Source organism: Telopea speciosissima, chromosome 10 (assembly GCF_018873765.1).
Source record: "Telopea speciosissima isolate NSW1024214 ecotype Mountain lineage chromosome 10, Tspe_v1, whole genome shotgun sequence".
Taxonomy (NCBI): domain Eukaryota; kingdom Viridiplantae; phylum Streptophyta; class Magnoliopsida; order Proteales; family Proteaceae; genus Telopea; species Telopea speciosissima.
Window position 1 is genome coordinate 39,193,785 of NC_057925.1, and position 72,089 is coordinate 39,265,873.

Here is a 72,089-nt window from a genome sequence, read left to right on the forward strand (position 1 = left end):
ACGATTCCGGGGTTTGGTGTGTATCAACCCGAATGTACTCCAGTTACGTTCGCAGCCACTAGAGGATGTCGTCAGGGATAATACTTGAATTACAATTCGGGTTAAGTGTGGAGCACTAGTACCCCCATAATTGAGCCACCAATCAGCTGCATAATAATAAATGAAATATTAAAAGATAAAACCTTAAAATAAATTTTAAATGATATAATAAATTAGGTAAACCTAACGTACCTGGGCGTTGTGTGCTCCTAGCATGGATAGCCATTCTATCAGCAAAACCACGAGTGGCCTCCCGAAAATACTTAGCCTAGAGAGGTATTAAAAATATATATATATATTAGTTCCACTTCCACCAATCACTCTATTCTTGGTTTCAATCATTTATACAACTAATTTAGTTTTAACCTCATCCATGGCAAGTGTGGCCTTCGCTACATCTGGCTCCATTCTGTTCACAACATTCTTTAGGGCACGCAATAAATCCGGTCTACACCCTATATCATTGGAGTATTGGATATCTGGATTCAAATAATATGTTACACATGGTTTGTAATGGATGGTTAAAAACCTAGAAATTCTAATAATAAATAAATAAATAGTAACTTACTAACTACTAAGTATTTAAAATGAAACCAAAGTCATATACTTATAAGATTACCTGCCCAATGAACATCTTGAACCAACATATTTTTCCATCGATCGGATATAATCTTCAAATACTTCTTGTTTGATGTTGGGTTATTCTCATGTATTTTTCTCTTCACACATCCCATGGCCTCTATCATCTTATCCATGGTCTGCTCTTTATCCCCATCAACCTCTCAAAGCAGACAAAAGAGTGGCATCATAACATTATAAAGTCGGCCCATTGCAACCTAAAACTTTGAGGAGGTGACAAAATCTTGAACAAATCTCCCAATTTCAGACCTTGCATAATTGCTAGTCAACCACTCAGTAGAGGTGAACATCTGTAGCAGCCCATGCTTTCGGGAAATGAGGCTATCAATTGCAATGTAATTTGTTGCAAATCTTGTTGTTGCAGGCCTCACTAAATCCCCTTGTGTATAACTCCTCATCACTCCTCATCAATGCCAAAACCCAAATATGGTTGTAAATAAAGTTGGTGATTTTCCTTGCATTACCAACCAATTTTTGGACCTTGGGCAATTCTCCTATGTCCTTAAACATCAAATTTATGCAATGAGCTACACATGGTGTCCAAAATAAATGTTGCATCTTTAACATAAGCAACTGACCAGCTTTCTTGAAATTTGCTGCATTGTCAGTTACTACTTGGACAACATTTTCTTCTCCTATGTCCTCCACAACTTCATCCATTAACTTGTACAAGTAGTTGGCATCTTTGATTTCACTAGATGCATTGACCGACTTGTGGAAGATCGTCCTTCCATCACAGTAGATAAGAAAATTGATGATGGATAATCTTGTTGGTCCACTCCATCCATCACACATGATGGTCACTCCATATAGTGGCCACTTCTCCTTGAACCTCTCTACATACTCATGCACCTCTTGGACAATATCATCCAAGTAAGGCCCAGTAATCTCATGAGGTGTGGGTGGCTTAACATTTTTCCCACACCGTTGAATCTCCTTTGCCATGGTCTTGAAGTAGGGATCTTTGGCCTTATGTGGTGGAATCATAGAACTGTGGAACCATCTGGAGATTGCTCTGCCTATCCTTTTACTAAGTGTTTTGGGTTGAAAGCTTTCTTTAATCCTCTGTTGGCTAATATCCCTTGCTCTGTAGACATTAGGATCCATGTCTCTGATATCTGGGCTCTTCTTTCTCTTACCCTTACCACTCTTTGTAAACCGGTCAAACATCCCCTTCACACTGGTTGCTCTACTAAGGCCAACAGGTTGCTTACCCTTACTTAGAGATGGACGACAAGAGGAGCCAACACCAATATCTACAGGGCCCTGGCTGGGTCGAGCTGATTGACTTCTAATCAATTACTCAGCTCTCCATTGTTGCTCTTTTGCTTCATGTCTTGATTGTTTCATTGCCAATGCCAACCCTGGGTCCTCCTCTGCTTCCATATCCGATCCTTCATAATCTTCAAAATCTTCCATCAAATTTTTCACCAATGCATCAACATCATCATGTGCTTGCTTGGATTTTTTTTTGGAATCTCTAAGGTGTTTTTGCATTGCCCTGCTTAACTCTACAGGGCACTGTGTACACTTGGAAACATTTTCATATCCTCCTGCCATGTGCTCTTTTTGCCGAGTTACCCCACCTCTAAGATGTTGGGTGTCACAGAAGTTGCACTGTGTATGCAATCTATTATTGTTTATTTTGGTACAATAAGACCACCCAATGTCTTGTTGTCGCGGCATCGTCCTAAATACCAAACAAAAGTAGATAACTATATAAGATATATATTAAACAATATTCAAATTCACACATCCATAATTTATTATTTATATAAGTATAGATAGACATTATGATGCATGTCATGCATTGCATCATCTTCTTTTATTTACTACCTAGCAAAGCTGCCCTAAACAATATTTAAATATTTTTATATTTTCTACAACTAGTTACACATTATTTAATTTTTTAAATAATGAAAAAAAATGACATAATGTACTACATATATGAATCTAAGTCTTTGATTCTATTTCAGCCAATCATACATTTTATCAAACTATAATGAAAGAGTATAGATGGAAAAATCAGATTTTTTATATTTTTTTAAGTATTTTATAAATTCAGAAAATACCCACAAAAAAAAAAAATACAGATTTTAGGGTAAATGTATAATCTTTTTGGGATGTCATACATCTATACATAATGTACTCCATATCTTATAAACATTACCATTTGTTTTAAAGTTACGAAGAAAAAAAAAAAATTTCATTTTAAAGAAGGAATTTTCGGTTTTGGGTAAAAATGGTCAAAGAAACATGGATTTGAAACCAAATCTTTGTAAATGCATACAAAGAATGCAATTTCTATGTTTGTTTAACATATTCTCTTTGATTCATACCAAAAAACATACCAATAATCAAAGATTAAAGCAAAAGATTCAAGTTTTTTTCAAAAAACTTACCTAACCCTTCAAGAACAGCTTTTGAATTCGAATGTGGGCTGTTAGATCCACCAAATGATGTGATTTCAGCTCCTCTAAGTTCGTTTTTTGGCAAAGAATTGAAAGCCCTCAAGAAATCTTACCCAAAAAGCAAGTTTAAATGTATTTTTGAAAGGGTTTCTCAAAGCTGGGAAGACCTTTTTTCCGCCAGGACTGCTAGAAATCGAGTTTTAGGTGAAAAGAATGAAATGGCCATGTGTTTTTTAAGTTAACGATACGTATCGAGTCGTCTCGATATGTATCAGTATGTATCGGTCGTATGTATCGGTCGATACATATCGATACATATCGAGACGACTCGATACGTCTCGATACATATCATTTTTTAAATATAATAAAATAATCTTTTTTAAAAACTCTCGACTGTATTGATACATATCGATCGTATCGTATCGTATCGGTACGTCTCGGTCGATACGTCTCGATACAGTCGAGACATTTACATTTTAAAAAAAAAAAAGATACGTCTCGGCCTGTATCGTATCGACCACGATCGATACCGAGACGTATCGGCCGATACGATATGATACGGACCGAGACTTAAATCCTTGGCTGTCACCACGGTAGCTGTATGTGCAGTATTAGTAAAAGTTGATGGATGAGTACAAAAGCCAATATACTATGTCAGCAAGGTGCTCCTAGGTGCAGAAACAAGATATAGCAACAAAGAAAAGCATGCTTATGCATTGACAATGGATGCACGGAAGCTAAGGCCTTACTTTCAAGACTACTCGATAGTGGTGGTGACAAATCAACCACTGAAGAAGATTTTATCAAAACCCGATCACTCGGGACGTCTAGTGGCATGGTTGGTCGAGCTTGGAGAATTCGATGTGTAGTACCAACCACACACCGCTATAAAAATGCAAGCATTATCAGACTTTGTCGTCAAATGCACCATGCCAAATGACGAGATAGCAGCAGATTCTGATCATAAAGAACAACCAGAGCCCTGGATGTTATATGTGGACGGATCCTCCAATAGCACTGGATACGGGGTTGGACTGATTTTGATAAGCCTAGGGGGATTTGTGGTATTGTGCACACTGAGATTCAAATTCCAAACTACCAATAGCGGAGCTGAATATGAGGCTTTGATAGCTGGTTTAGGCCTAGCAAAGAGCCTGATGGTAAAAAATATCACCGTGCACAGTGATTTACAGTTGGTGGTCAACCAGGTAAAGGGAGAATATGAAGTCAAAGAGCAATGCATGGCATACTATTTAAAGAAGGTACATGAATTAACAGTTGAATTTGCTTACTTTTAAATGTTACAAGTGCCCCGTGCACATAACACATCTGCAGATGCATTATCCAGGTTGGCCACATCAGATTTCAAGAGTTGGGTCAAACAATGTATATAGGCATTCTCGGAGTACCGAGCACTGAGTATATCGCGAATGTTTTGCCCATTGAAGATGAACCATGTTGGATGGACCCACTCATCACATATTTCCAAGGGGTCATACTCCCGATCAACAAAGAAGAAGGTAAAATGATAAGACGAGAGCAACACGGTTCATTATGATCGATGGAGTGCTATACAAAAAGGCATATGCCATGCCATATTTGAAGTGTCTCAAGTCATCAGAGGCTGAATACGTCCTCAGAGAGATTCATACAGGCATTTGCGCACAATAATTAAGGGGCCTAGTGTTACCTCACAAGGTGATCAGACAAGCGTATGTTTTGCCATACCTGCATAAAGATGCAATAAGTTTTGTGCACAAATGCGTTAAGTGCCAAACCTTCGCACCGATCACCCACCAACCAGTAACCTAGCTCATTACCATCTCAAGCCCGTTACCTTTTATGCAATGGGGGGTGGATATTTTGGGACCCTTCCCAAAGGAGGAAAACAGTTTATTATAGTAGCAATAGATTATTCACTAAGTGGGTCGAAGCAAAAGCATTAGCAACAATATCTACGGCCAACATGTGAAAGTTTTCTACACTATCATCTATAGATATGAAATCCCGAGAATCCTTATCACGAATAATGGGAAGCAATTTGAACAAAAATTTAAAGAATTCAGCGATCAGTATGAGATTTTTAGCTACGCAAGACTTTAGTGGGACATCCACAATCCAATGGCCTAACTGAGACCATGAATAAAATCTTGCTAGATGGAATAAAAAAAAAGCTGGAGAAAGCCAAGGGGTTGTGGGCGAAAGAACTACTGAACATCCTGTGGGCCTATCGGACAACCACAAGACTTACAATAGGAGAAACCCCATTTATGTTGACGTGTAAAACTGAAGCGGTGATCCTTGTGGAGATTGGAGAAACTTCACTGAGTACAACTCTATAACCAAAAAACCAATGGGAAAGAATTAAGAACAAATTTGGACCTATTAGAAGAGGTCAGAGAGACAGCATAGATAAAGAATGCTGCACATCAATAGCGAGCAACACGCCACTATAATGCCAAAGAGAAACCAAGAATATTTCGACAGGAAGACCTTATGCTTCGTAAAGTCGAAGCTTCTGATCCAAGAGCCATGGGAAAACTAGAACCCAATTAGGAAGGACCATACAGAATCTCCAAACATGGGGCTTTAGGAGCTTATCATTTGGAGACTTTGGAAGGGGTACCCATACCACGATCATGGAACTCAGAAAACTTGAGAAAATTCTATCAATAGAGGTCAGTCTCCATGTATTTTAAAATCATTTATGGTTATTCTAAATGTTATTAAACCATTTGTGGTTGGTCCAAATTTATTAAACCATTTATGGTTGTTCCAAATTTTTAAAACCGTTTATGGTTGTTCCAAATATTTTGACTTCTACATTTGATAAAGGCATTTTTATGGAACAGTCTTAATATGCAAAATAGTCAAATAATGGTCTACTGACTATAATGGTGATATACACCATAGTGGTGAGTTGCACCACAATGAAAGTAATGGTCTACTGACCATAATGGTGATATACACCATAATGGTTAGTTGCACCATAATGAAAGTAATGATCTACTGACTATAATGGTGATATGCACCATAGTGGTGAGTTGCACCATAATGAAAGTAATGGTCTACTGACCATAATGGTGATATGTACCATAGTGGTGAGTTGCACCATAATGAAAGTAATGATCTACCGATCATAATGGTGATATACACCATAGTGGCGAATTTTACCTTAATGAAAGTAATGGTCTACCGACCATAATGGTGATATGCATCATAGTGGTGAGTTGCACCACAATGAAAGTAATGGTCTACCAATCATAATGGTGATATGTACCATAATGGTGAGTTGCACTACAATGAAAATAATGGTCTACTGATCATAATAGTGATATGCACCATAGTGGTGAGTTGCACCACAATGAAAATAATGGTCAATCGACCATAATGGTGATTTGCACCATAGTGGTGAGTTGCACCACAAGGAAAATAATGGTCTATTGACCATAATGGTGATTTGCACCACAAGGAAAATAATGATCTATTGACCATAATGGTGATTTACAACATAGTGGTGAGTTGCACCACAAGAAAAATATTGGTCTACCGACCATAATTGTGATTTGCACCATAGTGGTAAGTTGCACCATAACTAAAGTAAAGGTACATCAACCAGAAGGGGGATGAATGATGTTGACAGCAAGATACGAACGCGAAAAAAAATCATCTACAAATACATAAAAGGGTGAAAATCTTATTATTAAATGTATAAAAGTTTAAATTGCCAAGATATATAAGAAAATGGTTACAAATGCATAAGTCTTGGACGCCGAAGATTGGGAGGTAGTGGACCCGGAAGGTTCTTGAGAGGAGGAAAGAAGGGCAAAGAAATGGATGAAGGTTTCAATTTTACATATTCTACTAGGATTTTGGGATTGAAAATCAGATCAATATTGCCCCACTTGAAATAGGGGGCAGCCTTCTTCACCTTGTTGTACAACGCTGAGCACCTTCCATGACCTTATCTTCACAGAAGCGTTTGAAAACCACCTACTTTAAGAGATGGTCAATAGCCAGATTTGCCACAGAGTACCTCTGAAACCAAAGGTAGTCAGCAACGTCATTAATAATATCCCGAGCAAAGTCAAGTCTCTGCAATAGATCGTCCTCCCACCTTTCAAGTGACTTGTAGTAGTCCAACTCTTATTTAAGATGCATTTTGAATTTTCTCAACACACTATTGGAGCATTCATATGCCCTTAACTGAGCATGAAGTTCTTGTTCTCGGTTCGCTGCATCAGATTGTACACCGGACATCGTAAGATAACCCTATATGCAGAGTTAAAAGGTTATGCTTAGAATTTGTAAATGCAAAGAAAGCACAAGAATTGAATTCCGTAAAAAACCCAGAAAACTTTTTTATTAAGGTAACTTCTTTTCTATAAGGAAAAACGTGGCAGCTAAGCCCGACTACAAAAATCAAATAAAAATAAAAAAGATATGGAACGAGGCTAAACTAGAGCTTGGCCGTCGATACTCGGATTGGCAGCTTTGGGGGCAAAGGACTTCTCTAGATTTTGGGGCAGAATAGAGGGTGAATTCTCCAATCCAACAGGAGCCTGCTTGTCTATTTCTACCACAAACTTGGCACGCAAGCACCCGAGGACACAGCAGCACTTTTGGAGATCTTCGGTATCGGAATCCTCACCTCTCCCTTGGAAGGTATGGGAATAAAGAGTCGTCCTTCAGCTTGGAGAGCATACTCTCCACTTCCTTCATACCCTTAAAGTTGAAGTTGGGCTCTCTCTCCTATACGTACCTCCAAAAGGCATATGCGCACTATAGAAAGACCTTGGAGGAAGTCTTCAGATGCTCCAGCTTATTTTCTTCAGAGGCAATATAGGCAGCCACAACTTGTTTCCTGGCTTCCTTTGCTAGAGTCTCAGCCTTCTCTAGCCTGGTCTTCAGGCCGGCGATCTCTACCTTCTGGCTCTCCACCAGATTGCCTCTAATTTTTTACTCCCCCTTGGCCTTCTTTTGGAATCTAGCAGAGTTGTTGGCATGTTTATCGACTGCCTCATGAGCCTTCTTAGCTACCACCCAAACAGCTTTGGTAGTTTCCTTTGCCACCTCCAACTTCGTGACCCCCTTCTTGAGTGTGTAGATCTATTGATCACAATCTTTGCAAACCCACTGCAGCTCCTTATACTCCAGGTCCTGCTTACCGTATAGAGAAGCATATTTCCTCTTCTGTTGGACGACCTCAAAGACAGCCAACGCCTGAGAATTTAAATATGTCAGAGAAATAGTAAAGACACTTAAAAAAAAAAAAAAGAGGAAATAGGAAGGGAAATTACCTCATAAGCCGGGGTCCAGAGTATCATTAGCCAACCCTGAGAGCCTCCTGATCAACCGGAGGAATGCAATTCAATGCCATCTGCTCGGTGGCAGTGGCATCATCCAAAACCTTTTGGTCAACTCGTATCGACCATTTAGGAATGAACGTGTTCGGAGACAGTTGTCTCTTACCTTTGGACTTCGTTGACTTATCCTCTTGCAATTTGGTGCTCGGTAGTGCCGTGATTGGACCGCTCTTAAGGAGTCCAATGGAGACATCATCCCGAGCACTACGCTCGGTAGCTTGGTGGATCCTCAACGAGAGCGCCTTCTCTTTCCTAGGGTCCTGCTGGCTCTGGCTCTCAGTGACCTTGGTTGGCAAGCCATCTCTCTTCTTAGACTCCTTCCTGGGAGGGTCCACCCGTTGCTTAGCTGGAGCTTGCTTCCTCTTCTTCTCTAGCGGCTAGGGGAGGGTCACCTCGTCCTCAGTGATTTGGAGGTTCTCCTCGGCAATAAAATTCATCATGGAATCCATATCAAAATCCACTGCATCAAAGCAATAATGCAAGGTCAATATAATGAAAGAGCATACAAACACACACAAGGTACTCTCACAATCTCACCCTTTTCCAAGCAAGACATGTCTAAGGCATCGATATCATCTTGCTCCATGGGACTCTTAGAATCTATTATCAACTGGAGGATTTTTAGATCCTCATTGTCGAGGAGTAGAGTCTTGTTTCGAGCAGAAGTGTTGGGCGAGCACCACTTGCTGGAAAATTATACCTCGAGCGTTTAGTCCAAAAGAATCGTTGTCTCCAAGCATGGATGGAGGAAGTGATTTTACCCTTAACCTGAATACTAGATTTTTGCTGGCGAAAATAATACCATCCAGGGTGAGAGCTGCATAAAGTAAGCAGGATGCAACTGATGAACAGTGCAGGGGAAGGATGTCGGCCTAACCGAGTACATCTGAGGATAAAGGCACCAACGCACTTCTAGGAATTTAGAAGTAATTGGTTGGGGGGCAACACCGTAGTGTCTAAGGAGGCATGAGATGAACTGAGGAATGGGGAGGCAAAAACCGGCCTCGAAGGATTCAAAAATAAGGTTGACCTCACTAGGATGTTCGGTATTCAACCTAGCCTCAGGACTAGCAGCCCTATAATCAATTGACTCTGGAATCGAGTAGATTTCTCGGATCTCCACAACATTGGACACACCTAAGACCGAAGGGATATCATCTACACTCTTTCCTATGGTGGGATCAATTTGGGGTTGGCGAACGTGATGGGTCTTCCTGCAAGGGGGATGGATCTTCGAGGGCTTACTGGAAGAGGTACCGATAGGAGCACTAGAACGAGTGCGGTGAACCACAGGAGACACCCTAGGGGAGACCACAACATCGTCTCTAATCATTGAACCATGAAACAATCGATCTGATTCCTCAAACAAAGAGTCTGTCTCTCTCATAGTTTTAGAGGTTGGGGCATTCTTAGAAATTGAAATATCTAGATAAAAGAAAAAGGAATCAAAAGCAGCAAGGAGAGGAGAAGAACTTACTCGAGTGAGAAGAGTTTGGCTGAAGAGAAAAGCGCAGAGCAAGAAGACTTCTAAAACTTCAAGGATTGGAACCAAGGCAGAAAATCAGAACTCTTGAGCTTCAAAACTTGGAAACAATGAAGAAGAAAGACCCCTGGGGAAAAAGTTTGGACGCCTCGGATCAATCAAACATGCACATTTAGACAATCACGATGCAATCAAAAATTCAAAGTGGGAACGTGGTGAACATGTGTCAAACCTTCAGGAGACGTTTCATCGACCAGGTAATGTCGGGATCTTAAAGGTTCTGAATTTGAACTTTATGGTGTCCTTTCAAGTCCCCTCAAAAGACATAAAATCTAAAAGATATTTTGGATCCATATGCTAGAGACGGCGAGTGGTGGCACACTTCTGGAAACCCACATTTCAAGTTCATATCCAAGGGTATAATCATCAACAGCTGAGAAACATTTCAGAAGTGAAATTTCCTTTCCGAAGCGATGCTCGTCAATACCGAATACTAGCAAGGTTAGACAAAAATTGGCCATCAACGAAAGTCTACAACGAAGATAATCGATAACCGAGCATGGATGATCAGTACAGTGACACTCGAAAGAAGTGTGAAGTCCTCCCTATACCTTGTCTAAGATAAAGGGAGTAGGGGACAAATGATACACCATATTTTATCCACCCAGTCCTAGGGTGACACCTGGAAGCTTGAAGCCGAAGAAACACATTCCATCCAAGATTCATATATCACGTGCAGGGCAGTTAAACCGGTATAGCCACGTCAGCAGAGTCAGTTAATGAAAGTCCTAAAGGCATTATGAATGGTAATCGTAATCCATGTATGGAAAGATTCCTAATTGCTGGAGAATAGGAGAAGATCAGTCCTCCATGAAGTATCAAAAATCGAGAACACCTCAATCTCTTGACGAAAAAGGAAACCTAGCTGGAAGATCTTTGTAAAGGGGATTGGGATAAAACATATATAAATAGAGGCCATTGAGCCCAGATTAAAGGGGATCAATCAATTAAGAAATCAAGACAGTTTTAAGAGAGTTCTTCATTTTCATTACTAGTTTCAGTGTTGCAGAGAGGGAAATCTCATAGCTAGGCAAGCATCTTTCTTTGTGCAACTTTGCAGAGAGGGAAACCCCATAGCTAGGCAAGCATCTTTCTTTGTGCAACACAACCCAATAATATAAATGAACAGGAAAACTGAGACTAAGAGAATCATATGTTATCAATTAATTTCTGAAGAGTTAGGTATATTTTCACAGGAGATTCTCCTATGGAGGATATGTTCTTGAATATGGGCCTTATCGGTCTAATCTGATCTTTGTCTCTCTGATGATGATGCCACGTAATAACAGACCTTTATTTCAATAATATCCCCGTATTGACTCAAACCCTCGACTTGGTCATTGGTTACCCATGTTGTGCCACCAATGAAACATCAGATGATATGATTAAAAGAACAAACCTTCATAAACCGATCTATAAGGGGAGGGAACCTAATATAATATATGCCCACACTCAAGCCCCAAAGGGGCCGATGTTGGACTATTGTACATAACATTATCCCACCCTTCAATGGTCGACGTCCCCGTCGGCCCACTCCAGATCAAGTAGCCCTTGCTAGGCGACTCCACCTTGCTCCAGGGTTCTGCCGAGCGACAAGTAGCCCTTTCCTAGTGGCTTGCACTCTGGCACCAGGTTGGCCCTCCCAAGTAGTCAACCGCAAAGGATGGGTCGATGAAAGCACCAATTGATATGGTTGGAAGAACTCACCCTCATAAACCGGTTTACAAGGGGAGGGAACCCAATATAATATATGCCCACATCCAAGCCCCAAAGGGACCGATGTGGGACTATTGTACATAACATCGGACCACAACATCTGCAGAGACCATTGCAGAAGAAAAGAAAGGAGCAACCGACAGATGTGAGTAAAGAAACAAAATGTGTCTATAAGTAAACAAGAGGAGGATAAAAATCTACTTCAGCGAACACAACAAGACCTTTCATTTGAAAGCATGATAAGACACTAGTAGGTAAAGAAAAAGGGTCGAAAGAGGGGATTAGAGAGAGAAAGACAAAGCTAGAGCAACCTACATTCTCTCAGAGGTTGTGTATGAGAGGGATAGTGGGAAGAGACCTAGAAAAAGAGAGAGAAGTGTAGGATCTTGTATGGGGATGCGTTTGCTCGTGCAGGAAAGAGAGATTGAAAGGGGACTCAAGGGTATTTTGGGCAGCTGAAAAAAGGGAGTATGTAGTTTATATATATATATATATATATATTTGTCTGAACCAAAAAGCATCAGGAAATTCGGAACAAAGGTCTTTTTCAAATCGTTCTTTGATATTGGATATTTGTTTTCTATGGTTTTATCGCAGAGTTTCTGTTCAACATATTTATGCGCTACTTCTTGTTTTAGGTAATTAAGATGCTTTTGTTTGCTATTGATTAAGTTAACAGTAGGTCGTTCATCATCGTCATCTCCTTCCTCAGTGTCCAATTCAGCAAGCTGGGCTTCAATTTTAGCCTGCTTAGCCTTAAGTTGAAGGCGTTTACTATCAGTGGACTTGTCGGATAGAGCTATTTGGGGTTTGGGTTTGAGTGTGGTTAAGGCTTTGATGAGAGCTTCTTTCATGCATTTACTGAGATCACACTTGTCCCACCATTTTACTTCGAATCCTCTGATAAGAATAGGAATAGACCATTCAGTGGTGTGGCTGCTGCGATACGAGCCCAGGTCTCCACGGATGTTTCAAAGGGAGAAAGTTGTCGTATGGTAGAGACAAAACTACCTTGTGTCTCTATTTTAAATCCTTTTGGAAATTTTATAACAGTCTACATCGATGATGTCCTCGTATTTTCCAAATCTATTGAACAACACTTCAAAATTTTAAAATGCTTCTTTCATACTATGAAAATTAGTGGCTTAGTCCTCTCCCAGAGAAAAATGGAATTATTCCACACAAAGATCCGATTTTTAGGACACTATATCTATCAAGGCAAAATCATTCCAATTGAAAGGTCGATTGCTTTTGCGGATAAATTCCCTGATCAAATTCTTGATAAAAAATAGCTCCAAAGATTTTTAGGAAGTCTCAACTATGTACGGGATTTTATCCCCCAAATCAGTCAAATTTGTAAGAACTTATACTCCAGACTTAAGAAGAAACCTCCTCCTTGGACTACTAACCAAACTACAGCCGTTCAAAAAATCAAAAAACTAGTCAACAAAATTCCCTAGCTCCATCTTGCTGATCCTACCTTATTCAAGATCGTCGAAACTGATGCCTCAGATTTAGGCTATGGAGGTATACTTAAGCAGGTTGAGGTTCAAGAAGATAAAGAACAACTTGTCCAGTTCACTTCGGGACTATGGAACCAAGCTCAAAGAAATTACAGCACCATCAAAAAAGAAGTTTTATCAGTAGTTCTATGCATACAAAAATTTAGCATTGTTTTTTTACAAACGCCGCTAAAAATAGAAATTCAATACCTATCACACCACTTTTTTTTGGATGAATATCACACCACTTTTTAAATGGGTAGTACACTTTTCCAAGCGTTTATGAGAAAACGTCGTAAAAATAGAAATTCATTACTTATCACAGCACTTTTATAAATGTTGTTATAGTACACTTTCCCCGGCGTTTATGAAAAAATGCAGCAAAAAAAGTACTTATGCATGCACACTTAAAAACGTAGATGTACACAAACGGCGGTACTTCCTTCAAAGACTTTATGCCTTCTTGTGAAGCTTTGGTGAGGCGCCTTGACATAACAAAGATTTGTGAAGAAAAGGGAGATGCTGAGTGGACATCTAATCTATAACATAGTTGCAGATTACCCATTTCATAGGTAACTAGTTTGACAAATCCATATTTTATTTTATTTCATTGGCTAGATGTTTGTGAAAATTCCTACAAGAATGCTACTGATGCAGTTTGATTCCTACAATACCTACTTCTATTGGATGGTCTAAGGAAGAGAAAGACCACTTCTTTTCCCAGATACGGTTCTATTTTTGGGAGGACCCAAAGTTATTCAGATATTGCCCTAATCAAGTTGTCCGTCGTTGTGTCCCTGAGAGTGAGTTTAGTAGTATCCTTAGCTTTTGTCACACTCTTGCTTGTGGTGGATACTTCAGTGGCAAGAAAACTACTATCAAGGTTTTGTAGAGTGGTTTCTTTTGGCCTACACTTTTTAGAGATGCACATTAGTTTTTCCGCCATTGTATTCAATGTCAAAAAGTCAGAAATATGTCTCGTAGGGACATGCTACCCCTGAACCCGATTTTAGTTGTTGAGATTTTTGATGTGTGGGGTATTGACTTCATGGGCCCTTTTCCTTCATCGTTTACGTACGAGAACATACTTATAGCGGTAGACTATGTGTCTAAATGGGTTGAACCAATGGCCACTAGGACTAATGATCATAAAGTGGTAGTCAAGTTTGTGAGGAGTCACATTTTCAGTCGATTTGGATGTCCCCGGACTATAATCAGTGATGGTGGCTCTCATTTTAAGCACTAGAATTTTGGGGCATTGTTGAAGAAGTACACCATCACCCTTAAGATTGCTACTTACCATCTGCAAACCTGCAATCAAGTGGAAGTGTCCAATAGAGAGATCAAGCGCATTCTTGAGAAAACGCTTAGGCCTGGTAGGAAAGATTGGTCTTTAAGACTTGATGACGCATTGTGGGCCTATCGTACTGCATACAAGACTCCTAATGGCATGTCAGTATACCGCTTAGTGTTTGGTAAAGCTTGCCACTTACCGGTTGAGTTAGTGCACCATGATTATTGGGATATTAAGAAGTTCAATTTTGACTTGGTAGAAGTGAGTGCCAACCATCGCCTCCAAATCTTGGAGTTAGATGAGTTGTGCAATGAAGCCTATGAGAGCACACAAATTTACAAGGTTAGGACCAAAGCATTTCATGATAAACACATTGTTCGCAAGTCTTTTGCACCCAATCAGAAAGTGTGGCTTTTCAACTCTAAACTGCGCCTCTTTCCCAGTAAGCTGTGTTCTCGATGGGATGGTCCCTTTGTTGTCACTCAAGTCTCACCCCATGGTGCTATTACCATTCAAGATCCACAAACAGGGCACACTTTTACAGTTAACGGGCAGTGTCGGAAGCCCTATGTGGATAGTATTACAAATAGGCAGGTCATTGAGTTTGTTGACTTGATTGACTCGATTTATGAGTTTTCTTGAGTTCCCACTCTTGGTCTAGCTGAAGATAGTAAACTTAGCGCTTGTGGGAAGCAACCCACTATTTTATTTCAGTTTTTTATTTTTTTTAAGTTTTTTAGGTAGACAGTAGACAACTATGGCAGGCACAGGTTGGTGGTCGTAGTGCTCCACTTCACAAGGTTGTATTGCTCCTTCTCTTTGTTTTTTTATTGCTATATTCTTTTTGCATGCCATTGGGGACAATGTCATTTAAGTTGGGGAGGGAGAACAATGAGAACAACTCTGATTTTTTTTCAAATTCATGCTTAATTCTTCACCTTTAGAGCACACAATGTTGTTGTCAAGAGTCGTAGCATGAGAATCTGAAAGTTTGTTGATCACTCCAACAGTTAGTTAAACATAGAACACTATTTTTCTCTCATTGTTTGTTAAATTGTTCCACTTGAGATATAAATTTCCCATCTTTTGTGAATGCTAATGATGATTCATGTGTAACATGCAAACCCAAAATTTTAATTTTTATCATGCTTTGAAAAAAAAACAAAAAAACAAACAAACACCTATGACTTCCTTCTTAGTAATCGGGCCTCTTTGCCACCAGCATTGAGTTTCGCGTCAAACAGATGGAATGTCTAAAAAAAGATGAAAGAAATTTGCTCTTTGATCCAATCTTGGCTTGTAGCCTATTTGACTCGAGTAAGTAAGCCCGAGGGGGGTGCTACACCTAATTCCTTAAAGTCATCTGGTTTGAGAGTAATTGGCCTAAAGCTCGTTACAAGAGCCATCTAGAGAGCTTAAGAGGCCAAGACATTGCATAGTTTGAAGTAGTATGTGCCAAAGAAAAAAAAAATTAAAAAACAAATGAGAATAAAGCGTGATAATGGTTGCATGTATAATGGGGTTGTGTAGCGCTTGGTCATTATGGTTTAGCTTAAGATGAGTGGACTTGAGTGTAAAAGTGAAAGTTGGCTGACCATGGGAGAATTTCTTGTTCTTTGTTTAAGTTTGTGTTCAACTTCATTGGTAGTCGTAAGGATCTTTGTCATGAACTCATTGATAGAAATTTTATCTGCTTTGAAGTGGTTGAATTAAGCTGATTTCTTGAGCTAGTAGAGTAGTTTTTGTTTTCTTTCACTCGATGACGAGCAAGAGTGCAAGTTAGGGAGTGTGATCGGGCCACATTTATGCATAAAAGTGTTGTTTAATTTAAGTTTTTAATTTAATATTCTTGATTAAATTAATATCACTTTGTAATTTTCTATGATTGCAGAATTTCAAGGGATGTGCATATATTTGATGCTAAATGGACGGAGACGATTCAATCTAGAAACCTGCACCATAATGTAATCCCATGGACTGTCTAACTCATGTGTAAGGGCAAAACGGGGATTTGAAGAAGAGAATCTGGTTTAGAAGAGAAGAGAAGAGGGGGAAGGCCATGTGCTGCCCACGTTTTCTTTCTCCTATTTTCCCTAAAATCTCTCTTTTCTCTCTCCCATTCATCCACGGTTCCATGTCTCTCTCTCTCTCTCTCTCTCGATTTTCTATCCATCTCTCATGCCCTCTTTCCATTATTTTTTTATCTTTCCCTTATTTTTCTTTTCAAGAACAGCTCCCTCCCTCTTAGAAGAGCACTCCAGCATCCACGATCCAGCATAGAAACCCCCTTCCATCGTTCCACCACTATTCTTCTCTTCTCAATCCCTTTTTTCTTCTTCATGTTTTATCTTGAGAATCAGCGAGCAGAGCAGCCTTGCCATTACCGCTTCAGCAGCCAAGTTGCATCACCTTGTTGTGCGTGTTGTGTTCCATGGAAGATCATTGCTGCCCCTATCAATTAGCCCCATGAGTGGTTAAATATCTTCTGTCTTTAGGTGTAGATGAAGCATTGAATTTTGTTAATTAAATTTCTAGTTTGGTGCACGTGATTGCTTGATGTTAAGACTTTTATTTTGTTAAGTGGATTTTTATTGTTAAATCTAGTTATAGGATTTATTTATGTGATTTATATTCTCTATTCAAGCAATGGTTTTTATTGTGATTGTGGTTGTACTGATGCTAGCCTATATCTGACTTAACTAAATGTGTTAAGCATATGCAAAAGACGATAGTGATCGGCAAGATAGGCTATAACTAGGATGCATTACAATTATCATTGTGTGGTATCCTTAAGCTTGTAGTTGTAATGAACCGAAATGTGCACCAGTAATTAGTTAATAAAGATCAATATGGATTCGAAACCTGAAGAAAGTCGTCTCTCATCGTTTTCTTCTTCTTCATCAATTTTTATTTGTTCATTAGTTCTTAATTTATTTTTAATTGCATTCTAGATAATTGTTATCGAAATTACTTTACATCATCCTAAGTAACTTAGCCTTCCAGTTCCCCGTAGATTCGATCCTTTATTTCCATTGTTCTAGAAGTAATTTAGGGTTTATTTTTTATCTCATAACGATACGATCAAGCTCGACTGGTGGATCCCCAGTCATCGACCGGTCAATGCTCTGATCGCTCTTCAACTTAGATGAAATCTGACACTTTGGTGGGGTTATTTCTCCATAGATATTGTAGGGAATCACTCCGCCTACGTATAGAGTCTACTTGCACTCTATTTCCCCGAGTAAAATCAGAGATATGATTGATTCTCTAATAAAAACCTAAAAGCTAGCATTTGGGGAGTTTTCACACAAACCACACTGGAATTGGTCGGGAATAGAAATAGGAGTGTGCAAGAAGTGTAGAATCCTCTCACAACAGCACTCTAGCTGGCCTCCTTGCCAAGCATTGGGTTTTAATCAAAACCCAGGCAAAATCCTAAATTCTAGGTTTAGAATGGTGCCACAAGAGAGAAAAGAGGTAGGGAACCAAGGCCTACCTGATCGGGGATGCAACCAGTAGCTGGCAGCAATCCAAGGTCAGCTCTGCCTTTCTCCTCCTTCTCCTCTCTTCTTCTATTTCCTTTTTCTTCTCTCCTCTCTCCGGTTTTAAATGAAGTGAGAAATGAGTTTTAGAAGTTAGTTCCTATATATAGATTAGAGCCACTAAGGCCCATTTGCTTGTGTACCTATTTGGGTTGAAATGCATTAATTCCCCAATTGAAACCCGCGGATACCCCACCTTGGCTCCATACTGATCATGAAGCTAGAGGTAGGTCATATCATATGTCCATAGACACGGGGTCGATAAAGTGTGGGGCTTGAGGTTCCACACATAACAGCCTGAAACAGGACAGCAAGGCCCATCGGCTAATGTGGCCATCTGTTCTGGGTCTTGCCCAGGTGATTGACCAATTGCAATGGGTCAATTCCAGCTCTGTTTGGGCTGGGGTTTGGCCAAGGTTCTTGCCCACTCGCAAGGGCTTATCAAAGGATGTTTGTGCACATTAATGTGGGTGTGAACTACCATGCTAGAGAGGTTTAGAATGATGTGGATGGTTACCTATACATTCAAGTCATCCAAAAACGGATGTAGCCATCTCTTTCTAAATCGCTCGCTCTTCGTGGTCAAAGGAGGAGTGCGATCTACAAAGTACCCGTTGTTCAGGTCAATGAATCTGTCTTCCACATATCTCCCTGTCTTATCATCCAGGATCCATTGTGGCTGTTTTGACTAACAGTTATAGCCCACATGTTACCAGTACTAATAGATGACTGCGTAGAACCTACACACCACGATTAATTTAGATATGGTTTGGGCACAAGCATAACATTAATTGTAAAGTGTTTACAAAGAATGTATACAATATTATATGTAATAAATATTTTTATCGCATTGTTTTGTTGTCCAATCAGTAGTCAAGATATTCTATATTAGTTGTTCAATGAACTAGGGAGATGATAGTGATTTTATCACATGCTTTGAGATCCATTATGAGATATTGTTAAGTGGAGGACCTACACGTAATGTTTGCTATCATTATGGATTTTATGGCTATTACCATACTAAGGTGTCTTTATGGACAATTAACTTAATTAACTAATTGAGTGAAACTCAGTGTAAGTTATCTTATTGTATGACCCAATAGGATCGCACCACTTGGTACTAGTGATTCTAAAAAGAAAAGGAATCTTGTTTGGTTACATAATAGCAAAAAGAGGAGCAAAGAGGTCACTTTTTCCATAACTCAACATACAATTTGAAAGAGAGAGCTCTCCCGAATTACAGACACCCTCTCTCCAATAGTTGGACGTAACTATTGTTCAAGGGGGGATTCCACTGCGTTCTTTTTCATTTAAGCGTTGAGGGGAAAATGATTCCTACTTCTACAGGTTTGGTGTTCAAGTGTTGTGAACCATTGAAGGTGCTTCACTTGTGGCATAAAGGGGTAAGCCTAGACCTGTATTGTAATGGTTGATCCGAATACCCTATATTGTGTGAGGATCGATCTATTGTGTTGGATTGGAAAAGTTTCTCTCTCTCTCTCTCTCTCTCTCTCTCTCTATATATATATATATATATACGAAAGCTTGTGTGGTTTCAAAACACCAGGACTGGATGAGATCCCAAGTGAAGTTTGGAAAACCCTAGAGGTTGTGGGTTTATTGGTTAATCAGTCTGTTTAACAAGATTATGAACACAAGAAAGATATCAAATGAATGGAGGAAAAGCATTGTAGTCCCGATCTACAAAAATAAAAGTGATTTCAATATTGTAATAACCATAAAAGCATAAAGCTAATGAGTCACACTATGCAACTGGGGGAGAAGGTTGTTGAAGCCTTTTGAGAAGAGAGACTCATATCTGGGTGAACCAATTTGGCTTTATGCTAGGTAGATCCACGACTGAAGCTATCTATTTATTGAGGAGGCTCATAGAAAGATATAGAGATAGCAAGAAGGATCTCTATATGGTCTTTATCAACCTGGAAAAAGCCTATGACCGAGTCCCTAGAAATCTATCCAACATGTCCTAATGAAGAGAGGGGTGTCAAGTAAATATGTGAATGTCATTAAGGATATGTATGAAGGCGTGGTGACTAGTGTGAGATCAGTGGGAGGACAGGGCAAGGAATTCCCAATTACTCTTGGGTTACATTAGGGTTCAGCTTTAAGTCCTTACCTTTTTGTGATTATAATGGTCGAACTAACCAAGAGCATTGAGGATGAGGTCCCATGGTGTTTGCTTTTTGCCGATGGTATTGTTTTGATGGATGAGATAAAAGAAGGGATTAACTCTAAGTTAGAGCTTTGGAGGTCAACCTTGGAATCAAGAGGGTTTAAGATTAGTAGAACGAAGATGGAGTATATGATGTATAATTTTAGTCACACTATGATGGGTACTGATTTGGTGTGAATTGAGGAAAGAGAGATATCGCCAAGTGACAATTTTACATATCTGGGTCAATCATAAATAAAGGTGGTGACATTGAGGATGATGTTTCACAAAGAATTAAAGTGGGTTAGATGAAGTGGAGAGATGCATCCGGAGTGCTATGTGACTGGCTCATTCCTCTAAAGCATAAAGGTAAGTTCTATATGACTATTGTAAGACCGGCCATGATGTATGGGGCAGAATGTTGGGCAGTTAAGAAGTGTTATATTGATAAGCTTTGTGTAGCAGTGATGAGGATGTTAAGATGGATGTGTGGAAAAACAAGGAAGGATAAAGTTTGGAATGAACGTATAAGAGCGGATTTGGGAGTTGCTCCAATCAACGACAAGCTCTGCGAGAGTCGTTTGAGGTGGTATAGCCATATTCAATGAAGACCTAGGGATGCCCCAATAAGGAGAAGTGATATGATTCCGATTGAATGAGCTAAAAGAGCTAGGGGCAAACCTAAAATGAACATAGGGTAAGTGGTGAGGAAGGACATGAATGGCTGGCTTAGGTCTTGTACCAAGTATGACCTCGGACAGAGCCTATAGGATAGCAAGGATTCATGTTGCAAACCCCATTTACCTGAGTTTCTCTTGACGTGCTGAGCTATGCCTACTTCCTCTTACTATCCATGTAGCCAACCCCACTAAGTTGGGATCAGGCTGAGTTTGTTGTTGTTGTTGTTGTTGAATAGAGAAAGAGAGAGAGAGAAGGTTATCTTGGTATTGAAGAATATAGTCCCTTGGTTTGTTCAGCAACAATGGTTTGCCCTTCCAGATTTCCTAGGTGCCTTTGAATGGAAAATCATTCACTGCTCACTAGGGCTGTAAACGGATCGGATTCGGCTTGGATAGTGTTATATCCGCATCCGCATCCGCATCCAAATCCGATTAGCTATCGAACGGATTCGGATAGTGCTAAATGGATATGGACAGGGATACGGATCGGATATTTTATCCGTTTACATGTAAATATAGCTTTTCGGATAGCTATAGCCTATCCATATCTGTATCCGTTAGCTTTCGGACGGATTCGGATAGTGCTAAACGGATACGGACACAGATTTTGACTATTCATTTACACCCTACTGCTCACCCATCTTTTTCCCCGCTGATGGCTTTGCCGTAGGTCGGGGTTTGGTGTAGTAGATTTTGTTTTTGTTTTTGCTCTCTCCAGCTTGTTTGTAATTTTTTCTTCCTTTTAATATACATGATCTTTTAGAAAGAAAAAAATGAGAGAGAGAAAAAGAATGTTATGGCGCCTGCGCTCAGACACACAAGGCTAAATGGTCGACTGCCCGCCTCCTTTGAAATAAAAAGTCCCATCACTTTTGGATGCTCCACTCATGTTCAGACGTTATCATTGGACCGTGTTGGTGTAGGCCGCACACAGCCACACCTCTTTTTTTTGTTTGTGAAATGCCTAAATTCTATGAGAGTTTTATGGAAATTACATGCCATAGCTAGTTCACGCCAATAAGATGGAATTTTTATCTCAAAGAAATGGATGGGTGCGGTTTTAATTAGAATTTTTTGGTTTATAATTTATTTTTCTAAATTCCACCTCCTTTATTTCTAGCAACCAATGGGATTTTTTCCGTAGAGCATTTTCAGCCAATTTTACACCAACCCCATATAATATGCCCAAATACTTTTAAATCTGAAACCCACATATCATGTCCTTGTTGGGAACGAATGTGCAACTACAAAGAAGAAACATATGACGGTCGGGCTAGGTGGAAAATGTTGGATTAAGCAAACAATTCCATACAACATGAGGAAATTAACGTGACTTAGCACAATACCTACATCCACCACAAAGTTTTTTTTTTTTTTTTTTTTTTTTGATGAGTCAGATTTTTCAATAAGCTAGAAAAAAACTCTACACCACTATCCATCTCACAATGTGATCTCTTTAATTTATTTATATTTAGGATTTTCTCTATAAAAACAATATATAAAACCCCTAAAAAAACACTTTTCCACACAATTACAATCATACCCATATACATGTAATGGATACAAAACCTGACTTAAACATGTACAAACCTCAATAATAATTATATGGACCACTACAGAATAAAAACATAAACCCAACAATCTCTATCTTAGATTGAATTCTGCAAACTACCCTGAAAAGACTAGCATTGATGTCAATTCTGCATACTCTGCCATTGTCTATCCACCATACCGACTGGCATGTCCCACAACCTACATAGTTCACCACCACACGAAATGATGTGACTCCACTTCTCCTACTTCTACAATCTGACCTAAGAAATCATTATCACTCACCAAATTCGAAGCGAAAATACTCACTTCTTTCCAAACTTACATGTGTTCACAACCTGAACTGCTTGCAGCCTAAACTTAATGGTTTAATCTTTACTTGGACTTTGATGATAACCATAGAAGAAACATGTACAGCATATAAGACTAAGCTTATTGACCATCACAAATTGGAGGTCAAACCACCCCAAGTCATAAGTTTCTGGCCCAAAAAAGGCCAACCAAACAAACTCCAATTGAACAACGTTTTAGCCGAACGAAGTTTCCTGAAGAAGTCTACATGATGTTACTATTCATCCCCTATAACGGCTAGTGACAGTCATATCCATAAATCATAACGGCTAAATCCCAAGGGGTCGACTGGCAAAACCAAGTCTTTGGAGGCTCTAACAACAATATTTTTTAATAATTTTTTATTCTCCATTTAATAAAAAATTATGAGGGGTTAGCAATGACTTTTTTTTAAGCTCTTAATTGGAACATCAAATCCATAAATCTTTGAGCTTTTAGCTTGAGAATCATAGTATTTTTCATTTGTAAATCCACCTATTACTCTATTAGAGGTTTTGTGATTACTTTCTATATTTGGCTTTTGAGCCATTGTAATACTTTTCATTAAAAGAGTATAATCACAAAGAGTGATTTGTATGGTGTTAATGCGATCATTGGGAAAGCAAATCAAAATGCTTAACTTATGCCATTGGAAAACCAAATTATGAGAAAGTTTAATATCACTACCATTGAAATGTGACCTCAATAATAAAAGTCCAAGAGAATTAACTCATGATAGTAGATGAAAACAAGCATGGCAAAACACTCTAAATCTGCCTCACCCCCTTCTTTACTTAATATTATTGTGATTTTATCAACACCCTTTGGATTTCATCGATTAAGTAGATTAATATTTCAATTGGTCTCTATTAATTCCACCATACCCAATTAACCACCTTCTTGGGTTGCTACCGGTCCAACAAGGGTCACATACTCACATGTATCTCTGAAGATAAATCTTAAGCAAATCATAGAAGAAAACCAAATCTCAACAAAGCACAAGATACACTTCTACAGCTTTACTAATAATCTAATATTTGAGTACTCAAAAAGTAATGCAAGATGTAGAACCCATCCAGTGGCATAAGAAAATCTTACCCATACGGGCACATACCACCTTCCCCAAAAAAAGAAAGTATGCAAGGAAATAAAAGAATAAAGTGAGTGAGAGAAGCCGACACCAAAAAGATTCTTTAGAATCCTCAACCCTGATGTATTACAGAAGCACTTCATCACAGGCAATAGAGAAAGCAGGGTTATTCTCCTTCAGAGCACTGAGTAGCTCCTCTTTCATAGTCACTCCCTCAGAATATATGCACAATGTCATATGCAAATCTAGTTACGTCAAGGATAAAAATTTTAAAAAATAAATGAAAACAGAAACAAAAATGAATGAAATACGAACAACGCGATTTAAATATTTCCATAAGTTAAATAGAACTACATAGTATTGAATCTCAGATCTTAACCCAGTCAGAATTCCTTATTGCAATTAACTCCATACTGCATTTCCAGGCAACCCACATATACTGATTACAACTATGTTCTGATGAATTAACATGATGGTCCACCACCAACTGGTGGAATGGCAGGATGGAGAATATTGTGTCGTAGACCTAAATTATTTTTACCTCCTATTCCAATAAGATGAAAGGTTGGTCTGGTTTAAAATGTTCACTTAAAAGTGTAGTTACAATAATGGTTAAATATCCGCTCAACATAAGCAAGGTTATTATATTATTGCTATGGGAGAGGTTCTTCCACGACGCCAGTGTGGGAGGAATCTCCCACGCCACAGCAATGGCGGCGGAGAGCAGTGTCATCCACATGGGGCCCAAATGGTCAGAACAAGAGAGAAAATAATATTAAAGAACCCATGTGAGAGGGCGATAGTACACTGGTGTCGTGGGGAACATTTTTCCTATTGTTACTTCATAATAAGCTGTTCTTTTTTTTTTTTATAAGAAAAGAAAAACATATTACTGGAAAGATAAGAGAGTCTGTTCTTTGTTAATGTGTTTGAGAAGTGTATAAAACTACATAAAGGATACGTCCAGAACAACACGAATGACTGCAAACAAATAGAGACAACGTTAGTACAAGGTCAGATCAGTGAAGAAAAATCTGACAAGATTTCAAAAAAATATCCATAATTTTTTCAATATTACATGAGAAGTTTCAGAAATCAAAAGCCAATGAATGTCCGTGACAGTACATGATGCACATACGCACATGGGAAAAAATAAAAAAATACAAATACTCCCCATGGATGGGGGGAAGAAAGAGAAAGAAATAATTGTGCATATTAATGTCCATTTCGTAAAGAATCATAATTCATATATTGGTCCTATCAATGATATGACATCCAATAATTAAACAATTAAACTCTTCTGAACTATAACTAATAAAACCAAGAATATCTTTATCAGTTTGAATTCATCTATCAATTAACTTGAGACAGGTGTAAAGACCAACTAAGCAAGCAGGACTAGGCATTGGTAATGCAGCGATTGCAGTCATAGAAAAGAAACCATGGCTTCCACATTGGAGGGCAGGATTATGCAACAGATGGTGTTACAACAAAACCATGTGGAAAATCCCACCATGCAAAATAATCCATATTGAGTTGGAGCTTTTGCATGGCTTCTTGTGCTCGATAAAATCTTCGCCCTTCGATCCCTCAAACAGAAGTTTACATTTTGCAAGTATGTTTTTAACACATAAAATTGGAAAAGAAAGGCAAATCACTTACCTTATATTGCAGATTATCTCAGGATGTGTGCTGGCTATTTCCTTGAGGTATTTGAGCTGGCATATGCAATTCCACAAGAGGTAAACAACTATTTCACCAGTTCACCCATGGCTAAAGATTTAGTTTGCAAACCAAGCATAAATCCTCAGCAAATGGCCCCTCATGGTGGAAGAGAGATGGATTTTTGAGGGGAGGAGACTGTTATCTGGAGTCAGTAAGCTGGTAATGATAGGTTGGTATCTACTCAATAGCATATACTTGATCATATAATAAAGACTTGCACAGTTTTTTTGCAGATGTGTAGGCTGGTAGGTTTAATGTTTGATTGTCTGGTCTACAGCACTCTTCTGGAGATGATTCTAGGTTCAATTAGGGAAATGAACATATACCGTATATACTCGACAATATGATTGACGCAGGACAATGGGGCTAGAAGAGGAGGAAGATCCAGCCACAATTAACCAGGCCTGCTCCTATCAAGCCAGCCTCGTTTTGGCCTTCTTATGGGCCAGCAATGGGGGCCTGCAAATCCGACATTATAGGCCTGATGGCTGGAGTTTTAGGCCTAACTAATGGGCCTGGTTTGAAGCCCATTAAGTGACCCTTTAATGACTTGCGTGGGAGGCTTTTCAAGAAGATTTTATTCTGATATTTGGGTCTATTTTTAAGTAGTTGTTTAGTTTCTAACTTTGATGTAACTGGAAATTAAGAGTATGCTAGGTTTGTTTCTAATTTTACTAGCTTGTTATCTTGTAAAGAATCTTCCCTCCATGCAAGAGAGGATTGAAACTATTAATAAAAGTAGGGGCTACACTATAGCTCCCATGATTTTGAGTTTTGAGGAAGCTTGGCTTGTGTCCTGTATGCTGTGACTTGGGAGAGACGGATAGTGTGAAACCAAGGTCAGAGAGAGACTGACCAAGGCCATAGGTGAGAGGCCTTGGTCATTCCCCCCCCCCCCCCCTTCTTCCTTTTCTTCTCCACTTTCTTCCTTAAGTTTCTACTTAGTCTGCAACTTTCTCCTTGCTATACTGCTGTTTGACCACTTAAAGAGGTGTCCATAGATCCATCAACAGAACTTGAGATTGAAGCCTTCAACAATCCCTGCGGCACTGTTCTGTAGGATTCTACTGCAGCAGGTTACAAACCCTATTAACTCTTGTTCTGGCTAACAGTGGCTAACAGTTTGACTCGATGTTTTGAGAACAAAATCCCTCCATTGGATCCTTCCTTTGATATTGTTAAAGACTACTCATGATAGGGGGAGTGTCCCTATCATGGTGTAATTGAGAGTCTGTATTTAGTTTCCTTATTGGTCTATGACTTGAGTTGTACTCTTAAGTAGGAGTTTTATTTAGACTCTATTTGATGTAACTAAACATTATAAATAAATATTGGAGGTCAGGGATAGACTACATAATGCAGAAGTCGACCTCGAACAAGAGAGAAACCAGTGAGAGATCGATTGCAGCCAAGATCAACACGATAAGGATCTATTAATGGTGTGCAACAACAGCAAACCTTGAAGATGATTTGGGAATTGAATTTGGTCTTCAAAGGGTATCTTCACAATAGTTTATTGCAGTCACAGAAACAGCACAACAGTGTATATCAAACAGGGAAGGGAGGAGATGACAAGATAGGAGAAGAAGTGGTAGGGGGATGGGCTTTCTCAGCCCTGGGTCTCTCACCCACAGCTATCCTAGGTGTTGAACAGGGAATGTTCTCCCACAACCGATGATAAGCATGGCCTTAAAATTCTATTATTCAATTCTGATCCAAGTACAACTGATGGGGCCTATTTATAGCTTGGCCTAAGCTTCACAAAATAGAAAGTTGAAAATTAGAAAGTAACGTAAAAGGAAACTACTATAAGCCTCGTACAAGAGAATATTGAGGCTTGTACGCCAAGTAATCTAAGACTTGACTAAGACAGACTTAAGTAAACTGAAATAAAATTAGAAAGTAAACAAAAATAGAAATTTAAGTAGCAACTAACTAAATCAGCAATAAAATCTTCCCTGTCGTGCTATCTTCAGTGGGGCCCACAGAATCTCAAATATTTGCTTGGATTTCCTTCTCCATACAAGGCTTATGGTCCCACAACACTGTTCATGTGAATAGTAGTTCGGGTAAAAAAAATTTAAGTTTGTTTTGTCTTGTTCTTCATGCTTCTCTCTGGGCTGGGGCTGCCTCAAGTGATGCTCCATCGAACCAACAAAAATTTGCCACATCATCAGACCAGGCTGACTCTCACAGCAGTCGAATCCCACAACCCTGCCGTGCTGTGCTGAAGACATGCTAATGCTGGTTTCTCTCATGCAATACTGCTGCTATTGATATATTCGTTTGTTCTTCGTTATTTGCTGCTGAACCTGTTTTCAATTTATGTAATATGCTGATTTCTGGTTATGCTATTTTCTGGTTACGAGCAGCAACTGTCTCTGATTCCTGCAAGTCCGCAAACCCCAAGTTGCAGACTTTCTTTTGTCTGAGCACCTTGAAACTTTAGTGATTTGGATGATTTGGATTTGGAAGGGTCAAGAGTTACAAGGCTATTTTGAGGTTTTTGTGTGATTTGGGCTCTTGGTAGAAGGGTTTTTTTTTTTTTTTTTTTTTTTGGGGGGGGGGGGGGTAGAAGGGTTGGTTTGATCGCAAGTTTTTCTCCGCTGCTGGTTTCTGGTTTCAACAAGAGGAAGGAGGTAAAGAGTGTAAAGTGACAGGTTGTTAAAGGCCACCATATTCCCTCCTTTCCAATTGTACCCCTTATCTTTTATTTAACTTCAGTTCCATCCTTTTTTTTTTTGGTAGAAACTTCAGTCCCATCAAGAGGGTGGGCCTTGGTGCAATGGTAATGTTGCTCCATTGTGACCAAGAGGTCACGGGTTCGAGTCTGGAAACAGCATCTCTGCAAAAGCAGGGGTAATGCTACATACATTAAGACCCTCCTCAGACCCCGCGGTGGCGGGAGCCTCGTGCACTGGGTACACCCTTTTTTAAACTTCAGTCCCATCCTTATTTTGTCCTATTGCCAAGACTCTCCCTAACTCCCCAAACAATAATTTTATTTCCTTTCATGTCCCTTGTTTCTATTTGCTTCCAACCCTTTGTGTCCCCTTTGTAATTACAATATTGCAACCAGACCCTTTACAACGTTTGATATATTTACAATATTGCCACTTTCTTTAATTAGCACTATTTGTTACTTGGGTGGGTCCCATAACTTCTTTACTTAGCAATAACGCCTTTAAAAATTCTGTTTACTTACCATATTGCCATTGCTTGTTAATCCTTGGAGTCTTGTTGTTTTGGTGGGCCCATAAGCGATCCGATCAGAGTTTTGAAATCCCGGATTGCATTATTGGGTATATTTTCTTGGGTGCTCCCATATGTGATGCCAGAATTTACAGAATTGCCATTGGGCTTATATATTTGCCATATTATTACTTTGGTGGGTCCTCGATTACATCAGTTTGAGATTTGCAATTTTTTAAGATGAGCACTTGCATGACAATTATTTGCTACCGTGAGGGGAGATTGGAAATTATTTATTAGGGTCTTACTTGAATGGAGATTATTTCTACCGTGAAGAGGTGAATTGGAGATTATTGGGATCTTGTTGCAGCGCTACTCCTGATTATTAGAATTTTTTTGTGATGCTCATCCTGTGAGATGTTGATTATTGGTGGCCATTATTTGCCCACGTGTAATGCTACACATGAGGAGGAGATTGAAGATTATTATTCTCTTATCTACTCAAGTCATCAACTCAAGATTATTTTCATCTTAAGATTACTATTATTTATTTGTTCGTGTCCTCAGCAACAATTTTATCTGTGAAGATGGTATTCAACAACAATCCATATTTATTTGGTCCACAACAGCCAGATGTTGTCTAGTCCGGAGTAACATATACTACCTATCTGGTCCGGAGTAACATATACTGACTATCTGGTCCTGCCTATTTATCATTGGAATTTTTATCTGAGACCTCTGTTTGGGGCTCACTGTCTGCCTTTGTTTGAACAAAATACTACTTATTACCTACCTTCTTTGAAAATGGCTTTTGATGTAGCCATTAGATGTTGCACTTTTATCTTTCTTTGGGAAGATTACTACCTACTACCTGCCGCTTTTTATGTAGTCGTTAGATGTTGTACTTTTATCTCTCTTTGAAAAAATGACTACTTACTACTACTGGCCTTTTTTGAGAAGTGCCTTTGACATTGATGTTGTTGTTGCTGCTATGATATTGTTGATCCTAATTCGTGTTCACTACCGCCTATTTTGCTCGTTGCTGATTGGATTCAACAAGAAGATTATTATCTACTGAAAATGCTGATGGTTGATGCACTTAAGTTGATACTGCTACCTGAATGAAGTTCTCCCTGTGCTCACTGGTGTCTACCACTACAGTTTATGCTCAAGGCTGGTGTTGCTCTTAATATCTGTTCTTCTTGTTCCAAGTTGGAGCCTTTTGGTACAAGTATACTCCAGCTTAAAGGGGAGTGCAAAAGATTACTCACGATAGGGGGAGTGTCCCTATCATGGTGCAGTTGTGAGTCTTCATTTAGTTTCCTCATTGGTTTATGACTTGAGTTATACTCTAAGTAGGAGTTCTATTTAGACTTTATATGATGTAACTAAACATTATAAATAAAGATTGGAGGTCAGGAATAGAATACACACGGATTCTATCACTGAACTAGTTCTCTCCCCATCTCTCTCTCTCTTTTCTTCTTCCTCAGATCCTGGTTGGTAGTTTGAAGTTTCATCACAGATACCAATCCCAGCCACATCGAATGGCTGGTGCTGCTTTGTTCTGTAAGTTGCCATTTTTATTCCATGGTTTCTAATTTTCTTCCATGAGATATTGTTGGACAATGGCTGTCACTGAGAGGGTTGTGAATCAGTGAATTCAACACTTTTCCTTTTTAACCGACTAGCCCAACTGCTCTGTCACTGGCACACACACACTGAACCACAACACTTTGCCCACACACAGTCGTGTGGCACACCTTTCCAACCACAGGCACACTCAACCCTGTGGCCAGGTCTACCAGGTGCGCACACCCATCATGCAGACAATGCACTCCAAAAATACAAACATACAACCACAAGAGCATGCTCACAACACAGGATTTTTAAGTGGTTTGGTGCAAGCCTACATCCATGGAGCAATACATCAATGGGCTTCGTATATGCTCAATACGCTACTACTTTAGTCAGATACAACTGACAAGGGCTACAACCCCGGTTTACCCAGCATACAATCAGGAGCCCACTACAACGCCAAGATACGGTAGCTACAACTACCGCGGAGCTACAGCTCCCGTGTCCAGCACCCATTGAACACCCCAAGTATAATGTAAACGGGCTTATAATTTTCCCTACAATTTTGCACAGGTTAGTCTAGGTATTTCAACAAATACAACCTAGGTCTAGCATACAATGGGTACAAGATTATAAATGATAAGTAAAAATGGATAGAAACCCTTACAACCCTTGTTCCATTTCAATTCTTGACACCCAGAGGAGATGTGAGTCACCAAAGTCGCCTTCAATGCTCACTAGAATCTTCAACGAACCCCATTTGGAGAAACTTAAATCTTTAAGTGTATACAAGAATGTGGGAACCCCTTCCTTCTTCTCTTCCTTCTCCTTCTTGCAAAGAGCCCTCAATAAGTGTTCAGAATGTCTCACCTACCCTCCAAGGCCTTCAATGGATCTTTAAGACAAGAAGAATGGTGGTTGAGAGTGATTCAATGCAACATAAATGACTCCTACCTTCTCTCCCTTCTTTATTCTTGGTTTTCTAGGGCTTAATCTCCCTTTTCTCTCAATCTCTTCTTCTCATCACATTCTTGGGCTTATAATGCAAAAAAAACCTCATCTCATTTGGAGCAAAAATAAGCTCTCTAGGTCCATTTAAAGTTGAACAGTTAGATCTGGCCAGGGAAGGGCTTAGATGAGCCAAAATGGAATCTATATCCATTGTAGCTTCTGTACACATGTATGGTTAGGCGGGACAGCTTTAGGACATTGGATCTCCTCTCCAAAATACAGGTGGCTTAAGGTCCGTCCGATTGCGCGCTTTGCGTCAACGGAACTCATGAATTGCAGAATGCACGAGAGAGCATGTAAGGGAATCTTGACATGGGTGTACGTACACCCATGAAACAAAGTATCGTCTGGCGATACGATACAGCACGGCACACAAAGAATCTCTGAGTTCGATGAATCTTGGAGCTCGCGCTAGAATCTTCATCGACGTCGACAGTGTGCCTGGCGTGCTCTAAGCTTGGCCGCTTAATCGAGATCTTTTGTCTTTGATCCAAATCTAACGGCGCCTACGATTATGGAACATTTAAAAGAACTGCATCTCAGGGGTATACTTACTGAGAAGGTGCTTTTTGGCGCTTCACTACGACAAATCGTCGAACCAATTGGAGGGTGTTCCATGCCTTAGGCACAAAAACACAAGCTAACCTTGGAACCATGCGTGGCACCATGCCCGAGGCCTGCACCTTGCGCGTGCATGTGGCACGGCAAGCCAGCCTAGGCTGGCTGCTGTAGGCTGGCTGCTGTTGCGTGCTGCTGTGCAGCCCGGCCCCAACTGCTGTTTATATTGTGTGCTGGGCTGTATGACATGAGTGCATGGCCCTATGCCACCCCTGCTGCTGCCCTTGCGGCCATGTGCAAGCCAGCCCTGCTGGCTGCCTTGGCTGCCATGCATGCATGCTTGGGCCACAGCACCATACACTGTGCCCCATCATCTGACCTTGCCACATCATCTTGCCATGCGACCTCAATGTAAGAGACCAATCATTGAGACATTTTGTCGAACACTTGGGCATTCTGGAATGACCGTATGGAAACAGCCATAACTCCCTCATCCGGAGTCAGATCGATGTGATTCCAGTTGCGTTGGAAAGATGACTCAATGCTCTACGACTCTCCAGCGCAACCCTCCTTCCAATTCTGCCACTTGGCCTGCCCAAAATGCCTCTGAAGCTGACACAAGCTGCCACTGCCATTCTCAGCCATATCTTGCCACTAATACACTCTGCACAGCTCCAACTGACGGTGTTGACAACAATGACTACCACAAAACAACAGATATTGCACCACCTTCCAGCCTTCATAGTTTGGGGATCTTTTGAACTGTTAGGAGACCATTATTCTCCTTCCATCGACAGGAGTTGTGTCCCATCTACTGTCCATCAGCTGGTTGCTGTAGGGTTCTTATTTTAGTAAGGGCGTACCCAGTGCATGAGGCTCCCGCCACTGCGGGATCTGGGGAGGGTCACAACGTACACAGCCTTTCCCCTGCTTTCACATAGAGGCTGTTTCCAGACTCGGACCCGTAACCACTTGGTCACAATGGAGCAAACTTACCGTTGCACCAAGGTCCTGTAGGGTTTTTATTTTAGTAATTGCGTACTAATTTCTGTTCTGGCTTATATCTCTTGGTTCAGCCATCATCTGAGGTTGAGTTTCTTGAATATTGTTAAGCACCACAGACCCTTCCTTCAACAGTAATCTCAACCCCATCCATGAAGCCAATCGGCTACTGCTTCTAGATGACCACTAGTTACTAATTTTGGGACTGTGCTGTAACTTCAGTTCTGTCCAATGGACTACATCAGGCTTGATATATGTTACTCCTATATTGAATGGTTGCTATGTTATTTGATGGGGATTTGCTGTGTGGATGCGTCGATATTTGTTGGTTTCTAATTCTGGAATCTAGATACTATTTTGGTGTTCATAAAATATCTCTATCCTACCATTGGATTGAGATCACATTTGAAGATAGTGAAGATCTTAGGGTTATGACTGCTGTTAATTTGGAGCTGATCAGACTTGTACAGTTGTATATTGGGAGTAATTCGGTGTTCAAGCTGCTGGTTTGTGAAGCGCTCCGATTCTGTCAATGGGAATCTGATATCTGTGGTAGTGTTAGAATCCCACCAATGATACAGCTTAGCTCATGCAGGCAGTACCAAAAATATAACTTTGGGTTACCATCGAGAAAAAAAATTAAAGGTTATCCACATCACATCTTTTTTCTTTTCCTTTTCCTGGAAAACCTTTATTGCCTGCATCCATATGCAATCTGGATGTTGGAGTCATTATAACTCAGTATATTGTTTGCTAGTTTCCAGAATGGCCCGAGTGTTGGAGCAGTGGAATGGAACAGTGGAACCACCCTCCAATGGAAGAAAACTTAATTGGTCTCAACATCTCAAAATAAGTCCAAAGCCTTCTAGGGGGGACTCATTGGTATTTTACAACTCAAATAAGCCCAAAGCATTCCTCAAGGGCTATTAATTACCAAGAGGTCTAATTTTAGATTAACTCAGATTTGAAGGTGATTCTAGTTAATTTGCCTTGAGCTTCTGAAAAAACCAGAATTCTTACAGAATTTCCCTCATGATTAATGAAATATTTTCTCTTTGAACATTTTGTTCTTGTTATACAACATCAGGCAGCTCAGCAAACAAGCAAACAATCCAAAAATGGTAGAACAGAGCAAAGCTTTATTTCAACTTGTCATTATTAACAAACCAACTAATTTTGACTCTGTTCACTTGTTTTCAAAGATTTTACCTTTTAAATTTTAAAAATAAATAAATAAATAATAGTATCTGAAAATTCCTAATGACTTTCACATCATGCATGAAAGACCATCAATGGAAAAAACAGAAAGTAAATCTGAACTGATAAAGTAACAAACAATGGATAAATCATGTGTTATATACAAAGCATAATAGATGGATGCGTAAATGAGTCAAAATATGAAACTAATGAAATTTTTCTGCAATAAAATAAGAACAGCAGTAAAACAAGATAAACAGTATGGAAAGTATACCATTAGCCCGCTCAAGAAGCCATCAAATACAATTCGATTCCAGGAATCAAAATATGCATGAATGGAGAACTTTGCCTTGGCTGCAAGTCCAAGAGAAGTAATTGCCATGATGAGAAAATAAAAGACAGCGCCAGTCAAGCCAGTGAATCCCAAAATTCCAGCAATAACTCCACCAATGATGGACAAGAAAGTTCGACTGTTGAAATAAATGACAAGAAGGTTTTAGCATTAGCCATAAATGAAGGTGTAATTTTTACACCACTAAAGAGAAAATAGCACCTTGGATGACATGAAGTAATAAAAAAAACTAAAGGGGGAAAAAACTACGAATACTCATTAAAGCTTAAAAATTTATGTACAGACTGCAAATCAAATAAAGTTAAAGTAGGAAACAAACATACTATATTTCCCAAACACAAAATGCTTGAACAGAGGTTTTCATTTAACTCTTCTTAATGTCCACATTGATGGTTCCATAACCATACAGATTTAGCGGTATTTCACCTATTAAAATAAGGGATCTGTTATCCATCATGGTGTAATGAAGCAAAGACCTTCACTATAATTCAGCATCCCAGCTTATATATTCAAGGCAGAGTAGAATTATACATAATTTTGTACCCTTTCAATTCACCACTTCCCAGACCCTGTGAAACTGGGACTCGTAACAGGTTACAGCTTATATATTGAGGTAACATCAGCTTAGCGGTCAGACACAACTTCCTTCAGCATAAGTGCCATCCATGCCTGATGAACAAATCATAACTTTCCACTCTGATATTGGATTGATCTGATTCAAATTTTAACCGAGAGCTAACTCAGAGATCTTAATTTTTCATGTTTTGAGCTCCAACAGATTCCAATTAAAGGACAGCTCAAAAATCAATGAAGTTACTGTATGTGCAGAAGTAGTATACGAAACAGTGTGTACAACAACTGTTCTCCAATCCATGACTTCCTCTTTGGACTAGGATTTGCTGAATACTTTAGCCACATTAAGGCCAACTCAAAATGCTAGAAGTCTCATGGTTACTAATTTACTGCTTCACCATCCAAAGAACTAGTGTGAAGATATGATGTAATCTATTCATTGCCCTCCCCATGAACCTTGCAGTTTCCAGCTTTTCACACTTCCCTTGCAGCTTTTGTTCTCCTAGACATTGGTAACGGAACTTCGTGCAATCTAGGATTTGCACCTGCCTCCTCATCATAATAAACACATTTGTCAACTGTCAACTCATGATGATGCCAACTGTACCAGCCCTACTGCCTATTGTCTGCGAACTCTCCAACTATGCCAACTAAGCCATCTCACTGAAACTGCCACTACCACTGCCACACACTATGCTAACTCTACTTTGCTCGACCACACATGTCATCTACCAATGACCTTTCACAGCAACACCAGAACCACCATGTGTTTGTGTTGACTATCTGACCATGTTGACAACAATGACAACATCAATGGCCAAAGCTCCAGCAAAGTTGATCATCACTTTGTGTGCGATTTTGTGATGTTGTGATGTGAAGGTGATCTCCACTCAGTTTGTTAGCTGTGGTCAACAGCTTGATGACTTATTTACGAAAACCTCATTTAATAGTGTGTTCCTTCGAGGTTGGCCCAAGCTGCGCATGGGTGATATTTATGCTCCAACTTGAGGTGAGTGTTAAAGTTACTATGGTACATTGGTAGTGCAAACCCCGGTTGGAATAACCCTTATTGGGTTGCTTGTGGGCCCACCCAAGCAAACAAACACTCAAACTCAAGCACAAGTGACAAAAGAGTAAATAATTCAATGTTTAATAGAAATGTGGCAGTTCTATAAATAAGAAGAAGTTCATAAGTGGGTGGCAGAATGGTAATTAAACATAATCTAAGGCTATTGGGTAGAAGCAAAGGGAAGACACAGATGGTATTTAATTTATAGTTTTAGGACTAACTTGGAAGAAAACAAATTAAAGGATATAAGGGATTATTGATATTATGGAAGGGCAAAATTGGAAAGTGGGGTAACAAAAGTAGAAAAAGAAAATTCGTGAAAAGGGGAAGTTGTAGAGGTCATCTCCTACCTCTACCACAAACCAGAGACGGAAGACCCAAAAGGTTTCTGAAGGAAAGAACTCCTTTGGGGACGCTCTGTTTGTCCCAGGGTTTTAACAGTAAGTAGGTGATAGAAATACCTCTGGATTGCACCCCAACAGAGTTCCAATCGACCACCAGATTCTGAGATTGAAGGAATGGAGCTGCAGCAGGCGATAGAAGTTGCAGCAGTTCAGTCGCAGGCTTCTGCTCTCACAACTAAAGGAAAGTTTCGAAGAAATCTTCAAAGACTTGAACTGTCTAGGAGAAAGCACGCTTCAACCCAGATTCAAGAACCAATCGACAAGGATTAAGGATTCAGCAAGCTTCTTCTTGGTTCTGGTAACGCCCAGTAAACAGTGATAAACCTTGAACAGAGGAAGCAGATGAGAAAAGAGCTAAGAAGAAGAACAGCAGAAGGGGTTATCGCAGGGAAGGTAAGAGAAGAAGAGGAAGGTAGATCACAACTCACAGCAACCATGGGTTTTCAACCCAAAATAAAATTTTATTCCAAAAACTGATCTCCATCGTGGGAGTTCATGCTCTTTTCTAGAATTAAAAGAAAATAAATCATGTTCCTACTTTGAAACTGGAATAACAAAATCCTAATTGAAATGGAAATAGAGTTAGATTCTATTATGGACTCAACTTTGACTCAAACTCTAGTTCTACCTACGGCTGAAAAGAAAATAAATAACTTCTAATTTATCCAACGCCCATCTCCATCAATTGGGTACCAATGACCTTCCACAGCAACACCAGAACCACCATATGCGTGTAGTGACTATCTGACCATGTTGACAACAATGACAACATCAATGGCCAAAGCTCCAGCAAAGTTGATCATCACTTTGTGTGCGATTTTGTGATACTGTGATGTGAAGGTGATCTCCACTCAGTTTGTTAGCTCTGGTCAACAGCTTGGTGGCTTATTTACAAAAACCTCATTTAAAAGTGTGTTCCTTCGAGGTTGCACCAAACTGCGCATGGGTGATATTTATGCTCCTGCTTGAGGTGAGTGTTAAAGTTACTGCGGTATATTGGGTACCGTAAGGGGTTTTTTGTAATAAGTTTCTATGTTAGGGGCATATGGCTTCCTTCTTCTTCTTCTTTACTGAGCCTTAAACTGAGGGAAACCAGCATGCACGTAGCAACAGTCCAGAAAGCCACAGTCCAGCAGCAGGCCAACAGATCAAGTAATGTAAGACTAGACCAGAATAGGTCTAATCCCAGGCAGGATCAAAAAGAAAATCTCCAAGAATAAGAAAGAAAGCAATGGAAACAAAAAAATCATATAAGGAAATCAAGAGAACAATGGGAAGTAAGAATAAGGGAAACAAGATGTTAGAAGAATGAAAGAAGAATGGGAGAATGGCTTGAGTGAATAATGCATTCACTCAGCCCCTTTACTTATAGATTTCATTAATAGGGCAGAATAACAAAATATAACCCTCCATAGCCGACTATGATAGCTAGAGAGGGAAATAAAGGAAATAAAACATATAAAACACCCAAAATACCCTTATCGGGTTACATAACACTCCCCCTCAAGTTGGTGCATAAATATCACACATGCCCAACTTGACTAAACTAGGGTGAAATAACTTTCCACTTAACCCTCTAGTGAATACATCTGCAAGTTGATCGTCGGATTTCACAAAGGGTATACATATCTGCCCACTTTCTAACTTCTCCTTGATGAAGTGTCTGTCGATCTCCACATGCTTGGTACGGTCGTGTTGCACTGGATTGTGAGCAATGCTGATGCTGCTTTGTTGTCACAATACAACAGCATGGGATGATGAACAGAACAACCAATATCCTGGAGTAAACTCTGAAGCCACAATAGTTCACATATGCCCTGGGCCATGGCACGGAATTCCGCTTCAGCGCTAGACCTAGCTACCACATTTTGCTTCTTACTTCGCCATGTGACAAGGTTACCTCCTACAAAGGTACAATAACCTAAAGTGGATTTTTTGTCTGGGTTGCCACCCCAATCAGCATCTGTGTACGCCTCAATGCAAAGGTGATCATGTGGAGACAGGAGAATCCCTTTCCCTGGAGCTGACTTCAAATAATGGAGAATACGAAGAACAACAGCCATATGTGTGGAGTAGGGATCATGCATGAACTGACTGACCAAACTAACAGCAAATGCAATGTTTGGTCTGGTGTGAGAGAGATAGATTAATTTTCCCACCAACCTTTGATAACGCCCCTTATCAACAACATCACCATCCTTCTCTTGTAGATGACCAATAGCCTCCAAAGGAGTGTCACATGGGTAACATCCTAACAAACCAGTCTATGAAAGTAAATCTAGAACATATTTCCTTTAGGAGAGAAAGATGCCTTTGGGAGAACGAGCAACTTCAATCCCAAGAAAATACCCGAGCTATCCTAGATCCTTTATTTCAACTTCTCGTCCCAAGAAAGTCTTTAAGTGAGAGACTTCATCTGCATCATTGTCAGTCACCACTATGTCGTCGACATAGACTATGAGAAGAGTAACCTTATCTCCATTCCGCTTGATGAACAAAGTGTGATCAACATTGCTCTGTTTGTACCCCACAGAGATCATTGCCTTATGGAATCTGCCAAACCAAGCCCAAGGAGATTGCTTCAGCCCATATAACGCCCTCTTCAGTCTGCAAACCTTCCCATGAGTCTTGTCACAAGAAAAACCTGGAGGGATCTCCATGAAGGAAAGCATTTTTAACATTCCAATTGTTGCAAATCCCAGCCAAGATTGACAACATATGATAACAAGACCCGAACGGTGTTCAACTTTGCCACGGAGCAAATGTTTCCTAATAATCAATCCCATAGGTCTAGGTAAATCCCTTGGCCACCAGTCTAGCCTTATATCTGTCCACTGCTCCATCCGGCTTCTGCTTGAAAACAAACACCCATTTGCAGCCCACTGTTTTTTTGCCCGAAGGAAGAGCCACCAGCTCCCATGTCTCATTCTTGGATAAGGCCATCATTCTTCCAGCATGGCTGCTTTCCACTTTGGATCTTCCATTGCCTCCTGCCATTTCTGAGGAATGAAAACATAGAAAAGAGAGGACACAAATACATGGTAAGAAGGAGACAAAGCATCATAGGAAACAAAATTGGTGATGGGATGTTGGGTGCCAGATCTAATGCCTTTACGGACAGCAATAGGTAAATCAAGAGAGGGATCCTTCCCAGGTAATGCAGCGGAATATGGATCTGGATCAAGCGCGGACAATTGAAGAGGTGGTACAGTAGTGGTAGTCTCAACCTACTCTTTGTACTTCCTGGTGTAGGTTTGATCAACAGGAATTTGACTCACAGGCCTACGGTCCCCCTGATTAGGACGAGACCGAGAGGCTGAAGTTGGCTTATCTTGAATAGGAGCCGGAAGAGAAGAAGGCTCCCCCTGAATAGAGGTTGGTAACAAATGTATGCCGAGAAGGTAGATGATAACATTTGTATCCTTTCTGGGTAGGAGAGTAGCCCAAAAAGATACAGCAAATGCTCCGAGGATCAAGCTTACCATGAAGATGATGATTGCGAGCATAGCATACACAACCAAAGATTTTTGGAGGAACCACAAAAGCAGAGGAACCTTGAAGGAGGTCAACAGGAGTACGGCCATCAAGGACCAGGGTAGGCATACGGTTGATGAGGTAGGCAGCGGTGAGAATAGCATCACTCCAATATTGAGGAGGAACTTGTCGAGCAAACATAATGGACCGAGCCACTTCTAAAAGACTCCGATTTTTTCTTTCGGCGACTCCATTCTGGGCAGGGGTGTTTACAGAGCTGGTCTGATGGACGATGCCATTCTCAGCCAGATAGGATTGGAACTGACCCTCCATGTATTCTTTGCCATTGTCACTCCGAAGAATTTTCAATGTGGCATTGAACTGTGTCTGAATCATATAATGGAAGAGCTGGAAACATCGATAAACCTCAATTTTGTGTTGCATCATATACACCCAAGTAGTCCGAGTAAAGCAATCAATGAATGCAACAAACCATCGATGGCCAAAAATAGAAACACAACGGGCAAGGCCCCACACATCAGTATGAACTAAAGCAAAAGGAAAAGAACTTCTTTTATTAACTAAAGAGTAAGTAGAACAAGTCTTCTTAGCCAAGACACAGGCTTCACATAACTCATCCTTGTTACAACTTTGAACTAACTGACGAAACAAGAAAACTAAAGTTTGAAGAGGAGGGTGACTAAGCCGACAATGCCATAGATGAAGATCCAAGGAGGTAGCTGAATGTAACTGATAAGCAGAAGAAGCTGATGGTGGAGTGGACGAACCCGTGTCGAGAAGATAGAGACCACCATGTACCTTATCACCCCCAATCGTGTTGCCTTTCACCAGATCCTGTATGACACAATGAGAGGGAAAGAAAGTTATTTTGCAGTTCAAATCTCGAGTTAAACTACTAATGGAAAGAAGATTAGTAGGAAATGAAGGAACATGCAAAACAGAATTTAGGGTAAGGGTAGGAGACCAGTGAATGGAACCCAGTCCATAAATGGGAGAAAGAGAACCATTGGCTGCTCGAACAGTATCTTTTCCAAAACAAGGGAAATAATAATGAAATGCATGAGAAGAACTACTCATGTGGTCAATGGCACCGGAGTCGATTATCCAAGGACTAGAGACAACCGATGCACACTGACAACGGAACGGAATACCTAAGGCAAAATAAGAACCAGATGGGGTAGTAGGCACAGGTACAATGGAAGGTGCAGTGGAAGATGGCTGGAGCATGCGACGGAGGGTTTGTAGCTCGTCCGGAGTAAAACCAATGTCAACAGAGGGGACTGTAGCAGTAGGAGCAGCACCTTTAGTCAGATTTTCCTTCAATTTGAGCTTCCTCTGGCCTCGTTTAGCCTCAAAATCAGCAGGTTTCCCATGTAACTTCCAACATTGGGCCTTGGTATGATAGGGCCTGTGGCAGTACTCACACTTGACAGGCTCTCTGGAGGCAGCATTACCACTGTCAGTAGTGGCAATAGGAGCAGGGCTGGAAGTAGTCTGTAGGGCAAACCTAGTAACCAAAGGAGCATGTAGCATTGCAGCCTGACGAGTCTCCTCAGTATGAATCATGGCAAAGGCCTGCTTCAGTATAGGAAAGGGAGACTGGTTCAATACTTGCATTCGAATAGGGTCATACTCCACATTCCAACCAGCTAGGAAATCGTACACACGGTCACTGTTGAGGTGTTGACGGTAGGCAACAACATCAGTAGGTGTGGAGGGCTGATAAGTGGAGTAATGATCCAATTGTTGCCATAAACTTTTGAAGGCAGCATAGTATGTAGAAACTGACAACTCCTTCTGAGTGAGATCATGAGCCTTCTTGCAAATCTCATACACTTGGGCAGCATTCCCAACACGCCCATAAGTCTCCTTGGCGGTACTCCAGATCTGATGGGCTGTCTCCAGAAGTATGAAATTGTCGGACAAATCTTGTTGTATCGATGCCAAGAAGTAAGACATGACCATGGCATCATTGGACAGCCACTTCTCTAGCAGAGGCCCAGCTGTAGTTGGCATTGGGTTAGTCCCAAGTATATGGCCAGCCAGCCCTCGACCAACAATGGTCAAGTAAGTGGTCCGAGACCACTTGAGGTAATTCGCCCCATCGAGCTTGATAGAAGCAGAAAGTGGAAGGAAGTCTGTCCAGGGCTGTCCATCTTGCCTAGAGGTTGCGAAAGAGGCATCTGAGACAGTCATGATGATTCAAAGAAAGGCTCCAATAACAAGGCAGCAACACAAGAACTTACTTGCTGAAAAAAGGCAACAGCAAAATCCCCAAGAAATCTCCAATAAGATAGGCTAAAATATTGACAGAGTACTCTTCATTGACGATGGAAGAAACCCTCAAAAATTCACACCAAACTGAGAAGGAGAACTATAAGGGGCAATTCATCAAACACCTGGTGTGCACACTTGTATACTGAAATCGATGAGTGTTGATAACTTGACAAATACTTGGAGGAAGAGCCTCAAATTTGGATCAAACACTCTTCAAGAATGAGGGAAGCTTCCCTCAAAAAAAAAGCGGCAGCAAATAAGAGAAACCCCAAATCGATTTGAGTGTCAAGGTGTTGAAAAAAACTTGACAATGGAGATATCGATTTGTTGGCAAAAGGGCTAAGGTTGCTGTGGAAAGATGCTGATTGGTGTAGAGAGGCTATTGATAGCAGCTGGCCAAGGATGCTGATGTGGATCTTCAAGGATGGAAGACTCGATCTCCAATGGTTGGGCAGATTCGATCCTCAAGAGATGAAGACTCCAAAAATTGCAAAGAGTGGCAGCATCTAATTAATCCAACAGCATCTTCTAAACCATAATCTGATTGAGGTAGATAGAGGACAGCACAAGATCAATCGATCACCTCATTTGTGCTGTCTGTATTGCAGATTTCAGACCACGAAGAAAGGGAGAAGAAGAAGAAGGTGGAGGAGGTAAAGAAGGTTGAAGGTGAAGAGAGGGCTGTTAGAGAGAGGAAGAAACAATGGGATTAAAGCTGGTTCTAACCCTAGATCAGATTTGCTCTGATACCATGTTAGAAGAATGAGAGAAGAATGGGAGAATGGCTTGAGTGAATAATGCCTTCACTCAGCCCCTTTACTTATAGATTTCATTAATAGGGCAAAATTACAAATATAACCCTCCATATCCGACTATGATAGCTAGAGAGGGAAATAAAGGAAATAAAACATAGAAAACACCCAAAATACCCTTATCGGGTTACATAACTCAACACAAGAGAACAATGGAAACTCAAATGAGGGAACAATTTCCTTGGTTGAAGTAACAAATAAAAAAAAAAACACAAATTTGTAACCTGTTGAAGCAGCAATGATCTTGATGTAATAATCTTCAACAAATCAATGTGACAATCAGTTGAAAGAAATCCCAGCAGCTTGTAGCACTCTTGAACTCGATTTAAAATTAGGGTTTGGATTCAATAACCGATGGAAGGGGATGGGGAAGGGGATGGGGAAGGGAATGGGCATCTAACCCAACCTATCTCAGGATTTTAACAAAGGCTAAAGCCAATATTTCATTAATCAAATTCGTGTGTAATGCTGGCCTCCATTACAAACTTTATAGAAGACTCAAAAATAGACTTGGACACTAAAAAGGAAAGGCCTAACCCTATCCTAAACAAATAAGGTAACCTAAATTGACTAGGAAAGTGAAATAATAAAGAAAACAAACTCAAAATAGGACTCTAACTAAACTAAGGAAGTAAATCCCGTTTTCCTATTTTCTACCCATATTATGGGCCCATTGAATTGATCAATTACAAAATAAACCCATGGGATCAAAAGCACAACACCTACATAACCCAACCCAAAGCTTATTTTCAATAACATAAGCCCTCTAAGTGACTTATTTACATCAATTCTCCCCTACTTGAAAAAAATTCGTCCTCGAATTTTGCAAAATAGAGGAATCAACTTTGTGTGATGAACATCTGTCTTCAACCCATAATAGTACTCAGGTAGCTCATGAATGTTAGGAACGTAGTCTTCAAGGCATGGAACTTTTTCTTCAAAGAACTCTAGTGGCATGACAATTTCTATGTGCTCAACTTTGAAATCAGCAGTCATGTCCATGGGGTCTTCTACAGTTGTGCCTTTGACCTGCTCCGCTTCAAACTCTAACTCTTTAAGTTCTTTTTTGTCACTCACAGTCCCTTCAATGGTTTCTTCAATCACCTTGTCATTTATAGTACCAAATTCCACATCATCCATTGTCTCGACTTTACTTGCTTCAAATTCTTCAATGTAAGCCTCAACATTTGAAACATCAAGGACTGGCTCTTCCATGACAACAGAAATTGTAGGAACTTCAACATTAATCTCATGGATGTCATTGCTAGCATCAAGGGTGTCTTCAAACTCTTCTCCTTCAAGGGCAGCACTAACAGCCCATTCACCTCTATGCTGTGGTTCACAAATCATCATCTCCGAAATGGATTCAATGGTTGCGATCACTGAGTCTACCTTCTCTTGTTGCTCTTCCATCTTCAAAACTTTAACGACTTCCACGGTAGCATCCATGGTTTTAACTTTTGCACTAAATGGTTCAAGTTCTCTACAATTGTAAATGCCTTTTGGTGGTAATCTTGTCGAAGGAAGAGCTTTCTTCGCACATATTCAGGTAGGTACTTGTTCTTCAACTCATGCTTCACCTCTTCCCAAGTCCTAGGTTCATATTTTCTAGATCTGAGTCTCTCTTCATGGAATTTTCACCATTGTCTAGCATAACCAGTCAATCAAGAGTAAACAAACTGAAGCTTCTGCCCTCTGTTGGGTTGTACCAGTCAAAATATTCCTCTAGAGAATCCAACCAATCAAGGAATAGTAATGGATCACTTGTTCCAGCAAAGTAAGGAACTTCCGACTTCATCTTCCTTGTATTGATATCAACCCTAGGAGGTGATAGTCTTTGATACCAAATAATGTAAGGCTGACCAGAATAGGTCTAATCCCAGGCAGGATCAAAAAGAAAATCTCCAAGAACAAGAAAGAAAGCAATGGAAACAAAACAATCATATGAGGGAATCAAGAGAACAATGGGAAGTAAGAATAAGGGAAACAAGAGAACAATGGAAACTCAAATGAGGGAACAATTTCCTTGGTTGAAGTAACAAATAAAAAAAAAACAACAAATTTATAACCTGTTGAAGCAGCAATGATCTTGATGTAATAATCTTCAAGAAATCAATGTGACAATTAGTTAAAAAAAATCCCAGCAGCTTGTAGCTCTCTTGAACTCGATTTGAACAAAATTAGGGTTTGAATATAATAACCGATGGAAGGGGACGGGGAAGGGAATGGGCACCTCACCCAACCTATCTCAAGATTTTAATAAAGGCTAAAGCCAATATTTCATTAATCAAATTCGTGTGTAATGTAGACCTCCATTACAAACTTTTATAGAAGACTCAAAAATAGACTTGAACACTAAAAAGGAAAGGCCTAACCCTATCCTAAACTAATAAGGTAACCTAAATTGACTAGGAAAGTGAAATAATAAAGAAAACAAACTCAAAATAGGACTCTAACTAAACTAAGGAAGAAAATTCCGTTTTCCTATTTTCTACCCATATTTTAGGCCCATTGAATTGGTCAATTACAAAATAAACCCATGGGATCAAAAACCCAACACCTACATAACCCAACCCAAAGCTTATGTTCAATAAAATAAGCCCTCTAAGTGACTTATTTACATCATCAAGCCACCAAATACTATCAGATCAAGGTGGTCCCTGTCAGCGATTACATATCACCATCAGCATACCAAGCCTGTATCGGATCAGGTAATTGTCATCATCACTCATTAGCAAGATCAAGCCTCATCAATCAGGGTAGCTGTTATTGTCAGTAAGCCCAAGCCTGATCAGATCAGGGTTGTCGGCATCAGCAAGACCAAGCCCAGTCAGATCAGGGTGCTTGTCATTAGCAAGACCCACCCTAATCAGTCAGGATGGTCGCCATTGGACAGAGTTCTTTACAACCTCAATGAAACTAGTGTGAGTGTACTTATTTCACCTCTGTGAAGAGGATCATCCACAATGCTACCTTGGGCTAATATGACACTTGAGGCATCGTGCTTCATTCCAAATTACAACCTGTAAAAGAATTATAAGAAAAGGATCTTATGTTCAATTTGAGTCCACAATTCTTGCTGTCTATTCGAGAAGATGCACAATCTTCCAGGCCAAAGTGCAGCTCAGATTGCTAGTCCTTTTCAGATATAGATATAGATCGGTATGGTAAATAGAAAATGCAAGCACAACGCAAGAGGCATTACTCGCAAGTGGGATCTCACCAGTACAGTGGGGGTTCCCTAAATGGTGTACAGTAGGACCCAGCCACGTGTAACTCAAACTGTGAGTACTGTTACCACTTACCACTCAATCATTGTGTAATAATAGGCATAACAGTTTGATCGCTACTAAAGATGTATTCTGCTTTTCCTTTTATTCCAAAATTTTTATATATCTCAAGCCCAACCACAGCTAGAAATATCAGCATGGTTATAACATAGCACCATCCTAAAAATCTGCCACATGGCAGATCAGATGGGGCTAAAATTTTGTGGACCGTAGATCCATAGTTCCCTTGCACATATGTCAAGTTTCAGTCTGATTGGAGTTTTACAAGTGGCAAAACTAGAGCTTTGAAAATCCAGGGCAAAGGGAGAGTGCAGAGTAGTGGTCGGAGTACTAAGGCATGCTTAGACATACATGAGGATGTATGCAAATACACAGGAGAGTAGATTGATAAGGCTCTGAAATTTGAATCTGGCTAATCCAGACTATGTTCTCTCTATCCAACAGTTGAAATTTCCATATCATCTGTCCATGTGCCTCAAAATGGTGGACCATTTGAGAAGGGCATGGTGGGCCATTTAGGAAGCTCTTCCAAAACGGGCTGTGTAAGGAAATTTTCCCATATTATTATGGGAAATTATCAGCGCCACCCCCTGACGTTTACCTATATTTTAAAGCACACCCACTAACTACCATAATATCAATCGTTACCCATTTTTAAACGATGTTAACCTATGAAATTCCATTGACCAAAATGCCCTTAACACTAAAACATAAAAAACCTATTCCTAAAACATTTCTTACCGTTGGAGACTTAAAAACCAGCTACCTGAGCTTCTCTCCCCCACCCCTTGCTGTCCAGCTACCTAAGCTTCTCTCCCCCACTCCTTGCTGTCCGAATACCTGAGCTTCTCTCCTCCACTCCTTGCTGTCCGACTACCTGAGCTTCTCTCCCCCATCCCTTCCCCTGCTATCTCTTCCCCACCCATTTCTGGCCACTGTAAATAATTCTATACTCTCCATTCTATCTAGTACTGCAGTAGTAGGATATCGACCCATTTAGTAGCATTGGCAGAGAAAATTGCATCTCCAACTGATTAGATCCATATCCATAATAAAAAATAAAAATAAAAAAAAAGTGCAGTTATGTACTAGTGATTTTCAGGCACATAGAAAGCAATTTAATCAGTAAGTGCTCCACATAACCATCATTAATCTTACCACATTTAGTTTAGATTAGTGCTGCTATACTCGATATCAAATACAACCCAAACATTCAAACTCCACATGTCAAGGTGTTAATCGGCTTGACACTCGAGGAGAATAAACTATATTATGGATTTGACAGGGAGGAGAATAAAATACTTACAAGGAGCGTCGGTTATTCACTGGGAAATATGGAGTAACCAAACAGAAAAATAGGCGAAATAGGCTGAACCAGGAGCACTTCGATTTCAGTCCAAGAGAGCATGTGTTGAAGGTCGATTTTAGGCCAAGAGAGCAGGTGTCACAAATCAATTTCAGGTGTTGCAGCTCGATTTCAGGAATTTGAAGGTAAAGCAGAGAGAGAGAGATTCCAGCCTTTGGAATGCCAGGTGGAACTTCCTCAAATGTCGCCATTGTTCCTCACAAACTTAGGGTTTTGACTCCTTCAATTCCACAGCTCTGAGAACCAGAGCTTTCTAGAGAAGAAATATAGGAATCACCTGCGATTAGAGAAGAAAGAGAAGGAGTTGCAGAGTAGAAAAGATGAGTTGAAGAGGTACTGGTCATCGAGGTTTCTTTGGGGTAGTTGTGAATGCACGCAATGCATCAAGTCAAATTTACTAAGTTTTGTCAAGCAACGGTGGTGGGTTGACGCCGGGCTGGTTTATGGGTGTTTTAATTGAAAGGGTAGATTAGGTACTTCGGCCATTAAGAAGGGCAGAATTGTCATTTAAAAAATATTAAACTGCTGACATCACCACTTAACAGTTCTTAACTAATGGTAAGGGGTCTGTGTCGAATTAGTTTGGTAAAGCAGGGGAGACAGTTGATATGGTAGTTAATGGGTATGCTTTAAAATATAGACAAACGTCAGGGGGTGGCGTTGAAAATTTCCCTATTATTATAGATATCCACAACAAATAAATGAAGCAGATCAGTAACTTCTATTTTATTTATTTTATTTGGTGGAACTCTAAGCAAAACAAAGATAATCTCGCTATTATTCACATTACATGATCACCAAGAAGTTTCTTCATGTAGCCATAACTTAGGTGAATTTACAGTAGGCCCCATAGCTCCATTGTTTGACGTGTTGGCACTACAACAATGAGACTTTGATCCTACTTAAGCTTAGAAACAGACACACAAGCATGTACGCACAAAGAATGAGAAATAGACAGTTTTTTCCTGTGTTCCAAGTTCTTCACAAACTTTAGACCATCCAATAAAAAACTAGGAATGTAAACCGAGCAGATTCAGTACATCTAACTTAAATTCAGATTGAATCCACATCCATACATCTGTAACTGTAACCAACTAGTAAGTCTTTGTCCATAGATCATAACTCAAAATATACCCAATTTACATGATCACTCAGTGGATTGGACCCCAATTGGGAGGATCTGGCTCAATTGTGCAACCCAACCTATAAGTAGGTTAGGTCTGGGTCCATATATCTGTACCTTATTAGTTCATATCCAGGTCCAATATTTGATAACCAATACATATGGCTATATAAATACTAAGAAATTTCAAAAATAAAGCACTTGGTATCATAGTTGTCACGGCGGTGAGGCGATCCAAGGCGGTGGAGAGGGCCAAAGTTCAAGGCGACACCAACTAGGCGAACAAGGCGTCCAAGGCGCCTGCCTAGGCGCCCAAGTCGACCAAGGCGCCTGGACGCCTAGGCGACGCCTTGACAACTATGCTTGGTATTAATTGATTCTTCACATTTTCCTTCACTTCTTAGATTTCTATTAAAAAACAATTTTTGATACTTTTTTTATACGAAATTTAAGTAAATATAAGATATAAATTGACAATCAGAGATTTGGTAGGCCAAGTGAGGAACTAACTATTCCCCACCCAGACTTGGGCATATCATAATATCCAAGCATGGGTTTACATGGACCCAAGGCTTAGTTGGTGAAGACAGGAGTTAGTCTCAGATTTACTGTATGACAGCACAGACAGCGCAAATACAATGTAATACTACAGCATTTAAATACATTACCACCTAAGGCCCAAACAAGCCCCAAAATATAAACAATACTCTCAATCTGTTCAAATTGTGATAATTCACATAATTTGATACCAGACATTTTTTAACAAAAAGAAAATGCACCCTTTTTTTAAACAAAATAGTAGATATAAATTTGGTATAATTTATATTTAGGAGTCAAGACAAACCTGTAGTAGATTATCTTCATGTTATTTTGAAGGTTCTCAGCATGGAAGGTTGGTATGTCATTTGTTGCATCACTTGACTTCTTATCAGAAACCACCGAATCATCACGTCCCGCCATTAATTGCACTTTGTCGATGTCTAAAAAAATAAAGGTTGACATAAATTAATTAAACAAGGACTTATCAGATTCAGGATTCTTCAGACAAAAGGAAAAAATGAAATAATTATGAATGGCCTATGTAGTGCATAACCAAATAGCTTAAAACCCTACCTAGAATTCAAAAGATAATTGGTAGAAGTAGTTACAAAGGTAAAAGGACGATCCTCAAAAATACATAAATCAAATACAAAACCCTGAGTTTATAACAAAATTTCAAGGGAACCGACATTGACAGCGATGATGCTAAACTTGCATCCTAAATCTGACCTAAGGGTCCAAACGGTTCTCAATTCACACATTTTTAAGAGTGTAACCCCTATACAATGACTGGAAATCATAATGATTAATGGTTCCATCTCAGGAATGGAAAAGTCTAGAACAAGGCACTGAAGCAGCAAGAGGGGAAGAGAATTCCAATTAGTTAGAAGAGAATTCCAATTTAGTGAAAACTTATTTTAAATACAGAATGCTCTACAAGAAATTGTTTATGAGTTTTGATGATTCTGTTCTCCAAATTCGGCAAGGAAGATTGAATAACTCTTTATCAATAGGAGGTAATATGAAAATGAAAGAATAAAAAGAGGAACTTAAGATATATAATACAAGAGTAAGAGAAAACTCCTTTATTTACTGTTAAAAATGAGCTTTTAATTGATTTAGCTAATTGGATCCTTCCTTCATCTTAAGCCAATTACTTCCACATTTTACTATTTTAGCTCCAGAGAAGTAGTGGTTATCTTGCTCTCATTTTACAGGAAGCTTGCTTTCCGATGACGGGAAAAAAAAAAATAGCACAGTAGAATCTCCTGTCCGCAGAATTGACTATGCCCAATTGAAAGGCAACACAAATTACACCACTAATTTTGCAGGAAATCTTTATGCATCCCATCATACAAAGCAACCATCACTCATAAATCTTTTTTCCAAAAATTATTTTTTAAAAAATGCCACTGTAATCGTCAGAAAACAAATGAGTTATAGAGTAGAATAGCAGGGTTCCCTTCTTTTGGAACCTTTGAAACGTCAGAAAAAGAGAGAGAGAGAGAGAGAGAGTACCTGTTGTGACTACCGAAGCAGCAAGGCCGGAGAAGAACCAAATCCGTGATTTCCGAAGAAGTAGGGCAGGAAACAAATCGCCTGAGAGAACACAGAGACGAAAGAAAGAGTGCTACTAACTGAATCGAATAATACAGAGATCGAAACCCGACTTTGGACAGAATAAGAAGAACTTCTCTCTGCGCCCTGCGTCGATCGAAGGGTAATAACGAGAAGATGGACAATAAATTAAAGAATAAAAAAAAAAATACACGCACGCGCGCGTGCACACACGAGAGCACAGTCAATACGTAATACAAGGAATTAAGCAATGTAAGAATTCCAATCGTTCGACCACAAAAAATAGAATTCCAATCGGACCAATCCGAACTCGTTAAGGAGTAGGGTCTAGCAAGACCCTTGTGGCATACAATTGTAAATTTCCTTTCGATGGCTGTATCTATTTGGTTTCAATTTCGTATTGATTTCATGAAATAGTCAACAAATAGATTTATGGTCATTAGGGGTGTCAATGGGTCGGGTTGGGCCGGGCCTGCCTAAACCCTGACCCGACCCTAGAGGCCTTAACCACGACCACGACCCTGACCCGACCCGTGTCAAGAAACTCTCAACCACGACCCGACCACCGCCGGGTCGGGCCGATCGGGTTGGTCTTGATTTATGGCACCGATCCACGTGTCTCATTAGACCATGTTTTTGTAACATAGGATCTCAACCTATGGGACAACTAATAAATATGTTGAAAAAAATGGCGTGTGTATAAACTCTCTCTCGACGATTTATAATGTGTCCCCTCAATAGGCCTGGAAGCTTATAGGGGCTACAACTAAATAACAATCATGTCGAGTGACTCTTTTTATGGTCCTGATCAAAATAGTAGATGATCTACTCTTTTTATGGGTTCCCACTTCATGATGATGACAAAGCTAGTAGTTATCTCTGTACAATTCTCTTCTTTTTTTTTGTCAAGAAAATACTTATATTAAGTATATAATATATATATATATGTAATATTATATACCTATAATTAATACAGTGGCGTCGGGCGGCAGGCGAGCGGATCTAAACCCGACGACCCGACCCGCCGGGTCGGACTATAACTAAACCCAAACCCGCCCTCGGGTCAGGTCGGGCCGGCGGCTCGGGCGGGTTCGGGCGGTTCGCCAGCGGCTTTATTGACACCCTAGTGGTCATATTTATTACAAAAAAGATTCATTTGATAATTTAATTTCTGAGAATAGATTCTATATTTCTTTGGGAATGATGGTGGTGGAGGAGGGGTGGGGTTAGGAAGCGGGTGGTGATGGCAATGGTAGTAGTGGGGTGGTGGTGGTGGTGAGTCCATTAAGAGAAGAGACGGGTGGTGTTTTATTTTTAACATGAAACAGGAGTCGCGCACCACACGCGACCAGCACCAATATGATCTCTAAATCCCTTATTTTTTCGGATCAATGCTTGGTGGAAATATTCTCTCAATTCCAACCCAAAATGCAACGTACAAGTTATACATCAAACCTCTTTAAGAGGTTCGACTTAAAATTCTTTTTTTTTTTTTTTTTTTTTTTTTTTTTTTTTGATGAGAAAAGATGTACTAGTAGATAACCAGAAAAGTATTTACATCATACAAGAAAGGTTGTGAGGGAGCAGTGGTCCTGAGGGATGCTAAAATGTGAGAACGGAGAGATGATGTCCATTGGTTATGTTGGAGGGAGATTGGTATAGAGGTGAAATTAGAGGTAGCGGAGAGGTGAGTTCCGCTAGTTCAACAAAAAAGAGACAGCATTGTCCAAGGTACAGAGAGGTGTAGTCTAGGTGGCAAAAATTACTAAGGCTATAGTTAGATATCCATATCTCCTTTAGATGGATTCCTTCCTTGAGAGCGTGTTTCCACCCTTGCAAGATTCCTATTAGCTCAGCTTCCTTTGGGTTGGATGAACACAAAATTCTTGCAGATGTTAAAACACTCTCGCCATCTAACAAAAAGCAATATCCCATCCAGTTAGTCCCAGTGACGGTTCAGAAAGGCCTGCGCAGCAGAGAACAGGGAATTGTATGTCGTTATTAGGTGCGCAATAGGTTAAAACTAGTAGTGTATTATATATTTTGGGGGTGAGGTGGTGTGAGTGCATTTAAAGTAGGAGGGGAGATGTCTAAATAACACATCCAGCAATTAACATTTGATAAAACCAAATACGGGTTGGTCGGGGCCAACCCACGAGATACTTTGTTTCTTACATCCCACACAAAATAACAAGTTAAGATAAAAATAGAAAAAAACCAGGAAGCAGAGTTCAAATCCAGGGCTTTAGAATAGAGAAGGGAGGCACAAAACTGTGCAATATTGGGGCCGCTAATAAGGTGCTCTGTTCTCAGGCCGAAATGAATTCTTATATAAGTAACAAAGAAATGAATTCTACCCAAAAAAAAAAAAAAAAAAAACACTCATTTGGCGGTCCGACCTTGATAAGCTTACGAAGGCTGCCCATCTCATTGTGCCACGTAGAGCGGAACTTCTTTGGGAAAAAAGAACTTGAGTAACTTCATTTTTCTGGAGGAGTCATTTTCTATCAGGATTTCTTATTACCAAAGCACAATGGACGTTGATTTTTTTTATTTTTTTTTGGTAAACTACAACAAGGAGACTCGAACTCAAGACCTCCTGGTGAGCATGGGCATGAAGTGAACCATGCCATGCCAGTGGGCTTATGATATGACAATTCTAACTGTTGGATAACTATGTAGTACATATGTCGGATAGTCAAGTGTCAAATGTCAAAATCTAATTTAATCAAATACTTTCCCATGTGTTGAAATGCATCCCATATTTGTCCATACGCACTATGGTACATCGATCACAAACAATGCACTCTCCTATAATCTGAATTTTTAAGCCTCTATTTTGCTACTTGACAAACTCTTTTTGTGCTTAAATTTTACAAGTGCATGGGAAACTTTAGGATCTACCTATCAACAATTTTTTTTTATGAAAAGAAAAGAAAATACCATTAACTAAACAAACATGTTTATACAGCATGAGTAACATTTAGATTCGTTTTTCTACCCTTGCTCGCCTAATTAATTTATCAGCTACAAGTACTATTATCCTATCCTTCTTAACAAAAATTATTATTTTAAAAGTCTTGATCAAGTGGTATATATCATACAAAAGACTAAAAAGATCCCAAATGCCAATACTATCGCCCACCCTCTTGAAATCAAGATATTAAAACCTCACAGTCATACCAGACGTCTACTTCTTCCTAGCCTTGTTCTTTGGCACTTTTTAGTCCATGGTAATGACCTATAGCTTCCGACTCCTGTGCACATCCTGCAATACCATGATCCATAGACGCCGCAAAGAAACAAGAATTATGAAATAACAAGGAAGCCCATCCTACATTTCCTGTGCATGGGTCCAAACTATCATCACAAATTAAAACTGGTCTTTCCCCAGTCTAAAGACCTTGGTATTCAAATAGACTCATATCACTCTCCTCCACCAAAGGAGAGGTACACAAACAAGAACAACATCATAACACCAACAAGAAATGATATGCATCAAACCGGAGGGACCAGGTTTCAAACCATAAAATAAAAGTCTATTTCGGTACAGCCACACAAAGTAAGAAATGATAGCAAGGATAGAAAAAAAACCATCCTATACTTAGCTTTGGAAAGATTAAAACTATGGATTAATTGAAATAGATGGATCATAGATTGTTCTACCAGCTCCCAAAATACACCATAATTTTCTGGGCCAAATTGAATTTTCATTGATAGGCGTTGCGACGCTACCAACAGTCGACACCTGTGACTTTGGACCATAGCAGCCAAGGGGAAAGCTTGAACAAATGGATGGGAATCACACTTTGATGGACAATGAGACTACACAATAGGTAAGCTTTTAACCCTAAATGTTAGGTATACATACCCCCTTAAAGCCCTTGAAGTGAGGGCCAAGGCCTAGTGGCTTTGCCCTTCTATTTAGCCTTTTTAACAGGAACAAACCCACGAGTGGACCCACTGCTGATGACTCCGTTCGTAAATCTATTCGTGTTGTTGGGTCTTTTATGAAGGGAATCTCATGGGACCCACATTTATCGTGTCCCGAACATCATTGTTGTGTCCTCGGGCATGGTGGACCCCAACCCCATCTTTCCCTCACCATGTTGGGTCATGTAGGTGGGCCCACATTGCTCAACATGGACTTTAATGAGACTTGAGTCTTAGAGATGGTTAGCCAAATAGGCCCTAAGGCCCATTTCATGTTATAAAAGAGAACTTGAGTTCTAAAGACTCATTTCATTTCTCCTCTAAGCAAAATCATGGAAGGAGAGAAAGAAGAGAAAGAAGAAGGAGAAGAAGGAGATAGAGAGAGCTCAAAGGGGGTTCACCTAGCCTTAGATCCTTGCTTCCTCCTTGGTGGTGAGTGTTCTTCCTATTCCTCCCTCTCCATTACTCTATTTCTTAGTTTATGGTTTTGAATTTTAAGGTTGGGAGAAGCTTGTGTTCCACTTGGAACCCAAGGATTTGTTTATGAGGTTTTATACTAACCTATGTGAAGCCAATGCTCATCATTTGGGATCCTTTAGATCTCTCTTTGAACCCCTCTCTTGAACCTAGAGTTCCTTTTCCTCAAAATCCCCAATTGTTGTTCTTGGATGATTCAATCCATTAAATCTGGTAATCCCTCGGTTTAGATGTGTTATTTTGGCCCTAAGTGGCCCTAGAACACTTTCCCCTAGCCCTTAGAGCCATTAATGGCCTTGGGAACCAAATTGGATGAGTTTTGGGCTGAAAACCCATGTTTTGGGTGTGAACGGACTCACTGTAATGAATTAGTTTGTCCCAAGAATTACTAACCACTTGATCTTTACTCACTATTTTGGTCATAACTTTATCTATACATATTGTATCAATGCGATTCAAGTTGAGTTGTAAACTACACTCGAAGGGCTACATTTCATATGAACAAATCTCTGACCAATTGGAGTTTAAGGCCCTTAAAAGTGGGCCCAAACGTTGCTATTGTGTTTTGAGAGCAACGTTAGAATTTAAATTGTACCCCGGTGACCTCGCTTACATTGTGGTTGTCTAAGTATGCTTTTTATTATCGGTATCTTCTTCTCAATGTTGTGGATTACACCATTGATTGTACATTCCTTATATTCTTCCACCTACTTTCCTTGTATTTCTCCATCTTATTGTTGTACATGAGGTAGCAATTAGTTGTAGATAAGATTGAATCATGATAGGATCAATCACCCTACACCAAGGAGGATATTGCTCCTTCACAATTGTATATATATACACCATGATATATCTCAATAATATAATCACACAATTATCTCCATATTATCAGTTCTCTACATGGTATCAGATTTTTTGAACTGATTTCTCTATCCAACCTTCTATTTAGCTCGTCTTCTCCACCACTTCACCATGGTTCTTCCAGCTTCCAACACCCTTGCTACCTCCAATGATGCTGCCACTAGTGCTTCTGCTACCGATGGTGTTGCCAACCCTTTTTTCCTCCATTCTTTTGATAATTTGGGCACCACTTTGGCTAGTCACCCTCTCACTGGTGATAACTATACAACTTGATGACGTACCATGATAATGGCCTTTTATGCCAAGAATAAGTTGGGGTTCATCGATGGAACCATTCCTAAACCGATGACCACTGATCCACAATTTGATGCATGGACTCGCATCAACAACATGGTTCTGTCTTGGCTCCTCAGCTCCATTCACCATGTCTTAGCCTCCTCTGTTCTCTACGTTGATTCCACTACTGCCGTTTGGAAGGATCTCCATGATCACTTCTCTCCTTCAAATGGTCCTCATATTTTTGCACTTGAACGTGCCATCTCCACACTTCAACAGAATTCTGATTCTATTGCTAAGTATTACAATACATTGAAGGGACTTTAGGACGAATTAGCCAATTATCATCCGCTCCCTTCCTGTGCATGCGACACGACCAATAGTTTTGCCGCCCATCACCGTGCTCACCAACTCATGCAGTTCCTCATGGGTCTTAACAACGTGTATGCTCCCATTCGCAGCCAGCTCCTTCTTATGGACCCGTTGCCCACTCTTGGTCGCACTTTCTCTCTTGTCCTTCAAGATGAGTCCCAACAACTCCTACAGTCTCCTTCCCAACCGACGGGTTCTGCCTTATTGGCTACTCCATCAGTGCCTCCCACCATTGAACCCTCACACCAGGTATCTGCCAATGTTGTTGCTCGGTCTTCCAAACCCAGGGAACGTTGTGCATACTGCCACATTCCTGGTCATTCCCGTGATACCTGCTATAAACTTCATGAGTGCCCACCTACCCATCTGCATGGGCAGCGTGCCAATTCCCGCAATGGTAGCACTTCTGCACCACCAACTACGGATTCGGCACCGTCTTTCACTACCACTCAGTACCAGGAATTACTATGATTACTGAATGAGGTAAATACCCCATCGGCTATGCACCTCACAAGTACATCACTGTGTTTTTCCTCTACTGCTGATGCCCTAACTATTTGGATCTTGGATACTAGCTCCACTAACCATGTCACCTATCTTCCTCACCTTCTTCATAATATTCGCCCACCCCTATCCCCTTCTATAGGTGTCCCTGATGGCTGCTCCCTACCCTTTGCATCATCTAGTGACATTTCTCTTACCCCTACTCGCACTTTGACCAATGTCCTCTACGCTCCTTCTTTTTGTCGTAATTTAATTTTTGTTCAACAATTTACCATTCATTCTAATGTTCATCTCACTTTTTTCTCTTCTTATTGCATTATCCAGGACTGCTTGACAGGGAAGGAGATTGGACGGGGCCTTGAACATGGCGGCCTCTATTATCTTCAAGTTGAGGCGTTATCAAAATCCTTTGCTACCACCGTCGCCACCCTTCCATTATGGCACCAACGACTTGGACACCCCTCTTATGCCACTCTACAAGTATTACATTCTTCTTTATTATTTTCCCCGAAATCCCCCAACCCCGTTTGTGATGTTTGTCCACTTGCTAAGCAACATCGTTTACCCTTTCCCATTAGTACTATTTCATCTTCTTCTCCTTTTGGTTTAAGTCACTACGACATTTGGGGTCTTATTCCCCCACCACTACTGGTGCTCGTTATTTTCTTACTATTGTTGATGATTTTTCACGGTGTACCTGGACATTTTTAATGAAACTTAAGTCTGAAATTTTCAGCTTTTATATAATTTTTATGCTCATGTTAACACCCAATATAATCATCTTATTAAGTACATCCACACCGACAATGGATTAGAAATTTTTTCTAACCCTATGAAATGGTTTTTGCATACCAATGGTATTTCTCACCAACATAGCAATATCACCACCCCGCAACAAAATGGTGTGGTGGAATGCAAGCACCGCCACCTCCTTGAAGTTGCTCGTGCCCTTCACTTTAATGCCCACCTCCCTAAATTTTTTTTTTTGGGGGGGGGGGGATTGTCTCCTTACCTCAACCTATTTAATTAATCGCCACCCTACCCCTCTTCATGATGGTGTCACCCTCTACCAAGTTCTCCTTCAACAATCCCCAACCTATGACCACCTCAAGGTGTTCGGTTGCCTATGTTTCACTTCCACTTCCATTTACACCATGACAAGTTTGGCCCAAGTGCGCGGAGGTGTCTTTTCCTTGGCTATCCCCAAGGCCAAAAAGGCTATCATTTATTTGACCTCACCACCCACCAATATATTTTCGAGTCGGGATGTTATTTTTTACGAGTCCATTATTCCATATGCCAACTCCATCCCTCCAGCTCTTCCTAATGACTCTTCAGTCGTTCTACCCATATCCATCCCTAATCTTACTACACCCGACCTCCCAAGGTCTTTCCTTCCATCGAATCCTCCTCGAGCAGCCCTATCATTCCATCAAGCCCCGGCCCCCACCGAGACCACCACTCACCCTCCCTCCACTTGCGTTCGTCAGCACTAAATTAAAGGATTATTACTGCGGTCATGTGCACCCGCTCTCAACTCCTTCTCCATGACGTGCATCACATCCTTTAGGTTAACCATATCCTTTATCAGATTTTTTTTATCATATGAACATTTTAATTCTTCCCACCATGCCTTTCTCTACTCTTTCTAATGAACAGGAACCCACTTCTTTCACAATGGCGAACAAAGATCCAAATGGAAGGAGGCTATGGTGGCCAAGATAAAGGCTTTAGAACTCAATCATACTTGGAGCATCACTGATTTGCCCTGAAAAGAAATCAATTGGGTGCAAGTGGGTATATAAAATTAAGCGCCGCTCTGACGGGTTCATCGAGTGCTATAAAGCGTAACTTGTCACCAAGGGCTTTACCTAAACTGAGGGCCTTGATTATAATGAAACTTTTGCCCTAGTTGCCAAGCATGTTACAGTACATTGCTTACTCTTTATTGCAGTTGTTCGCCAATGACCCCTGCACCAAATGGATGTCAACAATGACTTCCTCCAGGGTGATTTGGATGAAGAGGTGTATATGAACATTCCACAAGGTTTTGCCAGACAGGGGGAGAATCGGGTTTGTCGATTACACAAATCCTTGAATAGACTTAAGCAAGCCTCAAGGAATTGGTTTGCCAAATTATCGACCGCTTTGACTCGGACAAATTTCACCCAATCCAAGGCTGACTACTCTTTGTTCACATGTAGTTGCCCTTCTTCATTCACTGCCTTACTGGTCTACATGGACAATAACATTATTACCAGGAATGACCCTATAGCCATCGCTCTTTTGAAGACATGTTCATTCCCAATTTCAGATCAAGGATCTTGGCCCATTGAAGTATTTCCTTGGCATCGAAGTCACTCGTGCCAAGTAAGGGATTCATCTTTCCTAACAAAAGTATGCTCTAGACATCTTTAATGATGTTAGTTTACTAGGGGGCAAGCCATGTAATTTCCCTATGGATACTACCATCAAGCTCACCCCAGATGATGGAACTCTACTTGAAGACCCAACTTCTTATCACCGATTAATTGGTTGCCTATTATATTTGACGATAACCTAATTACTTGTTTTGTTAATGTCTTCAGTTAGTTCATGAGCTCTCCATGGGAGCCACATTTGCAAGTGGCTCTTCGTGTTGTTCGGTACAGTAAATCTTATCCTGGTTTAGGCATTCTTTATCTTCTTCTAGCGACTTACACTTGAAGGCATATTGTGACGCTGATTGGGGTTCTTATCCCACCACATGGCGCTCCATTATTGGCTATTGTACATTCCTTGGTAACAGCCCAATCTCTTGAAAGTTCAAGAAACAGCAAATGATTTCCCGATCATTAGCTGAAGCGGAATACCGTGCCATGGCTTCGGCCTCTTGTGAGATCATATGGATTCAGTCTCTTCTACATGACCTCAACATCCCATCTCATCCAGTTATTCTGTATTATGACAATCAAGCGGCATTATATATTGCTTCCAATCTCATCTTCCACGAGCGTACAAAACATATCAAACTTGATGTTGTGTTTTGACAGCAATGTTAGAATTTAAATTGTACCCCAATGACCTCGCTTACTTTGTGGTTGTCTAAGTATGCTTTTGATACCTACATCTTTAATGATTCCTAACATACTAATTAGGTAACCCTAGGTGGTGCTAAGGTCTACCCCTTGGTCCCCCATCGACCTCCCTCCCCTACTTATTTTGGGTTTCGGAAACTCATGAATGGATTTGACTTGGGTTCTTCTTGGAACCCAAGGTTGGGCTAAGTTCAGGTATTTGGACTCATAAAGAGACCAATGCTACTTTCCTAATGCCCATTGACCTCCACCTTAACCCCATTTGGAAGTTTAGGCTTCAAAGATCTCAAACCTTAGTTTAACTCATGTGGGGCATTTAATCCATTTGAATCCTTCAACCTTTGGTTTGAATAGGTTAATGAGACCCTAATGGACCTTAGAGCACCTTCCCCTTGCCACTGAGGTCTGAGGCCTTGAAATCCATGGAAATGAAATTAAGGAGGTGAAAACTTGGAAAACTCGGGCCTGGCATCGAACAAACCCATGACTGGACTCACTGTTGTGCCCCTGCTCGAGGATTTATTTGGTGGCCCATAATACTTTTTGCCTAAATGGACACGACTGGACTCACCAGTCTACCTCCATCCGAGGATCCAGTCAACTCTACTTATGAGCGGACCCACGATTGAACACATTATATAAATCCATTCGTGAGTTTGTTCCATGTATTTTGGGGTTTTTGCCTTGGGCGGACCCAGATGCTAATTAGTATGGTTAGGACTACTATATAAATCCGTTCCTGAGTCCGTTCATACAGTCTTATGCCCTATTGAAGATTAAACATTGGAGACCCTCTGGGGACCCCTCCTACACTATTTAATACTAATTTTCATGCATTCCTAGGCAATTAAACAGATACAGGGAGACATGTAATACGTCGTTCGGACAATAAATATTATAAATAATACGCAAACTACTAGGTGAGTGGGTTTGGGTTTGTTTGTTATTGGGAATGCCTTTCATCTAATATATATGCATATCATCAAGCATACATGTTGCATTCTTGCATTTTACAATTGTGATTGTTGAATTATTGATGAATATATGATGTGGATTTAAATCTTATTGTTTATGTCGAGTTATAGTGTCGGGAAGTGCCGGCACCAGAATCCTATGAGATAAGTTATTGTAGTATGTCATATTGGCCTATATGTGTCATGTCGTGCTGGTACCTGAGTACCAGAAGGAATGAGACGTTGATGCACCTGGAATATCTCTCGACACAAAAGAATCATGTAGTATAACTACGGTTAGGGTTATGCTCCCTATGCTACGACCCTTACCAATAAGGGGTTTAGATGTTGGGTAACCAAGGCTCCCTTGTGGGCCTGAGGAATGATACGAGGTCAGGTCAGGGATGATCACTGGTTATCGGGGTGCTGCCTTTGGGTGGTGCAGTGCTGCAGCACACCCCACAATTGGTGCGGGCCCTAAGGTAACAATTGAGGTTTCACTGTGGTGATAAGATAAGTGATCCACGGTGTCTCCCGAATTGTTGCAGTAGCATATACCTAGTGACCTAGATTGTGTGTTAGGTTAAATTCATGCATCATGGACTATGTGTGTTTGGGTGTGTGTGCACCCCATCCCCTCACTGGGCTTAGTGGAGCTTACCCCTCATTGCGCAATTTTTTAGATGTGTGCATTTAATGTCTTGATGGTGCTCCTTTTGGTTATGATATGTTCGGAGATGGTGACCTAGGATTTTGATGTTGGGTGTACATTCAAGGACTGTGCCAATGGGGCACCTGGATTAAGGAATTTCATCTTTTGTTTTTTTTTTTTTTTTTGGTTTATCATTTCATTGTATAAACTCCTGTAACTTTATTTAATGCTGTTTTAACTTTTAGATGATCTTTTGAGATAAAATGTAATATATTAAATTATCTATCATTTAGACAATCGAATTCCTTTTGTTATGTTAAACGCTTTTGCCCTCTTACTTTTACTTTTGCTCTTAATGTAAAAGTGTTTCTTCCCGCACTCTGATGTACATGGGATAGTTGTATTTTGAGTTGACTGTGATTCAAGTCACTGCATCGAGATCCTGGTGGTGGTTTGGGATGTTGGTAAACATCCTAGTCATACCAAAATCCTAGGGTAGGGGTTGGGGTGTGACATAGATGGAGTTTGAAATTCCTCAATTCTCAACCCCATAGTCATGCAACATAAAGATGTTTGGGGAAATCAAACAAAAGAAGCAAGTGTCAATTTGTTTAAATTCTTTTTTTACAAAACACACAGACCAAATCATCTTGAAAATGTATTGGTAACTTCACTTTAGTAGGAATACATGTTGGGAATATATCATCTAATTCATACATGAAAAATACATGTAACAAGGGTTTAGATTACTTATTTGATTTAAAGACAAACCAAAGTTGATGTCGGCAAATTCAAGCACCAAATATGACGTCACAAACCTAAAATTGCATTGAGAAACTTAAGGGGCTGAGTCATGGCAATGGACATTTTCTTGAAGATTGTAGATGCTCCATATGGTGCATGTCGGGTTCTTGCAAATCAGTCTCCAAGATAAAATAGCTCTTGGCCCCTCCAATAGTCGTTTCACTAGTTCTGTCGAGACACGTTCGGGTTGTGCTTAGTCAACAGGACCTCTCAAAACAATAAAAAAAACTAGAAAGAAAATTTGAGAGAAATTGAGTACAAGAGAGTGTGTAGTAACACTTATAAATCTCATACAAAGTGTCCAAACAAGTCCTTTATATATAGAGAAGAAGGACCCCTTGGAGACACCTTCCTTAACGGATGTGTCCCTTCAAGAGACTCAACGAAAAAAATGTTGAAATCAATCAAAACTAATCAACCTTGGACATAACTGGGAACACTCAAAGGTATTTTGGAACTTTGTTCTACAACATAAAACAATACCTCCAGCTAACAGCCTCTAAAAAAATGTCACAAATTTAGAAAGAATTTTTAAAGACCACACCATCCACAAAACACAAGTAAACTCAGTTATCCACTGGTGAATGATGATTTTGTTAGAGTGCGCAGACATCAGGTTTGGGAGAAACTCATTACCAATGGCAATAACAGACAAGGGAAATGAGTTTTCATAGGGGATTTTAATTCATTTGTGGTTTTGCATGGAAAAAAAATAGGTGGAAGCTCGTAGGGGACGCAAGACATCACCTACTTTCGTAATATGATGGATGTGTGCTATCTCATGGACTTGGGAACCCACAATCCCTCCTATACTTGAAATAATAACTATAAATACCGTGGTCCCCGATGATGAGGATTCCTCAGCCTCATGTTGAGTGGTTACTGGCCGGTTAAAAAGGGGATATCATTTTGACGCATCATCATGGGGTAGGGGTCATGATTCGTAAGAATATTAAAACAAATGAGGAGTCGCCACCTAGGGTTGGGGCCTAGGACCTGATGGGTGTAGCCCTATCCATTATAAACGAAAACGGGCTACAAGATTCCATATGGTCTGATCAGAGATTCAGGTAAGGGATCAGGTTACAAGCATGGGAAGGTGTTAGGCACCCATCTTGCCCGGTAAAACCGGTCTTTCAATTATAGATGCTGGAGGGACAAATATTCCCTCTCTATGACATAGGGCTATGTAATATACATTCTATTCCTATTTATATTATGTGCATTGAAGCGAGAAACACTAAAGACTACATTGTAACAATAAAAATGCAATAATTATACCTTTATGCGAATATTCCTCGGATCTTGGCGGTCTCCTGGCTCAAGCGGAGACAGATGGGTGGATCAATAACGGTTCTTTGAACAGAATGACGACTCTCTGGATGTGTGCTTTGTTATCTGTAATCGAAGAGAATAATGGCTATAAAAAGGAAGTTTCGTTATCCATTTACAGACAGAATAATGATTTGATTAGGGCGGGATTATTCTTCACTTGAATGGGTAATCGATGGATCTACCCATAACTCAGGGATCTTGCTCAGGTGGACACCCATAAGAGGGGGAATGAGGATAAAAGGGGTTAGAAACAGGCTGAGAGGGTCTCCCTACCCTTGGAATCCATGAAAATGGGGGGAGGGGGACGCTCCTATTTATAGGGGGTGTCCCACATCCACGACGCCATGGAAAACCTCCACGGTACAGTGGGGGATCTGTCTATGGCGCAGTGGATGACTTCAACAGGCTAACATCACAACCCCCCATGGCGGTGTGGTTTTTTGCCACGCTATCGGGGGAGGCCTCCACGATGCCGTGGGGGACTGACCACAGCGCTGTGGATAGTGTAGGCCCTTCCTCATGCTTTTTGGGCCTTAAATGGGCCTTTTTGGTGTTTTGGGTCTATCTGAACCTGTGGGCCTTATTTTCTTGGGCTTTTTCAGGGGGATTGGTGCGACGTTTCTCATCCGTGTCCCGTCGTCATCATTGCCAGGGGTGGTGGTAAAATTTCAATGTCTACAATAACCGAAGAGGTGATGCTAATATTCGCATTCGGCTAGACAAGGTCCTCTCTAACCAAGAATGGCGTAGCTCATTTGGTAATGTTGTGGTTCACATGAAATCTATTATTGGTTCAGATCACCTTCCATTGGTCATGGACACTGAGGGGGAAAGATCTTGCGGTGCCAAACCATTCAGATTCGAGGCAATGTGGTTCTCCCACCTAGACTGTTGGAATACTGTTGCCAAGGCTTGGAGCATTACAACTATTGGACAACCTTGTGAGGTGCTCCTAAAAAAACATTCCACTAAAAATCTATGTTCACCTTATGGAACAAAGAATCCTTTGGACATGTGTAGCGTAAGATTATTTCTCTTCAGCATGAACTGGCCTAGCTCCAGGAGAACCCTTCTAAGGCAAATAAGATTAAAGAGAAGAAGCATATGAATTGCTTGCAATCGAACTTCAACGGGAAGAAATTTTTTGGTAAAAACAATCAAGAGTCTTGTGGTTGAATAGCGGAGATCGCAATACAAATATTTTTCATATCATAACTATCCTTCGCCGAACTTGGAATAAGATTTTAAAGCTGCGACTATCTACAGGTCAATGGTATGAATCTGAATCAGAAACTTCTTAAGAGGTGCTTCATCACTATAAAGATTTTTTTACTAGTGAAGGGGTCAACGATAATGCTCTCCACATGGTGTTGCAATCCATTTTTTCCCAAAGTGGGAACTCATGATAATAAATTTTTATGTTGGGTTCCTGACGAAGTGGAAATAAAGGCAGCTCTTTCTTAAATGTCTCCTCTGAAAGCTCCCGATCCGAATGGCCTCCCACCAGCATTCTACCAACGTTTTTGGGACCTGGTTGCCTCAACCATCAATAATTCTTTGTGTGACTTCTTTGTCAGTGGAGTAATGCCTCAAGCCTCAAATGATACTATGCTTTGCCTGATTCCCAAGAGGGATCAACCAGAAACTATAAATCACTTTCGGCCGATAAGCCTCTACAATGTTGCATCTAAGATAGCCACTAAGATTGTAGCTACTAGACTGAAAGGTCTCCTTGATGGCATCATCTCCTCAGCCCAGTCGGCCTTTGTTCCAAACCATTTAATATTTGATAATATACTTCTTGACCATGAGGCTTTCCACTATATTAGGCTTAAAAAGAAAGGGAAAAAAGAAGCTTATGGCCCTGAAATTGGATATGAAAGAAGCGTATGACCGGCTTGAATGGTCATTCATAGAAAGAGTACTCCTCTACCTTGGTTTTTGTAGGAAATGGGTCGACATGGTTTTGTCTTGCATCTCCTCCATTTCATATAATTTGCTTAGTAATGGTTCAATTCAAGGTACAATTTCCCCCTCAAGAGACATTAGGCAAGGAACCTCTGCGATTTTCGTCATTTGTTCTCAAGCTCTTATTGCAACTCTCTCAAAAGTTAAAGTTGATGGCCTCATTTATGGTATAAAGATTCGTAACATATCCTGTCCAATTTCTCATTTTTTCCGCTGATGATACTCTTCTCTTCTCTAAAGTGTCCCTTTAGGAAATCCATAATATCGAGGATTTCTTCGATCTCTACTGTAGAACAAGTGGGCAAAGGATTAATCTGCATTGTCTTTAGCCCAAACACAGCTCCTTGATTCAAGAAGTGGTTCTCCTGCATCCTTAAGATTCCTTAAGACAATACTCCTAAAAATATCTCGCTTTATCTTCTCAAATTGGAATCTCAAACTTGATTTATTTAGAGAGATAAACGAGAAAACTAGGAACAAATTGCAGGGGTGGAAGCACACCTCTTGTAACATGCCGGGAAAGAAGTCATGTTAAAATATGTTGCATTATCCATGAACAATTATGTGTTAGTTAAATAGCAGTTCGTGGGATCATCTCCTTGGTTCTCCTAGAAAACCAATAAGAAGCATCATCTTGGGTTCACAAGAATTGGAAGTCTGGGTTGCCTTAGGGCACCCTATTTAAATTTTAGGGTTTCCCATGGTCACCCATGGGTGCCCTACTGTGACCCTATTTAAATTTAGGGCTACCCATGGGAACCCTGGTGTAACCCAATCCTTCTCTTTCTTGTGCCATAAAATTATGGGATCCCTAAGAGAGAGAAAATTCATCTCTTTTCCATCCCATGGAAAGAGGGATCCATCCCATACCCGAATGCACAACAGAAAAAGATCAATTCGGGTTTTTTTCACATCCCATGAATAATTATATGATTAAAACAAGCAGAATTAACAAAAACTTGCTAACCTGATGAGCCTCAAGTGTTGCTCCTCCAAAAGACAGTGCTTTTTCCTCTAACGAGCACACCAGGTAAACAGATCTGAACCTCCAATGGTGTAGCCAAGGTTCTCCAAGTCAAACCAAATTTTCTTCTTCAAATCTTCAAGAGCAATCCTGGGTTTCCAAAAGCCTAACTCTCAAAAGCTAGAGAGCAAGAAGAATGAGAGAGAGAGAGAGAGAGAGAGAGAGAGAGAGAGAGAGAGAGAGAGAGAGAGAGAGACAGAGAACCAAAATCGTGGAAGAGGAGGGAGCACCCAAAATGCACAAGGCTGGAAACGTGGGGCTCCCCTCCACGTTTTTGGATATTTAAATAGATAGGGCTTCTAAAGCCCTGTTTGGAAAAAATCCCAGTGAAAGTCTGTTTTTCTTTCTCCTCTTTGACTTGAACCTATTTAAACCTGATGGACTTCTAATTGGTGAAGAAGCAGAATCTAATAAGGAATAGTTTAATTAATTATTTATTTTATATTTAATGGATAAATAAAAATAGCACCTTATCCAATAAATTAAATAAATAAATAATTAATTAGCAAATTCTATTTATACCCTCACATAATAATTAATTACTATGTACCAACCCACCACTAATCAACATCATCATTATGAAATCTAGGACATGTACACATGTACTGCCAAACCCCATTCCATAGAACATGTCCATACGAGAGTGTCTGTGTACATGATCGGATCCCGCAAAACACGATAAAATATTTTCAATTAAAACTGCATATAATATATCATTTTATGTACAATAGGTTTTGCAAAAATCCTTTCTAAAATGACACTGGATCCAGAATCTGATCCGACCATGCACGGACAATCTCTATCTTGATGTTCCCCGATTGAGTAATGGTGACCATGTTGAGTAACTCTCTTACTCACAAAATGTTCACGCATTCTCAGAACACCGGCTTTGACTCTCTTGAATCTTAGTCATTAATGATCCAAAGAATGCGGTCACATTTTGCAATGACAAGGTACTCTCACGTATAGGTCTCGGTGACACATGTTTATCCCACCCCACATCTGGCAGTAATACATGAGGGAATCGATAAAGTAGATTCTTCGCCAATGCACATCATAATGTTTACTTGCATTCATACCCTGACATCAACATGTCAAGGCATACTCAATGCGAAGACCATATGATAAGGGTGCCCAACCCAAACCCTAGTCGTTATGGACACATAATGCTCAAAAAGCTTATATCGCATGTGATAATATTAAACCAAAATGTATAAAAGATTCAATACAAAGTAAATGGATCGAACCGGGTTTGATGGACACATAAATCCAACATTATACGGCATCACACTTCAAGCTCCCAGCTTCACACCATTCTAAGATCTATCAAGTTGCTACTCATTTTTATTGGAGGAATAGCTAGGATAAAAAGAAAATATGTTGGGTTTTCGGGTACTGACTTTGCAGATCCAAGGAGAAAGGTGGTCTGGAACTTAGAGACCCTACAACCCAAAGTCGGGCTCTTCTTGGGAAACTAGCATGGAGACTCTGGAAATTCCCTTTTTTTACTTGAGCTCAACATATGAAACAGTTTTATTACCCAAATTTTGATTTCCTTCAACTTTCTATTGGCTTTAACCCCTCCTGGGTGTGATGGATCATTATCGAAGGTCGTAAGTGTTGGACTATGTCCATCAAACCCAGTTCATTTCAGGCATGGATCTCTTTGCAATTATAATTTTTATTAGATGAATTCATTTATGGGCTTATAAGTTTGTTCAATGGGTATTCACCCAAAACCGTTCTCGACTAGGGATGGGATCGGACATCTTGTTCACATGGTCGGTACATTGTATGGCACTAGAAAACTTGTTTTCATGACATAAATGTAAACACATAATGTGTGTGTATAAAAAGAATCTAGTACAAATTCTCACATGTGTTGTTGTCTGTCGTATTAAAGAGATATGTGTACCTGTCACTAGAAACCCTTGAACCTGAGATATCCTTATCGTTTTTTTTTTAATGAAAGTGTAATCACACAAACACCACACCAATCCCAAAAGGTTAACCGATTTTTAGGACCGTGGAATGGCAGATATCCTAATCGTTACTATGTTACATTACAAATTTTAGTACACCAATGGTTGAGGTCACATGGATTATATATCGGTACGTTGGATTTGTGATTGCACATCGTGAATGAAAGAGATGCTTAACATGGAATCTGTGACTCGGGGTGGTGTTTCCCGTGAGGTGGTACTCGTTTGCGGAAGGTGGGTGTCATCCATGCTCCTCGATGGAAAGAAGGCCTTATGTCAATTATCGGGGGATGGAGGTTATGTAATCATATGGAATGGAATCGCCACCTAGGGTTACTAGGGCCTAGAACCCACACAGGGCTACACAATTCCGTTTGGTCTGGTCAGAGATTTGGGATAAGTGGTCAGATTACGAGAGTGTGAAGGCGTTAGGCACCCCCTCGTCCGGTCTTTCTACTAAATGCTTGTTTTCGAATATTCTCCCTTTATGAATGTCCTATACCAATATGCATGGCTAAATGATGATGCATAAATTGTTCAAATAAAACTAAACAACATTATACTAACTACTATGTACACTACACATGAATACTTAAGAGTCTATAATATGCCAAAATCAAAGGTTAATGATAGAAATGTATACTTGTACACTAAACCAATGCGAATATGAAAAATGCAAGATGGAAAGCATCCCCCATCTCAAGTGGAGACAAACAACTGACTTATCCTCTATTCGATAGTGTAACGGCTTTACAAGTATTGAATCTTGGAATCTTGGACAGAATAACTGTTACACTAGTGTCCAAAAATCGGGCTAATTCAAACTTTGGTCATAGGCCCCGAACCGAAGGTCACAGTTATCAGTGCCTTATGGTGTATTGATCAAGTGATTGATTGAAAAGAAGGTACGCCGAGGGTGAGGGCTTGTACTCCAGGGGAGAGACGAGTACCCACTCCATGTAGCTTCTCCATACACTCCTTGATGTATAACCAATAGTAAATGTCATTTTCCTCTGACTCGTCCTTTGCAACCTAATCCTTTAAGGCTGCGGGGTTTTATTTTATTAATATTTTTATTTATTTGGGTATACATCTGCTAGCCTTTGATCACCAGTATGCAAATATGATCGGGTTTCCACCTACGTTCCGAGTTACTTAACCAAGTGAAACCTGTAACCGCTTGGACTAGTCAGCCATTGATTCATCTTACTTACTATAAGTTAACCAAACACACCCTTATGAACTAAGCACCTAATTCCTAGTAGGACCAGCCAAACGGACCTTAGAGGCCTAAACACATATATAAGAATTACTTCTCAATTCTCAACTCCACTCTTTCATTCCAAAACTTAGAATCAGTCCTACCTTAGAGAAGAGAAAAAGAAGAAGAGGAGAAGGGAGAATTGAAGGAGAAGCCTACCAAATTGCTGCAACACTTGTGGATCTTACTCCAGTTCATCTCAAGGTAAGAACCTCTACCTTGAGACCTTTCTTTTCATTGTTGAATTTCATTAACTCAAGGGATAATTCAACTCTTAACACCTTGGATCATGCATGCATGGTTATACCACTCATGCTTGGTCTGAATCAAACCCAAATGGAAAAGATTCAAACTCATGGATATCTTGGCATCATAGATTTTGCCCAAGTTTGAGTTTGAACCCCAAAATTCTGCCATGAATGTAATTTGAGATGTTAGCTTTTAATTAAGCCATGTTTTTGGGTAAAGATAACCCAATTTTTTGCTTTGCATATTTCATAAGGTACCCAAGCTTCTCAGGGCCTTAAAATGGCATTTCTGAGCGAAAACCCCTAAGAATTCGAATACAGTGTAGCACAACCAGATGACCAAGCCCGGACGTCCAGACCTTGGTGAGCCTGACCATTTGGATGTCTCTACAGACCCGGATTTGCCCTATTTTTGTTGGATTTTGATTCCAAACCTTGTGAAGGGCCAACCTAATCCATGTACCACTAAAATTAAGACAAAAACCCCAAGAGAATTGAACTTAATAACTACATACATGATTTAAATAACTTCTTACAAAGGAATCCTAATTAGTCTTATGAATCAATTAGGAGAGAAATCACTTACACATGGTGAAGCTTGTCAGAATTCAGACCTTGAATCCTTAGCAAACTTTTTCACAGATCAAGGTGAGTGGGATGAACATTGTTTTGTTTTAAGGAATGTTTTTGTATTAGATTAGATCCTTTGATTGTCATTCATTCATGAAAACTATATAAGGAATCTTGTAATTAAATTCTATTTGGGATGGATGTATATGGCTTAATATGTCTACTTGATGACTTGATATCCTAACAAATGCATGTTGTAGTTTGTATGCATGTTAATTTAAACTTTGTTTACTTATTTCAAAGCTTAGTTTATGTGCGTTTATGCTTTTAATTCCTTTCTCTAACTGGTTACTGAAATGTTGGAGATGTACTGCTAAAAATATGATTTGATGTGTTGGATTTTTATGAATGGTATTGAAATAGATAGGTGTCGTAGTCAGCATGGAAGTGAAGGGCATGGTGCGCCATAGTATGGGATACGAGAACACTGTGCACTTCGGACTACACCATGTAGAATGCATTCGGTTAAGTATAATTGTATCTATGCTACGACCCTTACCAATAGGGGTTTAAGTGTTGGTTACTATAGCTCTGAGATATCTGAGGAGTGAGAAGGACTGTGACGTTGCAAGAGTACCAGTGTAGCGTTGACTATGGTTATCGAGGTCTGCTAGATGGATGGTTGTACAACCCATTACCTAAGCGGGCTCCATGCAACAATTGGGGTTACAACTCAGTGAGGTGCAGAAGAATCTGAGGGTGTTTCCCCGAGTT

The 72,089-nt window shown here is 40.1% G+C and overlaps 2 protein-coding genes and 1 pseudogene across 3 annotated transcripts; 2 read left to right on the forward strand and 1 right to left on the reverse strand.

Moving 5' to 3' along the window:
- The first annotated feature begins 14,189 nt into the window (after nt 1-14,189).
- Nucleotides 14,190-15,152, forward strand: LOC122643548. Its single transcript, XM_043837162.1, has 2 exons — nt 14,190-14,372; nt 14,463-15,152. Exons 1-2 carry the CDS (start codon nt 14,190-14,192, stop codon nt 15,150-15,152), a joined length of 873 nt encoding a protein of 290 aa, XP_043693097.1.
- Nucleotides 15,153-23,951: 8,799 nt separating this feature from the next.
- On the reverse strand, nt 23,952-51,032 carry LOC122641433 (ER membrane protein complex subunit 6-like). Of its 2 annotated transcripts, none has more exons than XM_043834665.1 (5): nt 50,959-51,032; nt 49,745-49,880; nt 34,414-34,609; nt 24,838-24,857; nt 23,952-24,121 (listed from the first exon to the last, which is right to left on the reverse strand). In XM_043834665.1, exons 2-5 carry the CDS (start codon nt 49,858-49,860, stop codon nt 24,091-24,093), a joined length of 363 nt encoding a protein of 120 aa, XP_043690600.1. In that variant the 5' UTR covers nt 49,861-49,880; nt 50,959-51,032; the 3' UTR covers nt 23,952-24,090. The 2 variants fall into 2 exon arrangements, with proteins under 2 accessions (XP_043690600.1, XP_043690601.1); XM_043834666.1 differs by having other exon boundaries at nt 49,745-49,882; nt 50,963-50,979.
- A 20,270-nt stretch (nt 51,033-71,302) lies between these two features.
- Nucleotides 71,303-72,089, forward strand: part of LOC122643549 — an 11,382-nt pseudogene continuing 10,595 nt past the window's right edge.

Coding starts and splice junctions, on each gene's coding strand:
- LOC122643548 (XM_043837162.1), top strand. CDS start 14,190: ATGTCTCGTAGGGACATGCTACCCCTGAACCCGATTTTAGTTGTTGAG. Junction 14,373..14,462: donor GGACTAATGATCATAAAGTG/GTAGTCAAGTTT, acceptor TTTAAGCACTAG/AATTTTGGGGCATTGTTGAA.
- LOC122641433 (XM_043834665.1), bottom strand. CDS start 49,860: ATGGCGGGACGTGATGATTCGGTGGTTTCTGATAAGAAGTCAAGTGAT. Junction 24,858..34,413: donor GCTTCTTGAGCGGGCTAATG/GTATACTTTCCA, acceptor ATTTGTTTGCAG/TCATTCGTGTTGTTCTGGAC. Junction 24,122..24,837: donor TCATTCGTGTTGTTCTGGAC/GTATCCTTTATG, acceptor TGACGTAACTAG/ATTTGCATATGACATTGTGC.